General features: G+C 33.9%; 1 protein-coding gene across 1 annotated transcript; it reads right to left on the bottom strand.

The window, feature by feature from the left end:
- Positions 1 to 5,828: 5,828 nt before the first annotated feature.
- On the bottom strand, positions 5,829 to 35,316 carry LOC124355902 (enhancer of mRNA-decapping protein 3). Its single transcript, XM_046807055.1, has 7 exons — positions 35,283 to 35,316; positions 33,341 to 33,474; positions 30,263 to 30,410; positions 28,042 to 28,195; positions 23,398 to 23,615; positions 19,339 to 19,580; positions 5,829 to 9,153 (listed from the first exon to the last, which is right to left on the bottom strand). The coding sequence occupies exons 1-7, from the start codon at positions 35,314 to 35,316 to the stop codon at positions 9,076 to 9,078; spliced, it is 1,008 nt and encodes a 335-aa protein (XP_046663011.1). The 3' UTR covers positions 5,829 to 9,075.
- Between the last annotated feature and the right edge of the window lie 15,769 nt (positions 35,317 to 51,085).

Here is a 51,085-nt window from a genome sequence, read left to right as displayed (position 1 = left end):
TGAAACTGGGTTAAACTTCAAACTTTTACCTCAAAAAACATTGGCTACGGCGAAAGAAAAGTCTGCTCCTGGCTTTAAAGTAAGCAAGGAAAGAATCACAGTGGCTCTTTGTTCCAATGCTTCAGGCACCCACAAACTACCTCTGTTTGTCATCGGTTAAGTCAGCAAAAACCCAGGGCATTTAAAAACTTGGACATGTCAAAGCTACCAGTGTACTACCGGTCACAGAAATCGGCTTGGATGGATTTCTCATTTATTCAAAAAATGTTTATTTGTGAGTTCGTGCCTAAAGTAAAAAGTCATTTGTTGAGTTTGAAACTTCCTGTAAGCGCACTTCTTCTTTCTCGACAATGCGCCTACCCACCCGGATGAACTGACATGTGAGGGTGAGACTGGAATAAAACTGTATTTTCTGCCCCCCAATGTGACAAGTCTCCAACAGCCAATGGATCAGGGTGTCATTGAATGTGTTAAAAGGAAATACCAGAGAAAGCTCCTTTCAGAAGTTCTATTCAAGCTAGAAAACGATGAACAAACAGACCTATCCAAGTGTTAAAAACAATCAACGTGAAGGACGTCATTTTCATGGTGGCTAAGGCCTATGATGAAAGTAACAGCCTTGACAATAACAAAGTCATGGAGAAAAGTCTGGCCAGACATTGAAAAAGCCTTTGAAAAGGACGGAAATAATCTTGGTGTACCCGACCTTGAACATGAAACAGAGGAACGGGTAGAAAATCCTAAGTGACTTAATGCGACTGCCTCACACTGAAGACATTGTGGAACAAGATGTTTTGGAGTGGTTGACCGCTGAAAAAGGAGCTCGATAATGAAGTTTTGAATGATGAAGAAATAGCTCAGTCGGTTTTACAGCGTCAAGATACCCAAGACGTAGAAGAAGAAGACGATGTTGACGGTGAGGTAGACGACGAGGGTCAAATGAGTCACGCAGAGGGGGTGGCAGCCCTGCAAACTGGCTACAACCTATATTGAGCAACAGACGACTTCTACAACAGTCGACGTCATGTTTTTGAGGAAGTGGCATGAATATGCAAGGAAGAAAGCTATTGAAGAAAAGTGCAACGAAAAATTACTGATTTTCTTTTTAAACCCTTTTATACAGTAGAAAATTTTACTTTTATAACCATGTACATACTGTAAATTTGTGTTTGTAAATCTTTAGTTTTTGTGAGGTTTTATTTTTCGTTATTTTTGTGTGTGATAAATAGAAACTTGAGTTTCGAATACAATACGTGTTTACAACTCCAACTGCCAGTGGTAAGTTAATAAGTTAAACACTTACCCTAGGCCTAGTTTAGTTTATTTTGCTACATAAAAACTCTTAAAATACTATTTGCACATGTTTCACAAATATTTTACAGACTGTATGACGATCGAAATAGTACGTTTTAGAAGTTAAAACGGTCTTATTTTTGCTAACTTCGGATAGTTCGGCCATTCTTTAGTTCGGGCCGGGGGTCCCGGTCCCGAGGTGGCCGAACGAGAGGGAGTCTACTGTAGCAATATTGGAAGTAGGTCAATCAGGTCATATGTGGGTGTCTCTAAATAAAGTTCACTCTCTTCCAGGCACAGAAAAATAAACTACTGTACATTTCCCCAAATCCTTTATTAAAATTTATCCCTATGTCTTTCCAAAATAAATATGGATTTTATAATGCCTAACTAGCTCATTTATGACAACAGCGTCTCATTATTTAAGATTTCCATGATAGGTTTGATTTTGGATTGAAAAATTCACCTTCATTTGAAACATAAGACATAAAAGTTAGAAATTTAGTTTATGAATTAAAGTTGTCCTTCCATATTTTGTTTATGTTCCTTTACACATAAAACAACACAAGCATGCTAGTACACAGAAAGTCAATTGTGAAAACACTCTCTACATATTGTCATAAGACACACAGTGATAACAGCAGTAACATTTTGAATAATTTTAGATATCAGAAAATTACACAGAATTTTAAACATAACATCGCTTGTGTGTCAGCTTGTATGTTATAGTAAAAACAACAAAAAGAGCACCTTAAGATAAATTTTCATTTAGGACGAGGTTTCTACTCAATCAAAATTATACAATCTCGTAATTATAAATGGTTTATTTTCTTACTGATAATAATATATCATTATTTAGGTGCAATAATACAAATCCTAATTTCTTTAAATGAAGTATACTGATGCAACATTCTGCAAAACGATAATATTTTATTTTTCTCATAAAATAATTTAACAGTTTTATATTTGTTGGTTTTTTTTATATCAACATCTGGTATTATGTTGAAAACAAATTACTATGAAATAATATATCATTTAAGTGGATAGATAGATATCCTGTACTTGAAAAGAACTTGATCAGGAAACAACTTAAAAATAATTGGCAATTGCTTAACAAAATGTTTGATAAATTGTACCACAATACCCTTACAAAGCCCAATATAAAGACCAAGTCAGCCAGTGTGAATGAAAATAATAGCGATTGACATAACAATGTCTATTAAAAAAGATTTATATTTAAAAAAAAGTCCTAGTGTCATGCTGCAGGTTTTTTAATAATGAAACCACCACTCTTAGCAAGGTTGTGTTTTTTTTTTTTTTTTTTTAAGGGATGGTTTGACAAACACCAGCCTGACACAACAAAGGGAGCCATAGTAATACATACAAGTGGAAAATAGATTTTAAAGAGAATGCTTGACAATTACACAAGCACACTACATGACTAGCAATTACCACTTGATTATATGATAAAATAGATAACTGAAAAAGTATTATCTAATGTGCCAGATAAAATGTACTCAGATTTTTCTTATTACAATGTCAAACTGAATGAAACTCTTACCTGTAACAGTGAAAAAACTGATGTGCAAGTCTGGCTCGATTTGCCTTAATAATACCTAAAGGTCAATTGTAATAGCTCATTAAAACCCACAGGCCTCTTCATACTAATAATAATATAAACGGATCCTAAAAGGGTGACCGGGCTCTGCGATCTGCTTCACCATGCTGATGAGTTCCGAATATAGAACGAAAACAGGATCAAACGCAAAGTGGGTCATACATTTTTTCCCATTTTGCAAGACACTTTGTCCAGGCGACAAGGCTTTGTCACAAAGAGATCGGTTACCCTTTTGGGATCCGAAAGCTCGCAGAGCCCGGTCACCCTTTTGGAATCCGTGACGGCCAAAACGCTTTTGGATTTGGTGTCAATGCAAACGTATTCTTTGAGCTAACGCTCTTGACATATTTGCGGATTTTCTGTTTCGACTTCGATTCGTCTCTTCAGCTAAGGAGTTCGTGCGTAGAAGCAGCAGATTTTCGCTGCAACACACACACCTTAGGACAGGATGTGGATGGTAAGAAAATACCTTTACCTAAACTAATACCGCATGCCTAACTGTCTTTGACTTCGTAAAAAAAATATTATAAACTTGTAAGTCTTAAGTTGTTTTAGTTTCACGTGTAAACTATTCAATCAACTGCACTGAAATTTTATATGGACATTCTTAGGGTCCCTATGATGAATATAGGCCTATTGTTATTTTGAAAATCCCTTTGGTGCTACACTATCTATAATCCTGGAAGTTTCGACATACCCATTTGCTGTTTATCGCATAACTTCTGAAATGCAATCAACCTCGATCGGATCGATTCGTACTTGTATTTTACTGCTAAAAGCATTATTTGTGGTCAAAGACCTTTTAAACTGTACATCAATCGACAGCCTATGAAGTGTTTTTAAATGTCAATGGTCTTAGATTTTGTTTGATCATGTTTCTAGTTGAAAATTGTGTGGTTTACTTATATGTAATTTTGTTGTTAACCTTTGCGTAGCAGAGATGGTTGTTTGTAAACAAATAATTTTGTTCTTCGTATGGAAGTTTTTATTCGAATTGAGCAAAGTTTTATCATACACAGTTGATTATAAAATACATTAGAATGGGGTACGCTGTTTACAGGAGATAGGAGACTGGTGCAGACACCCTTCCTCAGAAGACATTTCCACCAAATAACAATTTTTCATAATGCATCTAATCACACTCAGATCCAACTTTTCTAGACCTAATTCTGTGTTTTGAGTGCTTTCTTTTATGCTTGGAATATTAAACGACAATGGAACACCATCTTTTATATTTTTCTTTTTGTCACACTTGTTATATGTGTTCCTTTTGATGTACATTGAACTCTTTCACACACTACCTTAAAATCTATTACAAACTCATCAGCTTCAGCTTTCATAAAATCCATAACTTTAGTAATCACTCTCAAACCTGGTTTTTGTACACAATGCTATCTAATTTTCAACCAACCAAGAGAATTGGCCACATTCAATGTTTTACAAATATTCAATAACTAGGAAGAACCCTACAAATCGATAAACATAGAACTAAATAAATGACACACTTGTATGAAATTAAGTTACCAACTCACCACATTTAACCCTTTGAACGCCAAATTCTTTTATAGCCATTTTGCCCTACTTCCAAATTACAGAATACTTTGATTTCTATTTTTTTTTTTAATATAAAGCCATTATTTAATTTATTTGAATAGTTGATTTATTTATCAAATTGAAAACTGTTTAATGCTTTGTTAGGGAATTTTTTTAACAATATGTCATTTTTTACATTACAAGTACCAGTATAAAATTATGAAATCTATAAACGTTATTTTGATAAAACATTATGTTTCCAAAATTATACATGAACAAAAATTATGTGAAAAGTAGAGAATTGCAAATGTTGAAAAATAGTAAAAAGAGTTTTTTCTAGTTGTTTACAAAATAAACCTCCATAGAATTGTAAACCTCAGAACAAATTTCAGAGTGTAATGCCGGAATATCAGTACATGTCTATAAGCTTTATCAAGTTTTGTGTGTGTGTGTGTGTGTGTGTTTCTCTGTACAAGAAGTAGGAATTTACAATTCCTACCTCCAACAGCCAAAAAAGGTATAACACTAATCCAATCGTGGTTCAAGTAGATTTTCCAAAAAATACTTAGAAATTCATCACTAAAGAACTTAGTTTGCAAGTTAGCAGACGGCGGTTAGATAGCAAAATTGAATTGCCTAACCATCTAGCAGCAAAGTTCGACAACTAATATGACCCCTGATATTTTAAAATTTAGTTTGTGGGATTACTCACTTTGAGTGTTAAATAGATTTCAATGCTTGCAAACTAACTCGCTTATGCCGTTAAAGGGTTGATGAAGCGAATGACACAAGTAACGTCATTAAGTTAGCTTTGGACTGAAGAAAAAAGAGCAAGTTGTGCACAAGCGCTGGACAAGGTTCGAGCTGGATGGCTTGGTCAAAATCATGGGTAGTATGGCAGTTGTTGCCAAATTCATTTGAAAATTGAAAAGTAATCATAACTGAGTGACTTGCCTAAGAATCAAAGATGGTTGAAAAAAATTAATATATTTAATATTGGAATTTCAAATTATATCTATATTCTCTAAGTTATATTCCCATTTTCTTACTGTCTTTGCAGCTTTAAGTTGTTATGAAAATTACATTCAACCAGATCTATCATGCTCGGCTATAACAAATACCACTGGATACTGCTTAAACTGCTATACAGTACTAAACACATGCTCTCAGAAACATTGTATTATTTTAGATCCTAGTGGAGTACTATATACTTATGCTAAAAATTCAGAAATATTCACATACCATACTACTCTAATTTTATGACTTGATAAGTCAATATTTCTAATTTAACCAAATGTCTAAATTGGTTTACTAGTTTGAAAGCTTTTACTCTAATTCAAACAGGTTTGTGTGAACAAAAACGGGTAACAAATGTAAATTCTACTGATTGATGACAAGTATTTTAATAACCATACTTCACAAAGAATTCCTAATATGTACAAGAAATCTGTTTATTAGTTTTTTTTTTTTAATTTCTCATTTCATTACTCTAACAAACAAATTTTCATTTGCTAAATAAAAATACTTTACATTGTGGTCATCATATGTTATTATTAAAACCTTACTTCTAGCTCAACATAACCTAATAACACAGCCATTTACAAAGCAACTGTCAATTCAAAATACTAACTGTACCCTCTACCTGGACCAGTTGTGTTATTTTTGGACGGCTGAACAAAATCTTATTAAGACGCAAATCTTGGACAGTAACTTAATAATATCCGTGAAAGAAACGCATCACCTCAAAATTTTATGGCATTAAGTAATAAATAATGTTATCAGTTTCCTTTTGTTTTTTGCCTGAATAATGGCATCATAATGAAATGTAAGTGTTTATAGTCTTACAAACACGTGTAGTTTATTAAAAGCATAAATAAATAGATTTTGTTACTTTTTACCAAATTCTGGATTATTATTATTTTACTTATCACAAAACATGTCATATTTTTTTACTCTTAATGTTTTAAAATAATACAACAATGTTTGCCACATTAAATATATTTTTGTTTTAATTTTTTTGTTTATTATAAATATTTAATATGATTTTGTGCAAAATTTTACACCAAACATAAAAACTACACTGAACATTATATCAAGAAAACAATGTTGCCAATCAATACTTGTACAAGTACACTACTCAGCATTATATACTTTTGATACATCGTGACACCTGTTATGTTTTACCTTACACAAATGTTTGACTCTGACCACTCTGCAATTTTAGCGTGTTCTAAGTGAATTTGAAGTTTAAATATTCATTCACAATGTAAAACTAAAAAATCTTAAAATTCAAAATTTGGTATAAAATATACATTATTTAATAAATAATGCGTTCTCAGCTAAGTAGAAAAATATTGAAGTTTAATTCATTTTGACTGTGTCATCATTACCTACCTGGGATTAGTATAAAAAAACATAATATTATTGTTTTTTTTTATTAGCCTTTTGTTAAAACTGTACTTGAAAATATGAATCATATCATAATGAATAAATAGTTTAGCTATGTAATATTGTACATGCTTTATATATAAAAACAGTAACTAGTACATTCAAGTAGTATTAACCCTTTGAGATCGGCATCCAATTCAAATGATTGGCCTCTCATATTGCCCGGCCACATTGGTGACCATGGCTGTTCTCTGCCTCTAGTTGGCCAGGTTGTTGATTTATTACGACGTCCTGTCCCTCAACTTGGCAAGTCACATTTAATGACCCTCACGAGTTTTAGGTTGTTTATGTTGTGTTAACACTCATAAATTGCATTGATTGATATGATTAATATCAGATAAACAAACCATTTTTGAGGCAACATTTGTACATTTTAAGGTGAGATCAGATTATTCGTTATTTATACATGTATAATGTAATATACATATAAATGACATACAAATCTTTTAGTATACATTGAGATCTTAATTCAGTGCTACGAGTTCCAGTCAGGTTTGAAGTATTATTTTCTACTGTTTATGTGATAATTAAATAATTTAAAACTACTACATTTTTAACTGCTTAAAATATTAAGAAACATGCAAAAATAAAACAAATCTTGCCTAATGTATGTTGAACTCTTCTTACAAAAACCCTCCTTTATTAATCTTTTGTAATCTTGACGGATTATTAATAAATATAATTCTGAATTCTTGAGAGAGCCACAATGATGATATTTTTTTCCATTTTCTTTTTAGAAAAATTAATTGATGGTGGTCTTAACTGTCTGTGCGAGAAATGCTAAGGTAGCAATCCAATGGTTTCTTTATTTATATATAAGAGTTTTTCAATGTTTTGAACAACTGCATGAATGTCAGATACTCTTTCAATAACATTCATTAGTGTTTGGAAAAAACATGTACCAGTGAAAAATGAGCCGTTATTAAAATAGTGATAATGCCAGACATCTTTCTGTATTCTATCCTGTATATCACTTCATTCATTATTGTTTATGTTTAACAATCAGAAGAAAATAAATATGATGTAAATCAAAAATTTACCAGTTATAAAAATATCACTGTGGTACTCTAATCCATACAGAAAAAAATACATAAGAGAATTATTTTCCTAATTTTAGTTTATATATACTGCAATATTTAAAATATAAAATTTAAAAATTATACAAATCTATTCAGTTTGTATGATTTTCTATGTTGTCTGATGATTAGTCACATTAATATATCATATGTAACAGACTACAATTACTGCATTTGCATGTGCCTCTTTATTAATTAAGTAACATTTTATCAAATAAACAGAATTGTAAAATAGGTTATATTTATATAAAGTTCAACCAAAAAATAAATCAATAATGACTAAATTAAAAAATACAACATAAAATTACAGTAAATTATTTCTTAAACATATATTTTTTATAAACTGGACATGGCATTTTGTAAGCAAATGCTCAAGATGACACTTAATAACATTTGTTATGATTATAATCATTGAACCAAAAGGGTTTAACAAAATCATGCAAAACCTTATTATAACATACACAGTAAATAATTTACAGAGTTTAGGCAATTGATTCCATAGGAACTTTAATAACAAAGTTTCACCAAAATAGAGAAACATTCTTTCAGTTTTCCTTTCACAACAGTATAAAAAATATAATATACTCTGAATATCGTTAATAACAATGCAATCCTCAAAATATATTAAATTATACACAACATATAAACTATTTTTACGAGCCACAAACCTTAAAAGTACTAATATTAACAAAACAATGGTGTTCAAAAATTAACAAAAAAATTACATTGAGTACTTACAAATATATGAAATCAGTGATATTTCAACATCAAAGACACTCACTAAACATCCAAATATAGGAAAGATCACTTGTTTTACATCTTAATTATAAATATAAATAAATTTGAAATACACTAAAACTATGAGCTGCTTTTAATAATAATGAGAAATTGTACAAAATATCATCCACCTGCAGTTAAAATGTCACAACGCACAAGACACATTGTCAATAAAATATATTACCTCTCCTTATCAAAGGAGTCTTAAATAAATCCATACTTACACTAATCTAACTCTATCAATATCAAATAAGGTATCTATGTCTGTAGCCTAACATCTCAACTTTACACCCAGCTCCTGTAGAGGCCAGCTGTCAGAGTTTGTGGACCTCAGTCCTTAGAGTGAAGCGGAATCACAAACTTTGGCCCAAAAGGTGATCGATAGCGGATACTAAGCTGGGTGAAAACCTTGAAAAATAAAACAAACAATAAGGATATACCAATTAAATCAACACATAAGTATTACAAATACTAGAACTATAAAACTCATCATTTAAGGATTATTTCAAAGCCAATGTTATTTACAGACCATTTCTCTCAGTTAAAAATTACAAGAAAGAATGAAACAACATAAAAAAATTGCTATCTTGGAAGGGTTAATTCAATGTGAATGTTGAGTTCAGCTTCATTTAACCTTCCGCTTAGAGTAGCATCTGAAATCTGACACCATTACAGACTGGACTCCTAGAATCTGAAGTCAACATCAGTCAGAAGAGATCCAAAAAGTCAGTGACGAAGAAACTCAACTAGACCAATAGACAAACCTCTTTATTTACATATTCTTTGAGAAGAGTAATTGCCGCAACAGTTTTAAATAAATGGTTAAAAAAGCTAAAATATAATTTGAGTCTTGATTAACTCGGCCTACATCCCTGGCAAAGGAGTTTCTGCATACTATAAGTCCATACCAAATATTCTACTCAAATAATGAGTGGTATGCTACTTTTGCTGTTTCAACGTCACAGGAGTTTTTGAGTGCATACAGGCTGGTATTTAATTTTCCACAAAGGTTGTCTCCATGTGATGCCCAAATGAGTTTGCTGTCAATAACTCAGAGATATTTTGCTTAACTTTCTCATTCAATGTCTGGTAGCTAAGGCAGGTCAGTGGTTCTGTTTTAAAAATGTAATTGTTGAGTATTTTTCTCATTAATTAAAAGATAATTTTTTAACAATACTGATTAGCCATTTTGTATGTAATATAAGATTGCATTTCTAATATTTTTCTATTTTTCAGCACCTAAGAATGAAGTGTCGTCTGTGTACATAATTGCTTGTCTGTATTCTTGAAGATATCTAAGCAGGTCGTTGGTCAGCATGATAAAAAGGTTGGTCCTATCACTGAGACTTGGGGGTACACATATTTATTGATTGGGAGCAAAGGTAACCTTGCTATATAGGTATTGTGTATTTTGGTGTATGTCAGTTCAACTATTTGTGTTCTTCCTGCCAGATAGCTTGCAGCTTTGCCTTTACTTCCCATACACTTCATTTTGTTTAACAGTAGAGAGTAGTCTAAAGTTTCAAATGCCTTACTGAAATCTAAGAGAAACCCAGTAACAGATGCTCCTTTCTCCATCAGATTGATAATTTACTCAATTAATCAGAGCTGTGATAGTTGACCTTCCCTTTAGGAAGTCATGTTGTTGTCTACTGAGGATGTTGTTCTTAATAAGATGACATTATTCGGTCATGCGTTGCCTTTTCAACTACTTTGGATATTGTAGGTAAGATTGATGAGAGTCTGTAGTTTTCTATTGAGGTTGTAAGTCCTTTTGAAATTTTGGAATTATCTTGGATGATTTCAGAGCTTTTGGGAAAATACCTTCTTTACAGGATAGGTTGATGATGGGTGTTAACAGGGATGTGATCTCCTCTTTGCATTGTTAACATAGTTTTGAGGAGATCTCGTCCAATCCAAAAGATGGTTTTGATTTTAGGCCAGATTGTAATTTTTGATATTTATGATTTTGTGGTTGGATTTAAAATGAATTCAGGCAAAGTTTGGAGTTCAAATGGTTCTGTTACTAAATTGGTACTGTGTAGTGACTCTGGGTGTTATCTGCAGCTGTACTGAAATGGTTATTTAGATGCTGTGCTACCAGGAAAGGATTTTTTTATCAACTTTTTATCTATTACCAACTCTATGGGGGTTGAATACTCCCCGTTTCTGGATTTCTCATAGTTGATTACATTCCAGATGGCTTTTTGTTGAGATTGGGAGTACTTTATTTTGAGTTTGCAAGTACAAATGGCAGATCTGGGAACTGTGTTATGATTTCTGTCTTGATATCATCGTTGTGAAGGTTAGTGCATATAAATTCAATAAAAGGTGAAGTACTTTGTGTGACTCAGGTTGGGAGGCATAGCCTTTGTATGCTGTGGATAGCCAGCATGTTTTAAAATTACTTATTACTCATATTATCGGTTAAATCATCTACATTTATGTCCCCCATAACAACAGGACATTTGTGTGTTGGTATCAGGTCCGATGTCTTGTAGACAAGGCATCAAGGGCTATCTTTAGACTACTGTTTGAACGTCTGTACACTCCTAAAAGGTATTTTTGAGTTTTACCAAAGTTACTGCAGAACAAGGAGAGTTCACAGACTTTTAAAATTGTGTTGTCTGTAACTTCTATATTTTCTACTTTAATTTCAAGGCTGCCATTCACATAAACGGCCACACCGTTTTTTGTTGTTGTTGTAAACTTCTCTTGAGAAACGTCCTACAAGAGTGTAGTTGTTGATTCTGGTACTAGTTAGCTCCTCACTTCGAAGACAATGTTCCATAAATAAAACTAAGTTGGGTTTTTTGTTTCCAGTAAATCATTAAGTCTATTTGTCTTCCTTAGGAGGTGGTTTATATTTTGATGTAGGATTTTAAGCTGTCTACAGTTTTTTAGTACTTTAGGGAATTTTTGAAGAACTTTGTTTAGGAATGTTTCATTTTGCTTGACATTCAAGTTGACAGATCTAAAATAGTCTGTGGTAATTGGATTTTTTTAATGAAATCCGGCAAATTTGTATTAATCATAGATGTCTTGTCAGGGTTTTCTAATTGTTCCTATGTGTCTGTCAAAGAATTCCTCATATGTTTCTCCATCTTCCAAGCTTTATTGCTGTAACTGGTGGCTTCATTAATCCCATTATTAATTTTTTTTTAGGTTAAGTAAATGTAATGTATGCGGGTCGACACTGTACTCTCTATGGGTCGGGAAGATTAATTAAACTACACATTTAGAGTAACATTGCTCTAGGACCGCTCGTAAGGAACGGACGGGACCGCGGAGGTTACATGACGGTGTCTGGTGGTGGACTCCGGGTGGACTGCTGGCTGGCCAGCTTGGACCGTTGGTTGTAGGGTAGTGGCGTGATGTGACGTCACAGGAGAGCAGCCTATGAGCATTCTTTATTCTTTTAGACCACATCGTATGTTACATCGCCTGACAATACATACTGCCAACATCACTGGTGCAGACATTAAATATCACTATGGATACCTACCAACTTAGTACTTCTCACACTAAATACACTACAATCCACATAGACCACATAGTGTCCGACAACGGACCACCTTTTACCAGTCAAGAGTTTAAAGAATTTTTTGATGTCAAATGGTATCAAAAACACACGTTTTCACCACCATACCACCCAGAAACCAATGGTTTGGCAGAACGGTCAGTCAGAACTATTAAAAATAAATTGAAAACAGCTCTTCATAATTCCAAGCCTTCTTTTATCACGGAAAGATTTAAATTTAGTAGGCGGAATCAATTGGATCATGAAAACGGTTAGCGATTATATTGTGCATTTAAAACAGTTATCTAAGTATTGTGAATTTGGTGATAAATTGCCAGACTACTTAAGGACAGATTAGTCGCGGGTCTGCGAGACCAACAGATACAGAAAAGACTTCTCGGGGAGGAGAACCTCACTTATGAAAAGCCGTGCAACTAGCTACTGCAATGGAATTTGCTGAGAAGGGGGCGGCCCAGATGACAACTGCAGGAGGACGTATTCACCGGATGCCAGCGCAGCGGGTCGATACCGAAAAGGACACAGGCGGCGAGCATCGCAGCGAGACGGTCATCGGACGGCGGGAAGGCGCTGGGAGACATCACCTGCTATTGTTGCGGCAAGCGAGGATCACACACAGCATCGCAATGTCGGTTTCGTGAGTACACGTGTAATCATTGTAAAAGAAGGGACACCTTGAAAGAGTTTTGTAGATCGAAAAATCTTGTTAACAAACCTAATGAGAACAAACCAAATGTTTTTACAAATAGGTCTAAGGAGCCTTCAGCTAAAGGGAAACAGTTTTACAGCAATAAAAAGCAATATGTTTATAAAGGTAGGCAGCACTATGTAGAGGAAAGTAAAGAATCAGCAGAGTCCGGTTCAGATAATCACTGGAAACATAAAAACAATGACGATGTGTATGACATTTCCAATCTATTTACGGTTAAAGAAATAGAAACTAAGATTAATAAAATTGAGCCAATAACGGTACAGTTATTAGTGGAAAGTAAGGAAATTGTATTTGAAGTCGATAGTGGAGCTTGTGTTTCAGTTATGTCAGAAAAAGATTGTAAGACTAAGTTAGGAAATATAAACATGTATCCAACTAGCTTAGTATTAAGTTCATATACACATGAAAAGATCAGGCCTTTAGGTAAGGTTATGGTCAATGTACAACATAAAGGTAAAGAGAAACAATTAGCTTTATACATCGTAGCTAATGGGGCTAATCTCTTGTTAGGGCGTGATTGGATGCAAGCATTAGATTTAACAGTTAGAGTGCCTAGTAATGTAAACAATGTACAGTCAGCTGATCGCACGAGCATGGTGGGGGTTGTGCCAACTGCAGGCGGCAGCGCGGCAGACGCATGCACGCCTGTCAGTGGAAGCCACAACACACCTGTAGAGGTAACAAACAAACATCTGTCAATCCGTCTGTTGTCAACAACAACAAACAAGTAGAATTACTGTACAATGAGTTTCCAAATGTATTTACGGATAAGTTGGGATGTTTCAAGGGTGCACCAGTTAAATTAAAGTTAAAGAAAAATGTAGTACCAAAATACTTTAAACCTAGGACGTTACCTTTTACACTTAAAGAAAAAAGTAGAAGCCGAGCTGACTAGACTAGAACAAGAGAACGTTATTTCACCAGTAGATACCAGTGAATGGGGGACTCCCATTGTACCAATTATTAAGGCTAATGGGAAAATAAGAATTTGTGGGGATTATAAAATAACTGTAAATCCTTTCTTGGAGGTAGACCGACACCCGTTACCGAAAATTGAAGAAAATATTTGCCAGCCTACAAAACGGAGAAAAATTCTCTAAAATAGATTTATCTTCAGCTTATCAGCAGCTTAAACTAGATGTAGATAGTCAAACGTATTGTACAATTAGCACACACAAAGGATTGTTATGCTTACAATCGCCTATGTTTTGGTATCAGTTCAGCACCGGGAATATTCAGAGAATAATAGAACGAACATTACAAGGTATCCCGGGGGTAACTGTATTTTTAGATGACATTCTAGTAACAGGTAAAAAACAATGAGGAACACATGCATAGACTTAGACTAGTGTGTCAAAGACTTGAAGACAATGGGTTCACAGTGGAGCAAGAACAAATGTAAATTTTTCTGTGACAGTTTAGAATATTTAGGTTTTGTTATCAGTAAACAAGGGTTGCATACCGCACCTAGTAAGGTTGAAGCAATTGTCAAGGCACCTGAACCTCAAAATGTGACACAGCTTAAAGCCTTCCTTGGTCTTGTTAATTACTATTCACGTTTCATTCCTAGGATATCCACTATTTTAACCCCAATGTATCAGTTGTTAAGAAAGGATACCGATTTTGTATTTAATTTAGCATGTAAGAAGGCACTACAAGAGATTAAGCAAAGTTAATCTCTGCTGAAGTTTTAGCGCATTATGATCCTGCATTACCACTAGTGGTAGCCAGTGATGCTAGTCCATATGGCATTGCATCAGTTTTGAGTCAGATTCAATACGACGGTACAGAATAAGACCTATATCATTCGCAAGTAGAGTGTTAAATAGCGCTGAGAAAAAACTATTCACAAATAGATAAGGAAGCATTAAGCATTGTATTTGGTGTTAAGAAATTTTAGTCAATATTTATATGGTACACAGTTTTTGTTAAAAGACTGATCATAAGCCTTTAGTGGCTATTTTTGGACCAAAGAAAGGGTTACCTGCTTTCGCAGCCAGTAGGTTACAACGATACGCTTTGTTTTTAAGTGGTTTCCAATATGAGATTGTGTATGTTAAGTCCCAAAACCATGGCAATGCCGATGGTTTATCTAGATTACCTGTAAAATAGTGAGATTAAAGATGAAATCTCGGATGATGACCTTAATATTAATGTCATAGGTACCTATTTGCAGTGTTTAGCTGAAAATGACATACCATTAAGCTATGTAGACATAAAAAGAGAATCAATGGTAGATAGTGAATCAAAAAGGTAATATCCTTATGTAGAATTAGGTTGGCCTATTGTAACTGAACCAGATCTAAAGCCATTTGAAATTAGACAGTCGGAATTAACCTTGGAGCAAGGGAATCCTAATGTGGGGGTACAGGGTGGTAATACCTAAAAGGTTCAGAATAAACATTCTGAACGAATTGCATACTTCACACATAGGTATTGTTCGCATGAAGGCATTAGCCCGTGCATATGTATGGTGGCCTAATATCGACCGGGACATAGAACAACTAGCTAACAGCTGTGCAGCCTGTTTGGAGGAACGAGCAAAACCGCCCAAGGCTTTCCTGCATCATTGGAATGTTCCGGAACGAGTTTGGTCTCGAATTCATATTGATTTTTTTTGGACCTTTTCAGTCCAAGTTATTTTTGGTGGTAAAAGATGCGTACTCTAAGTGGCCAGAGGTGTTGCCCGGTGCTTCAACGGCAGCTGTTCACACGATTGTGAAATTAAGGGAATTATTTAGTAGGTATGGTATTTTAGACCACATCGTATGTTACATCGCCTGACAATACATACTGCCAACATCACTGGTGCAGACATTAAATATCACTATGGATACCTACCAACTTAGTACTTCTCACACTAAATACACTACAGTAAAGATGATTATTATTTTTGTGGAGGGTTGATGGACCTGTGCTTCTACCAAGAAATGGTTTTTGTGGTTAAAAGATACATTATACGTCTGTTTTGTTTCAATGTGTTGTTGGTTTCATGTATTTACTTTGGCTTGTAAGCAAAGTTCTTTAGCAGTTGTAAGAGCTTGCCTCGATATAGCAACTTGCAGTGAGACGCTGATATGGTTTTTACAAAACTATTTCTTTTCCTGCTTCGAGAAGTGGTAAGTTTGGGTTTCTAGGTCTATGAAGTCGACTCATTTCATCTTGTGACTTTTGTCTCTCAATTGGTCTTTAAGTAGTGTGACTGAGTGTTCCATACTGTCCAGTCACTTTTCTAATAGAATTAGCTCTTGCGACTTTAGTGAGGAGCTTAAAAGTCTCGTTGGTCGGAAAACTGTGGGTTTATGTGGATTTGGGTTTCTTGTTTTTGTGGCTTTTTAGAATTTTATGGTTGGTTTCTGGAAAAATTAATTTTGTTTGATAATGGTTAAGGATTATATTTTCCAATTCTGAGATTTTCTTTGGAAACTTGTTCAATGAATAGGAGGGACTGTCTTATCTCATGCTCTTCATAAAGATTTTTCAGATCTTGTTCATGTTTCTTTCCTTCTCAACCTGAGCTAAAGTTTCTTGCAATTTGGGATATTACTCAGCCTCAGCTCCAGGTCTGAGAGAGCAGCAGTGCTATTTTCCTTGTCTCTATTTTGGTGTCTTGGTAGGCTTGGTGTTTTCAAGTAGGGTACTTTTCCTTCCCCTAAGGCCACAAAAATTGTTTCTGGGGCTGGTATGAGCAGTATTGCAGGATGCTGAGTTCTTACAAGTGTTACATGTCCAGGCATTTATTTCATCCTTGGGCAGTTTTTTCAGACTTTAATCAGTTGCTCCTATAGATAGAGCAACCAATATATAAAACTCAAGAATTTTTTGATTTGATTTGATCTGTAAAGCAAGAAACCTCAAGATCATAAACTTTGTAAAATTGACGCCATTACATTTCCTTGTGATTTTGTAAATAAAGAGATTCTGATTCTGATAGTTATATTAGCGCAACTACTGTGATACCACTATTTACAGGTCCTTGTATAGAGTATTCTAGAATATTTTACCTCTATTCTGTATATGCCACAAGGTTTCAGAGAGGTTTCAGTGTTTTTATTTTCAAAAACTCAAAATGTCTATTGGTAAAAAGATTTCAACTTTTTATTGAGTGTTTGGCTGAGTTCACTAGGTCAGTTGTATCAAAGTAAGAAAGGTAAGATTTATAAAGCTTATAAGAAATATGAGAAGATTGAGTCGGTTGTCTTCAAAACAAACTCTTTATATTGTTTCAATATCAAGGTACCCAGACTACAAAACCAAGTGCAATCTAGATGAATAGATATTCTGATTGTCTCATCAGGTGCACAATTGTAGCTGTGTTGTGCACAGGATAGTTACTGGATAACCAGATTGAGTTCCTTTGTAGTCTGGGTGTCTCTGATGTTGAAACGATGCAAGGCGGTCATTTTCAATGTCTTCATCGCTGATTTTTTAGATCTCTTCAGACGGGTGTTAACTCCAGATTCCAGAAATAAAGTCTATGACGGCATCAGATTTCAGACACTGTACTAAGCGGAAGGTGTAATGGAACTGAACTCAACATTCACAAACTAAATGAGCTACAACAACATTACGCCCACTTCAAGAAAACATACATGAATTTATGAGCACAACATACGGGACTTTCTTGAATGAAATTTATTAACCTTTTAAAACACTTTTACTCATTAAACAAACTATAAATAATCCCAAATATTAAAAATCCCTAAAGATATAATTTTAAATGAAAATGAATCAATCATTTATGAAATGATTGTAATAAATTTTAAATTGGAAAAAAAAGAAAAATAAGAACAAGATTTATAGAAAAATTTGCACACACAAAATATGGAAGAACACAAAATTTTGCAATAACTAAACACTACATTGAATCAGCACATACTATCTAAAATAACAATCTTAAATTAATAGAAGATATTACAAAAACAATGCTCTTGCAATCAGTAATCAAAAACCTTAAATTAAAAATTTATTTTAAATTTAAAAATCATGTAACAAAGTACCCATTAGTTATTGAGGTTATATCCGGCAAAACAGTGTGATGCAACCGGCAGATGCTGTCTTTTAAAATCTACAATAGTTAATCTAAAATGAAATAAAGTATAAGCTAGTGTGCTTATTAATTAATACCATTTGTCTTACGTTACCCATTTATTTATTATGTTATATATGTATTTACGTTGTCAGTCTCAACAAACCACCCATCCCTTCTGTGTCCATTGTGCTTACTATAGATGTGTATTCTTATTGTATTTGTGTGAAGTGAATTTATTCTATTTATAAGTAAAATTAATGTGGTGCTGGGAAACAATATCTATCCCGTTGAGTTTGTTTTACACATATTCTATTCTAACAATACCAATATCTGACCTAAAATCCCAGTGTGTAAAGTGCATAGCTAATTCTATATATAAAGGATGCTGCATTAAGGGTTTTTTAAAAATTTACATCTAACCTAAGAATGAAACCAACTCGATTTGATGTTTTTTTAGTTGCATAAATAAGCAGCTGTTTGGCCAATATCTCAAGACGTGGCTGCAAGAACACCCATTTTACTCTTTAAATGAATTTTTCAATCATTAACCCGTATTGTATTGTTGTATTGTATTGACCTGGTTGGACCTGTATTGTTCTTGTGTATTGTAAATTCTCTGTGACACCATTCTCATCTTGATGATGATGTAATAAAGATATTTTGACTTTGAAAGACTCTGCTCTCCCAAAGCACAAAGCCTGTATACTTAGAAATAATTGATTATAAATAGAACTAAAGAAAACTTATTATAAATAGAGAATGCTGTATTGAAACTTCCATCTTCTTCCTTCTCACTTAAAAAAAATCTATTCAGTACCATCAAAATTTTGTATACTGGCTAAAAATATTTCCAAATCTTTGTGTTTTGTACAATATTATATTTTAATATTATTTGGAACAAACATTATGTAAATGTTTATTTGTAGTATCCCCTAACAGTTCAATCTTTAGGTTTGAAAGTCCTAATCCAAAAATATAAAGTGACATTGGAAATGCGGTACTATTAATAAGTATAACTAGTTTAATATTATTTTCAATTACTCCAAGAATCTTCTATTAAAGGTAGTGACGTTATATTTTTAATATTAGATTCGGACTCTGATGTGATTTTATAATCTGATGAAGACCTCGAGTCCACTGTTAATGACTTTGGAGGACAATTATTAAAATATTAAACAAAACCTTGTATTGAACTACTTTTCAGAGTTTTTGTTTGTAATGCTAATAGCTAATTTATTATGCAATAAATATAAAATAATATACTTAATGTATAATAATTTTCTTGCCTATAAACTGGTAATTATTATTTACCTTGTGCGGAATGGTGAGATTAACGAGGAACAGCTTGCCGTTGTCCGGCGAGTGCGCCAGTGGTAGGCACGGCACCAGAGAGTACTTGACTGGTATACCAGGCGTGCCGTGTGCCGGGGGATCGACTGCCAACAGTACACTCTTACTATCTGACACCCAGTTGGCCACATGACGTGGCACTTTCTGTGTCCTCTCGTCCGCTAACGCTATGACCACCAAGTCCACTCCTGATGGTGGCAGTTCTGCAAACACAAGAATCTACTGAACATTTTAATTTAAATATTAAAGCACAAAAATAAAACTGGGAAAAATTAAACACAATTTATATATTATAAACTATTAGCTACAACAGAAAAATCCAATGACAACGGTGAACGGCTATTAAGCTTTGCAGATGCATTAAAATTTTCAATAGCCAGCACACGACTTCCCCGTAAAAACATACATAAGCAAACTTGGACCTCACCAGATGGACTGACAAAAAATCAGATTGACCATGTCTTGGTGGATGCAAGGCACGCTAGAGCTGTTACACAAGTTAGAAGCCTGAGAGGAGCAGAACTAGGATCAGATCACTATCTAGTCAAAACCAATATTAGACAAAGAATAAAGATAGAAAAGAGGGACAAAAATAAAGTGGAAGGAAAGATAATCTTTGAGAGACACAAAGTGGTAGAGTACCAAATAGAGGTGAGTAATAGGTTTGCTGCACTACAAACAAAAGAAGTAGAACCTGAATACAATGACCGGGAAGGACAAGTAGAAGAAGTTTGGTCAAATTTCAAAATGGCTATAAAAGAAGCAGCAAAGAAAATCTTTACTCAGAAGAAAAATCCAAAGAAACCATGGTTTAAAGAAGAATGCAGATTCGTTAGTGGAAGAAAGAAGGAACATAAAGAAGAAGATGCTGACAAATCCAACAATCGAAAACAAAGAAGAGTATCAGGAGATCAACAGATGTGTTAACCGTACATTAAGAACAGAGAAAAGAAAATATATAAATAACACCCTCCAGAAAGCGGAAGAAGACCTCACTAACAACAATACAAAAGATTTCTATAGAAGAATAAGATTCTTCCAAAAAGGTTTTAAACCAAAACCCCAGGGTGTTAAAGATGAAAGAGGAAGAATAATACATGAACCTAGAGAAGTACTCAAGGTCTGGGAAAACTATTTCAAAGATCTTTTAAATTCGGAAGAACAAGCAATATCAGAAACAGAAGAAGAGCAAGAGAAAGCGGAAACAGAAGAACAACAAGAAAGACCACCAGGTTATGACAAACAGATATCAGAACCTACATTAGAAGAAGTAAAGGATGTGCTAAAAAGCTTAAAACAGGGAAAAGCACCAGGAGATGATACAATACCAATAGAGTTAATAAGACATGGAAGTGACTCACTTTTAGAATACCTCCACAAAATGATAATAAAAATATGGAGAACGGAATTAACCCCGAAAGAATGGAAAGAGGCAGTTATTGTACCTATTCACAAAAAAGGCGACAAACTGGACTGTAAAAACTATAGAGGTATATCTCTACTCAACACAACCTACAAAATATTATCCAAGCTAATATTGAATAGACTCAAAGAGTATGCGGATAGAAACATTGAAGATCATCAAGCAGGCTTCATGAAAGAAAGATCTACAATAGACCAGATATTTATAATGAAAGAGCTAGCTTCTAAATACTATGAGTACAATAAGGATCTGTATATAATATTTATAGACTTTAAAAAAGCATACGATAGTATCTCTAGAAGTAGTCTATGGAACATTTTGAAAAGGTTTAGTATCCCAAATAAACTGATAAGTCTAGCAAGACTCTATGTAAGCAGCTCCAAAGGAAAAATACAGGTGGAAAAGGAGTACACAAACTTGTTTAATATAAATACAGGAGTGAGGCAAGGTGATGGAATATCACCAATTCTATTCAACTTTGCTCTGGAAGAAGCACTAAAAATGATAAAGGGGATGCCTGAAGGAGTAAAATTAGGAGATAAGTTCAATATCCTGGCATTCTAGCTGAGAGAAAGAGGGACTTAAACAGACTAGTAGAAGCCTTTTTAGTTGAGGCTGCAAAAGTAGGATTACAAGTAAACGAAGACAAGACGCACTACATGAAAATAAGCAGAAGAATGGAACAGGAAGGAGAAAAGCTAGAAGTACTCAACCATGATTTCAAGGCTACAAAGGAATTTAAGTATTTAGGAGTGACGATAACACATGACAATAGAGAAGAAGTTGAAGTCCAATGTAGATTAGCAGCAGCAGATAGAACATACTGGAGCCTTGCAAAACTTCTCAAAAGCAAACTATTAATGAGGAAAGTTAAATTAAGAATTTACAAAACCATGATCTTACCAGTTTTGATGTACGGGTCAGAAGTATGGGCACTCACAAAGAAATCCCAAAAAAAATTAATAACCTTTGAAAACAAAATACTAAGAAGAATTTTTGGACCAGTTCAAGAAGGAGACATATGGCGGATCAGGAAGAACAGAGAACTAAGAGAAATATACCAAGATCCCGATGTGATTGCACTGATCAGGAGTAAAAGAATGAGATGGATGGGCCATGTTGCCCGTAGGGGAGAAGATAAAATGATAAAGAAGGTGTGGCTAGGGGAACCAGAGGGAGTGAGGCCAGTGGGCAGACCTAGGATGCGATGGAGAGATCAGGTGGAGAAGGATTTAAGAACGATTGGCACTACACTGGAAGTGGCTCAAGATAGAGGAAGTTGGAGAGACATTGTTGGCGAGGTCAAAAACCATCTGGGTTTCGAGTGGCCACAGGAGTAAGTAAGTAAGAGTAAGCTACAACAGGAGAAATGTTATAAAATATAATTCCAGTCTTGTAAATCTAAATTTTCCAACGTAACAAAAATAACTTTACTGAGGATATAAACCATGATATTAGTGAGTTTCCAACGAATGAAAATATTAGTTAATGTTGGTCAACTTCAACATCAAATGGTTAAAAAGCAATGTTTTATGTCACATTTTCAAGTAAACGTTTAGGTATTGAGTTATGCAATGGCTAATATTGTAAAGGTAAGGTTGTAGTGCGAAAATAATCCTCCTACATGGGCATGAGACTGCACAGCCTTCTGCCGGAAGAATTGAGATGCATCACCAAGAGAAGATTTAATACTACCGCTCTTATGGCTTGGCTGGTCAACAATCCGTTATATACTCAACAAAGATAATGAACATCATAAACTGATAAACAAATATTTTAACTTGTACATTATTATATATAATGCCATTTCAATACTTGATGCATCTGAAAATAAAGAATATTTGTATTTGTAAGATGTGGAAGGAGAGAGATCTCTTATTTCTAGAAACAAGTAAAAGACAACACTCTGGACTTTAGTTACAAAAATATGGTACCAACAATTTCTGTGGATTTTGTTGCGTTTTAGCGTAAAAAAAATACAACTGTAATAGCATATTCAGTTGCAACTATAATAACCAAAGCTATAAAAAATAGAATGTAATTAATTGCATGTTATTTTTCATATTTATTACCTAATTTTATTCAGAGTGGAGATTGTCCTGTACAGATTAGAGAGAGGTTTCATACGGGAAAATTTAAAACAGTGTTTATCTTAGTTAAATTTTTAAATATATGTATTTAATCATTACTCAAATTTAATGTATTAGTATTTAAAAAAACGTAAAAAACAGTATCAAGATTTCTTCATGTTGACAAAATAATATAATTATTTTAAGACACTGTGTAATAAGTTTTCATTTCTTTTATAAATAAAATTGAACTTTGCCAGAGAATTTATTTATTTAAAATGTTCAAATCATTTTTGAAACCTAGTAGGTCTTATGTAAGGTTAAACTTGCAGTTCATAACAGTTTTACATAGATGTCAAAGATTGTGTGCCGCCGGACAGAACAATTAATGGTCACCAATTGAAGGTCGTTTATACGAGTGACACATAAAGTAATCCAACCATTTTAATATAAACATCTACGCGTACATCAAAAACTAACCTACATATGAAGATAGTAAACCAATTAATAACAACACAGTATATTTACCATGAATTGTATCAGTGATCTTATGTCCGGTCTGGCGGAAGAGATTAAGCTCCTGGTCCACGTTGTCATCGTAGAACATGGGATGACTGAGGAACACTATGGTGTCCACACCTTGGCTGGCCAGCTGTCTTGCAGCATTCACTCCCAGGGCTCCGGGCCTGTGAGACCCCACCATTACTACCACCAGAGGCTTCTGCTGGTTGTTGAGGGGATTCAGTCTGCCAAACACAACTCAATGATGGTAAATAACATTTTGTACAAACTCAAAACTATTCGCTAAAACAATAGAATATTTATTCAATCTGTTTACACTAAACAACACTAATTAGTCGAATTGAATAAAAAGAAATAAATAGTTGCAGCTACTACTACAGACCGTCCGAAACAGATGGTAGTTGTTATTTACTTCAAATCTACCACACTGCCACTATATTACTTTTGTAGACTCTTGAATCTCTCTCCCAAGCGACTCGACAATATTTTAATGATAAGTCAAGGACTAAAAAGCCCATCCAACTACAAAACTTGTGGCATGCTATTTTGCACTTATTGCACATTAAAAAAATATTTAAAGTCTATATAACCTGTACTGACTCAAAGAGTCGTATTTAACACTGTGTGATGAAAAGCAAACAGCAAATTAAATCTGAGCTATTCTACACAGTAACAAACATTGTGTCCTATAATAATGATTAGTTAAAAAATCAGCTGAATAAAACAAACAAAACATATCAATAACAAAATGATTGAATGATTTGTTCTCTATCTAGTGAGACAAAAAACTGTATGATATAGTTCCAACTACCGTTAAGAGATTGTATACTAGGAATACTATCTATACTAAACGTGTTCACTTTAAATTACTGCAACTTGGGGCGTTTGCAAACAGAAAGTATCATGTCGAACCAGGCAAAGGGTCAATTTTATAATGTCATTGTATTTTCATTTGTTGTTATGTTTTTGAACTTTATTAGTTTTAACTATTTATTAGCATAATAATATACAATACTATTTATTCCTGTGGTTGACAAAGTGTTCAGTGGATTAAAATATTCCATTATATTCCAACTTAATGTAACTATGTCAAAAGGGAGAGAACTAACCTTTAAATTTGGCAGAACCTACTCTTCCTACCATATCAAAACTCATTGAATTTAGTTATATCCTCTACATTAACCAAACTTTACTGCAGGAATTTACAGCTATATATTATATTTTGACTTGGAATGTTGCTTGTTATTTATAAAATTATGTCCTTTGGCTTTATCAATTTTTATTAAAGAACAAAGATAAGAGTAAATATATTTATTTCTTGCATCTATATGCGGAAGTTTGTTACAATACAGAATAAAAAGATAATATAGCCAATCAAGTTTTAAAATATTGAGGATATTTCTAAATACCCCGATACTTAAATTTAATTTTTTTATGGCTAAGAGTGGTATTTACCACATTCAGTGCTGACGACGCGTAAACGCGTCTGCAGGTAACCGAGTCATGTGCGGGAGACGCGTAAACGCGTTCTTGCGCGCGCACCTGCTTCCTCCTAATTGGTAGCTTAGCTGATTGGTTTATTGTAAATCAGACGTTACGACAGTGAAGATTATAGGTTACCTTACTCGAAAGTTAGTTTCGTTTTTGATTTATGTGATTTTGAAGTGTTTTTAACATGAGTGACAAAGATCCAACATATTTTTCGTAATCCTGATAATTTAACTATCAGTGAAATCGACCAGATATGCTCTTTACGACTCTCAATCTGATGAGTATAGTAGTGGCGATAGTTTTAGGCCGAGTGGAAATGAATCAAGTGATGAAGATGAGTTTGATAACACCACGCTCGAGAACAGTTCTGTCCTTGACATTACTTCAGCCGAGCCCAATAATGCATCACCTGCTGCCAGTGATAACGATCTTGCTATACCTGGTCCTAGCCATATAAACAGTCTACCCTCAGCTAAACCAACTTCTCGTCGAGGGAAAAAAGCTTCTCGTCCTGTTTTGCAATGGAGTGAATTGCCCCAATTAAAAAACATTTTTATTTAATGAACCAACGGGTTTAAGAATTCCTCCACCAGGTAATAAACCAATAGATTGGTTTAGACTTATTATTGATGATGTGTTTCTTCAAAGTATTGTCAAAGAAACCAATAGTTATGCAGAAAAGGTGTTCTTATCTGAACAAACTAAAGAAAAGTCACGAATATGTCAATGGAAAGATCTGACTTTGCAGGAATTTAACATATTCCTTGGTCTTTTTGTTTCATACTGGAATTGTCCGTTTGCCACATTTACAACATTATTGGAGTACAGACAAGTTATTCAAAACATTTTTTGGGTGAGTACATGTCACGAGACCGATTTTTGTTAATTTTAAGATGTTTACATGTTGTTTACTGTGATGAAAATAATGATCGATTACATAAAATAAAACCTGCTGTTGACTATTTCAACAACAAAATGTTGTGTATATACTCACCCAGTAAAGAGTTGTCGTTAGATTGAGTCTATGGTTCTATTTAGAGGCAGACTTAAGTTTTAAACAATACATTAAGAATAAAAGACATAAATATGGAGTAAAGCTATACATTCTTGCTGAACCAAATGGACTAGTTTGCCGTGTACGCAGGTGCTATGGACATTTTGTCTGGAGAAGGACATGCCGAGAAAGTAGTGTTACACACTTGATGGAACCATGGCTTGGAAAAGGGTATTCAATTTTTGCTGACAACTTCTACAACAGTATTTCTCTGACAAAATCTCTTATAGAGAAAAGAACCTACATTACAGGAACCCTACGATCAGACAGAGTAGGTGTATCAAAAGATGTGATAACTAAAAAACTTAAGAAAGGCGAAACGGTGGCAAAATACCATGATGGTATAATGGTAGGGAAGTGGAAGGATGTAAGAGAGGTGGTTTATATTAGTAACCAGTATGAAAATGACATGAATCTGTCCGTGAACCGATGGGGTAAGGAAAAAATTAAGCCCTTACCTATAATAGAATATAATAATTATATGAGTGGAGTGGATAGGAAGGATCAGCTCATGAGCTACTATCCATGTGAGCGGAAGACCATGCGATGGCACAAAAAGCTGCTGATCCACATTTTACAAATGGGTATCCTCAATGCTTTTATTTTGTATAACAAGTTTGTTATTGGCAAGAAAATGACAGTGCTGGACTTTAGATTGGATATCGTTGAAAAACCTTCTAGGGCCTGACAGGGAAACATCAACATGAAGAAGAGAAGACAACGAGGGGGAAGTGAAGCACCTACCTACAAAGCTACCTTTGAATGACAAAGGAATCAGAGCAAGGAAAAAGTGTAAAGTGTGTACTCGTAACGGACGAAGAAAGGATACAACATACCAGTGCAAAGCTTGTCCAGAAAACACCAGCTTTGTGTCTTCAAGACTGTTTTGCTAGTTATCACGCCTAGAAGAAACATTTCTGTATATAGTGTAAATATTTGTAGTGATGAATTTATTATTGTGTTTCGATCCAGAGATGTAAGTAAAAGAAAATTCCATTCTATTATTATTATTAAATCAAGTGCTATTTGTCACTTAAAGCTCCTGGACTCGTTAACGCGTCTTCAGCACATAGCGTCAATATGTGATGCTATATGCTGCCGACGCGTTTACGAGTCCATTATTAATTTTTTTCTAATAAGGTAAAATTCGTAAATAAAGTTTATTTTTGTACCCAAGACAAATATTTTTGAGTGTCTACACATCGAAAAGTAAAATTTTTCTTTTCAGCACAGCCCAACTCATAGGTAAAATTAGTCAGCAGTTAATGTGTTAAATGTTTGGCTGACCATTCCTATGGGTCATATTTGCTTTAGTGGTATCAAAATAAAACCATTTAGCATCTTATGTTCTTAGTTACAAATAACAGAGGAATCTGTATCAAATCTAGAATCGAGAATCAAGACTATTTTGGTATCGATATCAGAATTAAAATAAAGTTTTTTGTATCAGCCCATTTTTATAAAATAGGCTATGTATACTTTTTAATGTAGAAAAATGTTAAACACACACTAGGTAACTATCTTGTCACGCACAATTAATAACATTATCTTGCCTAAGGTTCCTCTCTTAACTCTTCTTGGATGTTTGATTTCCATTTTCTCTTAGTTTCCGCTTGTGTTGCTGACAATATTAAAAAGGTTTGGTTTATTGTGTTGATTGAGTTGAGCTATCCAGTGGACTATGGGCTTTAGTGGGTGGATAGCTTGCTATGACTGGCAAAGGTGGTTTTGCAGATGTGATTTGGAAGATATTGTGCTATTAAAAATCCTTATTAGCCCTTTGACAAACATGATAGATGTGGAGAGTGTGAACTTTTGGCTCACTGGTAAAGAATATATTTAATTTGGTGTGGTTGGTTAAGCTAAATGCATTCATTTATTTGTTTTAGTGTCTCACTGAGCAAAATCAATGTCGTATGTCCTATGATAATATTTTCCATTTGTTTCAAGTGGTGTCAATATCCATTTTTTACCTGGGAATAGTATTTTATCCCAGTCGATGTACAAAATTCTAATTTGGAAATTATCAGGTTTACTTGCTAACAAGGTTATGCTGGAGAACTTCTTCTTAACATCTGGAAAAAATTATAGTATTTTATATTCACCTATGAGGACCGCCAAGGAGAGGAATTGCAATCTCTGCGACAGCCCGTCCTATTAGTTCTGCTTGTCGTGCGAATGTAAACTCAGTGTCCTGAGCGAGAGCAAACAGCTGATCACGTAAACTCGCTGAAATACTGGGTACTACCATTCCTTCATCTGTCAAAACACAATGGAACTCAAACAGAACTCGTATGGAATGTTGCATAAGAAAACAATGTGTGGTGTTGGAAAATTATGGATTTTGATGCTTTTTTCCATTAAGATTGCCTTGGTCTGCTGCAAAGAAAAAAGAATTCACCATAAAAGTAACAATTTATTTTTAATTGAACTTTTACTTCCTTAAATTATAATACAGCAATGGAAACATGAGATTCTTAACATTTTATACATCACATATTACTAAACATCTTTTTGTTAAGTAACAATTACTGTAAAATAAATAAAGCAGTCACTGTAATAGACAAGCTCGCCATTACTTAACCCTTTAAGGAGTGCGTGTAAACTATACATAATGAGTAAGGACGTCATATGACGTATATTCTTATAGTGGCCCAAAGGAGTACGGACGTCATATGACGTTTAGCCTCTATATTTTTGTATTATCGTAAATGCGATGCTATTACTGATTGCCTTAGGGTAGATTTGTCTGTAAAGTGGTTCCATCTATCGGCAACATACTTAACTTCCATGTTTGTGCTCGCAATCACTTGTAATCTGATTTTACCACCAGATCGCAGTAAACACCCGGTAGAAGCCCCTAACTCGAGGTCGCGTCGCACGTGCATCGCTTTGCTGTCAGAATATGCCGCCACATTATACTAGCCATTCCTCGTATACTGCATACTGTGGCCATATTTAGAGTGACATATTTGTTGAGCAACCATCTAGTTTGTTACTGTCTAAATGGAAGACAATATTGATTGACTCTGCCTTAGAGAGGAAATAAGGCATTTAATTTTGAAAAAGTACTGAAATATTGACTTGTGGAACACGTAGTACTTTTTTATTAAGCTTTCAAATGTAAATAAACATTTTTTTAAGAGATTTTAATTTTTTACTAATTTTTTGGATTTCATCCATTACTCATTTGAGCCTATCAAAAGAAGACGTCATATGACGTTCATACTCCTTAAAGGGTTAAATAGCTATAACAATAAACTAAAAATTACTATTTAACAGATGTTGACAAAATGATTTACTGTTTATGTAATTGCAAAATTTAAATCTTTTAAAAGAAATGCTGTATTAAGTTTTTATGTAAAGCCTGTATTTTTTAAACTTTAAATTATATAATGAGCGCATTCAACACATTTTTATGCTATGGCTAAGATAAAGGAATAGCAATTTTGATCATAAATAAAACACAAAACAACCCCAATTTTATTTATACAAAAAAAAGAAGGAAACATACAATGATTTGTCTTTTAACAATTTTTTTCTGATAAGTATACATTTTAATGATTAATTTTAATTTAGTAAGTTTTGTGATATGGAACGACTCTTGTCTGTGAATTGTACTACAATTTTTAGCGTTACTTGTTTCATAAAACTGTGAAACTTTTATGTTTAGTCTACTCTTTATATGAATCAAGAAGTTTGTTTGAAATTCCTGTTGTGTAGATTTAGATTTAGTGTTAATATGGAATTTTGTTGGTGGAAAATTCTATGATAGCTAAATGTTTACTTAAATGGGAAAAAAGGTTGTATTGTGTATTTGGAATTAGGATCAATAGAATATGCATATTTTACAATGCTGAAATCAAGACTGCACCAAGCATGTACATTTATAATTCGTGCAAAAGACAAATTTTAATACTTTAACATTAAAATTTGATATACACAGAAACTAGCCTTTCTCCGAATTAGCCATTCTCAAGATTATCAATAACACAACAATATGTTACATATTTAATATATTATATCTCAGTATATGTTTTCACAATAAATTACCCCACAAATACCAATGGGCTAAGGTGTTGTATTAGGATTAACTGTTTTAGCCTGGACACAACTATAAATTAAATTGGCCAGTACTAGACAAAATTATTAGGAATATTAGGAATACTCTAACCTGAGTCTTATGTTTTATATTGTAGTAAAGGTAATTGACGCAATTCATGTACATTATGTATAAAAAGAATAAAGGAATTTTGAATTTGAATTTGAATTTCTTTCTTTTACTCCATGCCTACTTGAACTTCAACTCAATTTCAAATAACTTGCCTGTAATGTACTCTTTAGGACCTGTCTGGGGGACCAGGATCTGACGGAACCGAGTAGGAGTGTCCTCAGTCTTGTAGCCTCTGTGTGATCTGTCCGTCTGTCTCACCAAGTCAGGTCGTTGTTGGGCATTGATTTTGTCAAACACCGCCTATAACATCATCTGTTATATATTACTAGGCTACGATTGTAGTTTGGTTTCCTTAGTACTAGACTTGCCATACGTCCCGGTTTGGCCGGGACAGTCCCGGTTTTACAAGCTTGTCCCGGTGTCCCGCCAGGTTACCTGCTTGTCCCGGTCACGTCAGAGGAGCCGAATGTTTAAAACAATTGAGCTAGGACTAGTTGTAGTTTAGTCTAGAGGTTCACAACTACACAACACTCTATCGGTTCAGTGTGGTCCCGAAATAAGAGAGTTTTCAGTTCAGTTGAGAGAGTTTTCTCCATGATGAACATTGCCTGGAGTGATGATCGAGGATTAATGCACGAATCCACAGTTCGAAATTTAATGTTATGCAAAGTTAACTTTGCAGTTAGCTGCACTGAATTTTATGAAAAAATAAAAAGCAAAAAAGAGTTATTTAGAAAGATTTGCTCTAGTGAAAAATACGAATGATATAAAAAATAAGCCTTGCTTTTACATTTTATAGCTGTCAATGTTTTTAAGGTATAGCCTGAAGTAAGCTTGTATTGTTTAATGGTTTACATTTATTTAATGAAAGCTGTGTAAAAATATAACCCAAACTGTATTTTTATTGTTATAAGATATAATCACTTTTATACTATTTAGAAATTAAATTAAATTCATACAATTATACACATAGTTTTTTTGGTTTTTATTGTTAATTTGACTTCATATTTATCCCCCCCACGCATTTCGAACAGAGGCGTCCCGGTTGGCCGGTGAAAAATTATGGCAAGCCTACTTAGTACCAAAGTATAATTAAGATTCTCCTAATACCAGCAAAAGAATTCACAGCAGGCCAACAATTCTTCTTATTTTGTTGGTTTTTACATAAATTGTTGATAACTAAAGAATAACTTAGACAAAATATATTAGCCAGAAATAACGATTGTGTTAATACAAAAAATAAGGACCAAAAAGAGATATTTCTCAGACTATGATTATTGCAATAAATCATGAAATCTTTTAACTTCAAAATTAGGATACATAAAAAAAAACAAGGGATAGGTCAAACTGGATTCTGAAGGAGTACGGCTGGGTATACTGGGTGCAGGTTTACCAAAAACTCTCTTTGAACAGATGGAAGTGATTCATAATCCAATCATCCATACAGACATCACGGAAAATGAAAGGGAGCCAGGTTTTCATAATATCAACAACAGACAAGGTGTCATGATTATCAATTGTGAAAATCAAGATACAGCCGACTAATTCAGAGGATAACAGAAGTGTTCCAAGTTATGAAAGGGGACTAGTTTGAGTCTTCCTTGTAATACCTTTCCTTAGTCTATTTAAAAATTCCTTTGTCAAAGCCAAATCTACAATGAACACTCTCAATAGCTTACTGGAGGAAGTAGAGGAAACCTTCAAGACAAAGAAAGCTTAAGTTAATATATTTATGGATAATGAAGGAGCTATCGATAAGAAGCACATACTTTTATGGAGTTGGCGATGAAAGCAGAGATGTTCCTCCAGGTACTGTCATATGATCAGCACTCTTAAACAGTGGCAAATCAGATCAAAGTTTAGAGAGGAAACTGCATGGCCCTGAAAGATTGCTCTCAATGTGGCGATTCTCCATTTATGAGCCTTAGTGGTGAATGATCTCTTGACTAAAGCGATATAAACTACGGTGTAATGCTGATGATCTATTTATTGTTTATGATCTGAGGCAGAAATACAGGTACTTTGGAGTACCTCATCTAAAAATCCTTTGATTTTTATGAATAACTGGTGTCAAGAAAAGGGTCTTAGGATAAAACTCATCTAAAACAAGCATAGTAAACTTTACTAAAAATTTCATTTAAAATTAGATTAACCTATTCCGGAGGGTATTAGAAAATCATACTCTAATGTAGTCAAGCATCAAGGAATTATTTTGAAGAGTAGTTTGAACATGGAACCCTGATATATTATATCCAAAGCAACAAAAGCTCTTGATCGTTGTAAAAGTCTCTTTCGTTATAAATGGGGACAAAAGTCTAAGATGATGTATATTGGATTTATGAATCTATAATAAAACAAATTGTCACATGAAGTATTGTGGCCAAAACCAGGCCAAAGTACAGTAGCAAAGAAGGTTCAAAGGCTAGCATATGTACATTATTACAGGCGAAATGAGGTCCTGCCCACTTTTGGCACTGAAGTATGTGTTGAGTGCTCACCACTGGGATAGGAGATGAAGAAGACAATACTATCATCCGATAGTCAGGCAAAGACCCGTAACACCAATACTGTTGAGTCCAGGAGTAGTATGGGATTGCATAAATGTATGAAGAATTCACTAATTGAATTGGCAGTGAGGAACAAAGTAGTACTTGGCTGGGTGCCAACCTGGTCTTTCTTTAGTCACTACTGTTTCGATGCTTCTAACAAAGTGCACATACACCTCAGTTTGTAATGGATTCTTTTATTGTTTAAAACTTTACATTTTTTTTAGTGTTTGTTATAGTCAAGTGCAATAAATATGCACGAAAGAGACAACTACGTTTTTTATATCAATATCATAAAGTTAGAAGGAAATGTTCCAGCAGTGTTGCTTTTTTATAACACGCGTAATTTTAATTTGTGGATAATTTAATTTTTTAATCAATGTCTTGAGGATTGAATTATCTATATTTTACTATATTAATACCTCTCAACTAGATATCCTATCTATATTTATATGACATAATTATATAAATATATTATTAAACCTGGAAATCACATGACTAATTACAAACGATTTCATTAAGGTTGTCCAAAACTAAATGAAAGATTTATACACACATAAGTTAGATCATCATGATCCATTTTTGAACGTGTAAGAAGCTATAATTTACTCAGATTAATCCATTACACATACGGCTTGTGTTAAGAACATCCCTCTGGTAAGTAAACTAGGCTAAGAACATTACCTGTTTATTGAACAAGGCCAGGTTCTTCTCAAAGTCAAACTCTTTCATGAGATGAGGTTTGATTGGTTCACCGAAGCATGCCTCATCTCGCTCTGTCCACTTGTGTCGAGGATTCTTCTTGTTGCTGTTGATAACTGCAAAATATTATTAAAACCATGAGTAAACTTTCATTTTACTATAATCTTCAGACACAATTATACAGTATTATATACAGGGTGATTCATGAAGTTCTCCCCCCACTTCTACAGCACATTGTACTAGTAAAAATAATGAAAAAATGTTATATAAACATAGGTCCGAAAACGCTTCGTTAGCGAGTTACAGGTAGCGAAAGATTTCGCCTGAATTCCTGGGTAAAGAGTAAAATAAAGCCATACTGAACTTTTGGAAAGGTTAATTAAGTAAGAAATATCGTGGATTCTTATGCATTTTTACCTGATAAAGCTAATAAAATAGGTTTCAGAACTGTACCTGTAGTAGTTTTTGAGGGATTCAGGGTTAAATGCAAAAAATTGGGGCACGAAACAATGTTTTTTTTAAGTTTGATGTACAATAACTTTGTTAAATTGGTAATAAATACATAAAATCAACAAACACTAATTGTAGAGAATTTAATTCTGAGAAAATTGATATAATCAAAGTCTAAAATAAAACAGAAATAAGTACCAAAAAATCGATTTTATTCAGTATAATACATTACTAGCTGTAAAGAAATACCGTACGGTATTTAGTTAAAATAAAACAAAAACAAAATGTTTGTTCCTTAATGATGAGATAAATTGAGAAAACAAGATTAACTGTTAAATAAATTTGTTTGTAAATAAAAATATCATGTTTTATTACGTTGTATTTTTTTTAAATAAAAATTTACATCAAATGTTCGAAAATAAATGAAGCAAACATTTTCCCATTATTGTTTACTAATCATCGAAATGCAGTTTTTTGTTTTATTAATTTCTAAGTTGGTAACGCACGAATAACAGCTGATCAACAATGGTATTCTGTACTGTTACGTTAGAACTGTGTATTAGTGGTGTTTTGCAAGCTACAGCAGGAGATCGGGTTCTGTGAATCGTGTTATTAAATGCAATTTTTCTGTGAGTTATAATTCGATTGTTTATTCAGCGAAAAAATGCCTTACTTATTTACATCAGAGGAATACGCTGATATGGTTTTTATTTTGGGTTACTGTAATGCTAGAGCTGCTGTAGAAGAATATGAACTACGTTACCCTAATAGGAGGATTCCAGATACCAAAACAATTTCAGGAACTTTTCGTACTCTTCGGGAAACAGGATCACTACCAAGTACTAGAACCAATTATGAACGAGCTGTCCAACTTGATGATGATATTGTTATTAATGCTGTTCATCGCAGTCCAGGTGTAAGTACACAACGTATTTCTAGGCGGATAGGAGTTTCGCAGTCAACGGTGTGGAGGTCACTTAATCGAAACAAATTTTATCCGTTTCATAAACAAAAGGTTCAACATCTACAGCTAGGGGATGGTCCGCTTCGCTTGGAGTTTTGCAACTTTTTGAATATAAATAATCAACTCTACAAGCGTATTTTGTTTACGGATGAGGCACAATTCACTCGGGATGGTGTCAATAACTTGCACAATGAACACTCATGGGCAGAAGAAACTCCACATGAGGTAGTGGAACAGAACTTTCAACACCGATTTAGCGTCAATGTCTGGTGTGGCCTTTTGCACAATCGGCTGATTGGACCTTTCATATTACCTGGACGCCTAAATGCTGAGTTCTATTTGCATTTCCTTCAAGAAGAGTTGCCGCAGCTGTTAGAGAATGTTCCTTTATATCTCAGACAAAATTTGTATTTCCAGCATGACGGAGCACCTCCCCACTTTTCACGTGCCGTTTCTGCTTACTTAAATCATCAATTTCCTGGACACTGGATTGGTCGTGGAGGGCCTCACCCTTAGCCACCACGATCACCAGATCTATCTCCATTGGATTATTGCATCTGGGGATGGATGAAAGACATTGTATACAAGACAAAAGTGAATTCTCGTGATGAATTAATTGCCCGTATTATGGATTCGGCTGTGCAGATACAGGGAAGTCCTGAAAAATTAAGAAACGCAACAAAAGCAATACACAAACGTGCTGCAAAATGTATTGATAATGATGGCCTCATTTTCGAACATCTATTATAAAAAGGTGCATACGGTTGGCCCAACCTGATTAATTTTGCTTAAAACTAGTAATGTATTATACTGAATAAAATCGATTTTTTGGTACTTATTTCTGTTTTATTTTAGACTGATTAAATCAGTTTTCTCTCAGAATTAAATTCTCTACAATTAATGTTTGTTGATTTTATGTATTTATTACCAATTTAACAAAGTTATTGTACATCAAACTTAAAAAAAACATTGTTTCGTGCCCCAATTTTTTGCATTTAACCCTGAATCCCTCAAAAACTACTACAGGTACAGTTCTGAAACCTATTTTATTAGCTTTATCAGGTAAAAATACATAAGAATCCACGATATTTCTTACTTAATTAACCTTTCCAAAAGTTCAGTATGGCTTTATTTTACTCTTTACCCAGGAATTCAGGCGAAATCTTTTCGCTACCTGTAACTCGCTAACGAAGCGTTTTCGGACCTATGTTTATATAACATTTTTTCATTATTTTTACTAGTACAATGTGCTGTAGAAGTGGGGGGAGAACTTCATGAATCACCCTGTATATATATATATAAAATAGTACATATGATACGATTTATTCAAATTGTTTACTGTATAACTTATTATTTTGTTGTGATATAATTATTTATTTACTTTGCAGTAGTTAGAGCTCAGTGTGGTAGTCTGTCCTAAAATGAGAATGACCATTGACCATATTAATATCTTTCTTAATGGCTTTTACCATTGAAATGTAAAATAAAATTGAACAAAACTATTAGCTTTGTTTTTACTTAAATAAAAGCATAAATTTATTTACCATCTAAAACAATTTTTTTTTATAAAGAGAAATTATATGACAAGTTTTTCAGTTGTTAATTAAAACATGAATCTACTAAATATGTTCCCAGATGGGTCTTGGTTGGGTTTTTAATAATGGAGTTGACATTTTGGATGACACCTTTCTTTTTTTTTAGAAAAAGGAGAATCTGATCCCCTTTTAAGCCTTATTCTGTTTGTCCTCATGGGCCACTGGCCTGTGTGTGGATCTTATCAAACAGAATAAGGGGGAGAGTCGATACAGTACAAGGTCGATAGTACTGATAAAAAGTGCAACGGTCACGGACAGGATTCAAACCTGCACTATCTCTAACTCAGACTCTAAGTCCAACATCTTAGACCGCTTGGCCATCGGCAGAGATATAATGACAATGAAAAGCCGTATCTAGAATTAAATGAATCTAATGCTAAAGCAAAAGGTTGTATCTGCATGTACTAAGCCAAAAAACTATATCAACAATGCAGTTAGTTGTCTTGGCTTAGGATTTGTAACCAGTACTGTTTTCTGGCTTAGTATACTTTTTGACATTGTAGTTACGTTATTTTTCCAGTGGTTGAAATAAAGAATAATGTGTAAAAAACAACTGTTTGAAGCACAAAATAGACTCTACAAGGAACAACTGTTGCAGATTGAGGTTATCTCTTTTGATATAAGCAAAGAGTGAGGTTTTCTAAGTTTTTAGTTTTTTAAGTTAAGTTACCTTGTTAACTGTGTATATATTTTGACATCAAGTTATAATATAATTAATATTAAGTATTGAACAGTATTTAATATGGCCCATATGTGTGAAAATTGTCAGCTACCTTATTTTCAAATGTGTTTACATTTCCCATGTTTCACAATGTTAACCCAAAGGTTCTTCAGTTTCTACCTGTCAGGTAAGAGTTGGTAAATTCAAGTAAAAAGATAAGAATTATGCCCTTTCAAAATAAAAAAAAATACATAATAATAAAACTATAATAATGGACCATAAACTGTATAGCCTATAGGTATTATATTTTGAACGTTTTTATACAGGAAGATATTTTTGCTGAGAAATCCGATCAAGACTTGCTGTAAATTTGCTGTAGGCCTTCCTATGCCTAAAATTACACCAACCAGTCCCTCAAGTAGTACTGAAAAAGAAAAAGTGTTCATAGTCATTAATCTAAATGAAAATACCCTCCCTCTTGATTTAACGGAAGATACTACTGTAACAATTGTAATAGAAATGACACATGAATAAGATCTGAATCAAAATGAAAAGAATGAAAATGCCAATGATAAAGGTTTTCTAAGAAGGGACAACCAAGAAAAAGACCAAAAGAAAGAAGGCCAAGCTCTTCAAAACGGTTAAGACTAAAAGAAAAGCATGTCATAAAACTGGCCTGTGATATAAACCAATGCAAGATAAAATGTACTAAAAAAACTTACAGAAGAAAGGTGAAAAAGTATTTATGAACAGTTTTTGGTCACTGGATGACCCAGAAAGAAAAATGTTTATTTTAAGTTGTGTGACTAGGAAAAAAGTAGCAAGGAGGACAACAGTTGCCGACGGAGTCAAGTCTAGAAGAAATAAGTCTTTCTTTTACACCTTTACAGACGATGAAGTAGAAATTAAACATGTTTGCAAAACATTTTTTCTTGCCACTATTGGATACTCGAAAAACAATGACACAACTGTGTTTAAAACTTTGAATCAAGCTATTGGCGATATTACCCCAAAAATTGATCAGAGGGGCATACATGAACTGCACAACAAAATTAACCGCGTTTGCGTTGTTGACCACATCATGAAATTCAACCAATGTGTTCATCATTATCGTCAAGAAGTGCTCCACTCAAGAGGTACTTACCTACTGATATAAATATTGAACTAATGCATTATTTCATACAAACATACCCAGAAAAAAACATTTCCTACGAGTTGTACTGTTCAGTTCTTTCAGAACAAAATATTTCTTTCACGAAACTTGGATGTGAAAAGTGTGTAATTTTTGAGAAACATAATTTGGATGTAAAAAATATTCAAACCATAAGATGAGATATGAAGAAGCATGAAAATTATACATTCAGTCAGTTAAAATAGGTGAATATGGCACTGAAAAAACTGTTACTTATTCAATGGATTTACAAAAAGTACTGATGCTTCCACACATGGAGGAATTTAAGGAATGTTTGTTCACTAGGCAAATCATTGTCTTAAATGAACTTTTTGTTCCAGTTGGTAAAGGACAATCTAATATACATAAATGTATGTATTTGGCATGAAGCTATGTCAGGACGAATAAAGGAAATATTTGCAGCACAATCTACAAGTTTATCACTTTTTATAGGGATGCTGATTAGGTAATCTTGTGAATAGATAACTATGCTGCACAAAAGAAAAACTGGGGGACTGTTTTCTTTCATGGTCTACGTTATAAATAGTGGTGAAATCGCAGCTTCAGAAATAGTTTTCAATTACTTCGAATCCGGTCACACATTTATGTCTGCCAACAGCTTTCATCACCAAGTTTCTAAGCAACTGCGGTTGAAAGGTAAAATCTATGATTTCAAAGCCCCCTGTTCAAAACAGTAACTCAAAAAAAGGTACCTATTGCAGGCATGAATTTAGATGATTTTTTTGAGATTGATTACTAGTCCTCAGGTAAACCAGATAAAGCAAATCTGAGACCGTATTTAGCTAATATGGTTCAAGTTTCTTTTGAAAGAGGTCAAATGAATTTAAAATACAAAACTTCAATTTCATAAAATAATATCTCTTTCAATTTTTTATAAAACAATCAATTCTAAAAAAAATAAAGATTTCTCAACCTCCAAAAAATAAATGGCTCAAGGAGTATTCTCAAACTAAAAAAGGATGACGTTTTAAGAAGTTGGTCCCACTCATGCCCCACAATAGAAGGAAATTTTGGAATGAAATGCTAACTAGTGACTGCGCAGATCTCACAACTACTGAATCTGATGAATATTATTGTAACATTGTTTTTAACATAGTTATGAAGTTTTATAATGTTCAATCAAATAATAATTGTTTTGAAAAATGTTTAAAATAAAACTATAATTTAATTTTAATAATAATAATAATAATAATTTATTTGCCGTTAAGCAGGGAAGCATTGACAAAGTCATAATTCACATGTATACATACAAGCATGTCAAGTACAACTAAGTTTAATTAAAATTATAACTATACAAAACTTGAATAATATTAATTCAAAAGTCTATGATATTCAAATTAAAAAATTCGTCAATGGAATAAAAGGGATTATTTATCAGCCATTTATACAACTTTTTACAGAAGGTTTTCTCAGGATATTTAATGATTAAGTTTTGTAATTTATTATATATATTTTTAGTGAGATGACAATGTGGCTATTCAATGTTTTAGTCAATCTACAAGAATTAATGTTTGACTGGTTTTTAGATCTTGTGTCATACTTATGACTGCTTGGTTTAAGCATATCAGAGTTTTTAAAAACATACAGGATCAAGTCAAAGATATACACATTGATCACTGTAGGAATATTTAAGCTTACAAATATGGGTTTACAATGTTCTAAGGGCCCTGCATCAGAAATGGTTCTGACAGCTTTTTTCTGTAGCACGAGAATTTCCTCTATCCTACTGCAGTTTCCAAACAGAATTATTCCGTATCTGAATACCGATTGAAAATTTTATTTGTGCTTATTATTTAATCAGTTTATAGAGAAAACCGATTGATTGGCTAGATAATGTATACATGTATTTTTTAATTCTGAGTAAAATTATAATAATTTATAAATAAAAATTGCTGGTTACAGTTATTTGGTTATAAATAGTGGTATGGTAGTTAGAATTAATTGATAAGGAACTTAGTCTTTGCCAGACTCATGTGATATATTTTATCACTCCAAGAAAAAAGTAGCAGATACGGTATTTAAATATTGCCATAAAGTGAAATACATAGCCAAAAGAAGGTATGTGTAATCTATTAACTTTGTAAACAATTATGCACAAAAACTGTAAATGAATAAAAAAACAGGAAAATATTATTTTTGTTACATAAAACCTTATTTTAATACGCTTATTGTAATGTTCATTACATAACATAATGTATGAATATAGATAACAGGATATTGGGAGTGGCGATGGCCGAGCGGTCTAAGTCGTTGGACTTGGGTCTGAGTTAGAGATAACGCAGGTTCAAATCCTTTCAGTGACCATTGCACTTTTTATCAGTACCATCGACCTTGTACTGTATCGACTCTCCCCCTTATTCTGTTTGATAAGATCCTCGCACAGGCCAGTGGCCCATGGGGTGGGGGGGGGGGGGGGTGGGGGGGGGGGGGGGTGGGGGGGGGGGGGGGTGGGGGGGGGGGGGGGTGGGGGGGGGGGGGGGTGGGGGGGGGGGGGGAACAAATATGTTACTGGTAATACCAAGAAGTTAAAAATAAGATAATTACAAGCACTCACGTGATCTGAGCTTGAATTTTTAGTAGGTGTACTATTTCGAGGAATGTTTATCTTTTTTCGCTAAAAGTACAGGGTAGGATCGGAAAACATCCCTCGGTTGTGTAAATGTTTGACTTGTAACTTTTATATTTATAATATGTACGTATATATAGTCTAATAACAAATAGTGGACAGGGACAGAGTGGCCTCCTTCGAGCCAACATTTCTTCCTTTCGGAAGGCAGAAAACAAAAATTTGAACTCGTAATGACATTTAATTTTCACAGTAAGTTAAATAAAATCTACTCGTTCTTATATTGCAGTCAATTTTAGATCCATGTTAAAAACACTTTACAAAATAGTGGTCTCCGAAATAATACCCTAGTACCGTGGCCACTTACTATACTGCAGCCAGTCATATAGTTTTGACAATAGAAAAGCAGGAATTTTTTTCCTCAATTCAAACTTAAATTAGATATTTAAAAACGTATGTTACTTGATTTTTTTGTGAAATGTAATAATCTGTAGAATATATAAATAGAAAAAAAAACAACATTCTAGGTTTTCAGCATATTTATAAGCAATATAGTTAACATGTGCACAAAGACAACAATCGGCCTGCTACTCAGGGAAATTATGACTGCCAATTCTAGGGTTAATATAGTAATGAAGTAGGCCTCCCAAAATATGTGATTGCTAGAATCTTAAGGCTCAGATTGCAGAGAAAACATTTTTTGTAAGAAACGTGATATCTCACCCAAAGATTTAATCCATGAAAGTTGTATTGATGAATCTGTCTGGTAGCAATTAATGTTGTTTGGAAGTGGTAAAGAGAAATCATTTTACATTTATCTCCATGAATGGATAATAAAGTTTTTAATACTCTAATAGTCGCCATCTTGTATACTTATATCATTAACTGATGTCTTTATAAAAATCGCTGATAGGCTATTTATATTGTCATAAAATAATCTAAGTCTAACCTACAAATCACAAAACTTCGAAGCATATCACATATGTTGCAAATTTGACACATCTCTGGTGAATTTATTTATTTTTTAATTTTATTTAATTATCACCGAAATCAATCTATGGACAATCTTTATACTGTAATACAAATATTGATATTAGTAAAACACATAATTAACAAACACTTTACTTTACCTACCGGCACATCACTAGACCGAAGGGAAAGTATTTTTTACAAGTAAAAAAGCTAACAGAACAGATGGCAGAACAGACTAGTCAGACATGAGGTATTTTTTGTAACGCTTTTTGGTGCGGTGTATAGAGTATAAATAAATATTGTAAGAACGATGCTGTTGAATGGTCCAAATCCCTACGAAAAGTAATCTTTTCAAACTGAAATTAAAGTGTCCTATAATAGATCAAAGTTTTAAAAATTTTCTTTCGTAAGTTGCACAATCGATATTATTTAACTAATGTGCAAATTATCAAACGAATATGGTTATTGCAGTAAGGTAACATAATTTATTATATTACAATATTACTTCTGTTTTATAAACTGTTATAAAATATTTACTGTAACTAAGGTGTTATTATCGCCCTGGATATCAGTAAAATATTGCAATGTAATAAGATAGTATCATAACTAATTATTTATCTCAAAACATTAAAAAAGCCATTTCCTGAGACGAAAGTAAATCTATATTTTTGGCAATTATACCTATGTTTTATTATAAAGTTGAGAAGTGACCAGTAATCATACAAAATCAATATAAGGTCATTTTTGAAACACTATAGCTCCATTGCCCAAATGAGTATGAGTTTATATAGTCACTAAATTAAATTAAACTTTAATTATACAGGGTGGATAAAAAGTCAGGAACCCCCATATATTTTGTTCTAAAGTTAATATCAGGAGATATTCTTTGGCTAGTGGTGCAATGTGGAAAAGAAGTTACATTTATTGTTTTTTTAAAAAACAATTCCCCAAAAATGCAGGATTTTGGGGGAAAACTTAAACATTTTAAATGTAATTCCTTCGCAAGTAACCCTTAGTTTTGAAGAGTATAAAAAAATTAAAGAATTGTGAAAACTAGAGATCATTACCGCTTTTCCATTATAGATAATACCAATATTTGCCAGAATAATATTAGTAATAACTCATCACGTTGCCATGTCAAATAAAATGTTCAAACTGAAGTCCTCCTACTATTTGGTAATGAGACGTAGCTCAAGATCCTTTCTCGCCTTTAGGAAAGTCCGAAGTGGTATTTGATTGCAAAAATAAACAATCCTGTTTCTTAAACCATCAACATTTTCTACTGGTGTTTTGTAAATTATGGATTTAATTTAACTCCATAGAAAAAAGTCCATGGGTGTAAGGTCCGGAGACCACACATGCCATTGTAGTAGACCACGCCTATTAATCTACTGACCGTGTAGTCGAACAGCACGGTGAAAAAGTGTTGTACTATCCCGCTGGAAGTGAACGATGTCTTCATCAAATTCATGTTCATTTTCTCTAATAACAGTAGTTAATGCGGGGAAAATAGATTTTTGTAAAATTTTCCAATACAGTTCTCCACTGATGCCCATAACTAATAAATGGTCCTAAAATATTATTCCCAAAATCCCGGCCAAAATACTGGTTATTGGGTGCAGGATTTACGGAAATCAGGGGAATTTTCTGTGCCCCAGTATTTGAAGTTGTGTTTGTTTATAGCCTCATTGATTAATAAAACTGCATTTATCACTGAACATAACGTTTCTAACAAACAATGGGATGAGCAGAAATTAGTGCTTCCATTTCCTAACAAAATCGTAGACGACGGCCTAGATCGTCTTCATTTAACTCATGTACAAGCTAAAATTTATTTGGGTGAAATTTTATTTTTATTCAGTAAGCGTAGGCTAACACAGAAACTTGGAAAAAATTACAAAGATTTGCTACTGATCTAGTCGACTGCTACCGATCTTCAATAAATTGTGTTACGATTTCAAACTGTTTGTCTTCGCCTAAATGAGGCCGACCTGAGTGTGGAGCATCTGAACTTGATTAAGATACTTGAAGCTTATTTACTACATTTCTTGAGTATTTCCTTGCCACAGGCATAGCAGGATGTATAACATTAAACCGCCTTTCTGTCGCATGACAATTTACATTTGAAGCCCCAAAATAAATATCATTTCTACTTTATATTTTTGAGGTACGGGGTATTATTAATCGTGGGCAGTAATAATTTGAGAATATTATTTAAAAGTAAGAATAACAAAGCTATTCAAAATCAATAACTAACAAACACACAAACATGTCTTAAAACACTTCACGAAACAGTAACTACGCAATCACCGTCTTTTGAGAATTGAAAAGTAGACTCAATTGGTGATTGGCGAGACACCGCTCCTTCCCGCCAACATCCTTTGTTGTTGGATTCTAAGTTTTGTTAATTCACAATCCGACAAATAAAACATTTCACCAATCTTAGCTTCGTATTTACTTATTTATTTCAACGGTACAACACCAAATTTACATATATTACAAGTAGATCCGAATGAAACCAACAATAGATAATAAGTATACAAACAAAACAAAAAAATAAACAAAAACAATATCAAGGTATTTCAACATATGAGACGCCTAGTATCAAAGTCAGCAATCTCCAATTTTTTTCGGTTTTGGATGATTATTATTCTATTTGTTTAGTTGTACAAAGAGCAGAAAAACGTTTAATTTCAAAAGTTGGTAATATCCTGTCTTTTTTTAATAGTAAAATATGGTGTCAATAACAAAGTCAGCAATCTCCACGCATGTTGAGTTTCAAAATCAGCAATCTCCAGCTAAGCCAATTACAGGTGGTTACAGGGCTTCCCATGATGCATTGTGCATAACTTGAATTTGAGCACAATAAGAATCAAAACAAGCAATCTCCTTGTAAGTTAGGAACAAAGTCAGCAATCTCCACGGGTTGGTTACAAACCCAGCAATCTCCAAATTTTAAGTGTTAATTGTACCGTAACCAACTGTTTAAAGTTGCTCGAATTTATTTCCACAGCATTCAAAGGTTCACAAGTTTTAAATAAAATAGTTTTTGTATTCATTACGAGGGAGTATCATTGTGTAACAGTTTTTGGTCAATACTGAAAAATTTTTCAACATGGAGTTTGCTGATTTTGATACTAGGCATCTCATATAGGAATTGTAAAGTAGAGACTACGTAGCTCATGCACCACGCATAACTTCCAGTCTCTCAGGAAACCAATAGCATCCGTCCTGAAAGAAGAATTCCCAAAGAAATTGACGGAGAAAAGAAGCCGCTTTCGCCAGTCTTCAGGAGTCTGGATATGCCGTGATTTTAAGTATAATTAGTAGGTTGGAAACGCCTACTGAAAACTGACTTCGAGCGAGTCCCTCTCGGCATAGTGAAAGTCACATTCAGAAGACCGGAATACCTTACTGATGATACAGCACTGATAGTCCCTCATAATGACCCAGAGCTTCAAAAACATAATAAACTACATCGAACACGTTATCCGATTGACGTGTTAAAAAGTTAAGGCGAATGCAAAACGTCTGTCCATATTTCTTTTTTACCCTTAATACGGGAATAGCCCACATGTAACTCTTAACAATGTACTACTCTTTTAATAGTACATATCACAGGATACTTGGGGATTCATCTAGATAGAGGTCTCAGGCGCAATCACATCTGAAACAAGAGACTACAACTCAATGTATATTTTCGACATAGTTTCGGCTATCTGGGAGAAAATTTTACATATTAACGAGAAATAAATTGCTTTTATAGAAACCTATTTTGGAACATTTAACCTATTCAGTTATCGAGAACTGCTTACAAAATAATAACAGGAAGATTAAAATGGAGTACAACTTGGACAATGTTTAGTACGGTAGTGCAATCTAAACTGTATTAAACATAATTCCTACCATACATTCCCCATAATGCAAGCGCCATTGCCTCAAGTAAAAACTGATACTTTATGGTAACTATGGACAACAGATAATGAAGTTGTAAGCATGACACCCTAGCCTACCTATGAAGCAATAAAATTTTGTTTCCTAGTTCCAATGAAACTTTAGTAGGTATAATTTGTTCGCTGACTAACTTGACCATCATTCGGTCAGTTACTTAACTAAGCGTTCTTTTTTAAGTGCTTGGTTACTTTGATATTATAGGTTAATGTTCTGCGCATACTTCAATCATTTTAGGTAGCGGTAACTACGGTACTATGGTTACTATCCAGAGGTCACTATTTTTAACAGTTTATCTTACTGGGGATCTAAAAACTACATTACTAGAAAGAACAAACTTTATTTTACTTCTTGTGAAAATGACCATGATCCGTTCTTGTTTTCTGCCTATATCGGCAAGAAAGAGGCTAGCCTGTGTTTACTGTCTTCTAATTCTTGTTAGGGTCGACATTTACGTGGAAAGCAGTTCCTAACTATATCACTAAAAAAGGTTATTTCACTTATAATTCACGTAACAAAAAACGGAATAAAAATCTCTCACTTGAAAATACGTTGCATATTTTATAGACGCGTTTAAGATATAACAGTTTTTATCCAGTGTTTAAAACACTGAGATAAACCTGTATTTTATGCTTGTTTGATAATTTCTCAAACCGAGTGTGTGTGTGTGTTTTTAACTATTAACTAAATAAATTAAATCAATTCTTGACAATTCCCTCACAGTAAGATAATTGCTACCTAATGAGAAATTTTAGCATTGACAAAGATTTGGATGTAGAAAGTTTGTGATTAAAAGTATCAATGTTTTTCCTAATAAAGCTTGCATTAATACTAGTTTTAAAATAAAGAGTGAATCTTATATCCAAAATGTCGAAATCTTATTGAATCAATTTAATAACTAAGTACACATATTTTAGCAATCAACAATGTGTAAATCCTCTTTAGCTTATTTATAAATGATATTGGTGGAATACATCAGCGGGGACTTTCTCTTGTTTGCTGATGACGTGAAGATATTTAGAGAAATTTCCTCAGCTCAACAACAAAATGAATTGCAGAGGGATCTTGACGGTGTGGACCAATGGTGTGTTATCAATGAAATGGACTTGAACCCAACCAAGTGTGTTTCCGTCTCCTTTTCCAGAGCCAGACAGACTCTTCTATTTGACTACTACCTCCAGGAAGTTGCCATCAGAAGAGTGGATAGAATTCGCGACCTCGGAGTACTTCTGACATCAAACCTTGACCCCAGTGCCCATATCTCGGACATTTGCAGCAGGGCTAATCGTGTTCTTGGACTTATCAACCGAACCTGCCGCCAGCACTTTGCTATTCCTGCCATAAGAACACTTTACGTCACATTAGTTCGGCCAATACTAGAATACTCCGTTACGGTATGGTCCCCACATCAGGTTGGTCACTGCTCTAGTCTTGATGCTGTACAAAGACGCTTTCTACGGATGGTTGGCGTGAAGATGGGATATCGCTACTTGGAGACAAACTTGGAGGAAATGGGAAAACAGCTGCACCTTCCTTCCTTGGCTGCTGGCAGGGCTCTACTGGATCTCATGTTCCTCTACAGACTACTAAATAGCCTTATTGATTGTCCGAATATCCTTCAGATGATAAACTTCCATGTACCTCGTCAGTCTCGTCACCCTCAGCTTTTTCTCAAGGAATTTCCATCCGACCAACTACACCTACTACAGTACTCTAACCCCCGCATAATGAGACTTGGTAATGATGCCTGTGCTGATCTTGACTTCTTTTGGCCCTTCTACAGAATCTTTCAAGCGTGTGTGCACTCGCTTTCATCCTAAAGTAACTCAACATGTTTTCATACTACTAATTTAACTAAGCTGTAAATAAGCATTATGCATGTTAATTTATTCTATTATCAATCGTCAATTCTTATTTATTAAAATTGTTACTATCCTTGTTATTATAATTGTTATTTACTATCGTTACTTATTATTGTTATTTTTATAATTCCATTTATTATTGTTATTTATAATTTGTTATTTATTACTGTTATTTTATAATCTGTTATTTTTTATTATTTACTATTGTTTATCTATGATTGTTGTCATAACAGCTGTTTATTCATAATTGTATTTATTAGTCCTTGCACATTCTTTTGATTGTTATTAATGTCTTTTCTGTGCAGCAGCCTTCTTCTTTGTTGTTTTCAGTTGTACAATTTCTATGTAAAATGGTGTATTGCCGTAAATAAATAAATAAATAAACAATGTGCAAGAATGAGTCAAAAATTGTCTTATAGATTAATAAGATCCCCTCTCTACGTTTATTCTATATTTGAATCTATTTATATCTACATTTCTATATTGCACTTTACAGCACGTTAACATCACTCATCAAATTTAGCCATCTGAATAATCCTTAATTTAAGCTTGACTAACCCTTGGGAGTGCCGATGGCCGAGCGGTCTAAGTCGTTGGACTTTGGGTCTGAGTTAGAGATAGCGCTGGTTCAAATCCTGTCTGTGACCGTTGCACTTTTTATCAGTGCCATCGACCTTGTACTGTATCGACTCTCCCCCCTTATTCTGTTTGATAAGATCCTCGCACAGGCCAGTGGCCCATGAGGACTGACAGAATAATAAGGTTTAATAGGGGATCGTTCTCCTTTTTTTTTTGAAAAAAAAAAACCTTTCTGCAGTTTTAAACATTTTTATAAAATATTATGTGATGATATGAACAAAAATGATAATATATTTGTACATCAGAATGCAACGAGTAAACTTGGTTGAAAATAATAGAACTAGTTTTAACTACTATTAGTTGAATAATTAGTTGATTATTTACCTTGACTAATGATTATTTCGTTGATGGTCAAAAGTAGTCAATAGTCACTTTCCAGAGAAAAAAAATCAAAGACTGAAAGTATTGTGAAGGAAATAGGATTTTTCCGGACATTTGCCATCGTTCAGTGAAACAAGAAATCAGTAACACTACATTTAGAGATCTGCAATCTGATCTCTTCTTCAGGTAAAGAACTAACCTAATACATAATTACAAACTAGACTTGAGGCCCTCCAGCGACGCTTCATTCGTCTGGTCGGTGTGAGGATTGGCTACAACTATCCTGATGTTCCCGTGGAAGCATTAACTGCAGAACTTAATATTCCAACTCTGTCTTTGCGCCGTGATGTAGCAGATGTACTCATGTTGTGGAAGTTAGTTGGCGCCCATGTGCAGTGCCCAGATCTTCTCGCTGAAATTGGTATCAGGATCCCTGTAAACACCAGATCTAGTGGGCTTTTCAGCCGCAAGTACCACTCCACGAACTACGACTTCAACAGTCCACTGGCAAAATTTGTTCGCCTGGGGAATCGTGTTGCATCAGAGTGCGATTTTTTCGCTGATGGCCTACATCAAATCAGAAAGCGGGCCACTTATGTTTTGTCTCAACACACTTAAAATCCCCTGTAACTTTAAGACTGTTTCATTTTTTAGCTTTTGCTATTTTGTATTTTTTTATTATGTTTCTGCTCTACTGCAAGGTACATTTCATTTAATTTCGACTTTTTGCATCATTGGTGTATTTATATTATTTTGGTTGTTGTTATTTACGTGTACTTGTTGTTGTTATACTATTCTATTATATACATTGTTGTTAATTCTATTGTACGTTGGTCTATTTCATAATATATTGTTGATTTTTATATGATATTAGTGTATAACTAAACTTTCTTGTTGTGATGGACAGTTATTGGGACTTGGAATCGATCATTGTCATATTGTGTTGTGTTCTGCCATTGCTAGCTCTGTATTATTTTATACTAGTTGTACTTTTTACTGCACTATATACACTGTACTGCCATCTTATTGCATATTGTATGTAAATTGGGCTGCTTGCCGTTAATAATAAATAATAATAAACAAACTAGGTTAAAATAAACAAATCTTACCAAAGCGTTGTGGCACGCCTAAGTCAGGAATCACAACCACCATGTTGTTTGTCAACATCACTAACTCTATAAACATGCACTTAATAAAAAACTTACACAACACTAATCATTAAAACTGAACTACGGAATACAGGTCACAATACGTCTTCATTCGTCTACTAACCACCTACGACTGACCAGAGGGCGCTAGCCAATGGTAATCGTCACGTCAGACAAAAAAAGATGGCGGAAATAAAAAGGAAGGGGGACAGGAATGGGCCCTTTCGTTATTATTGGTTCATGCGAGATGAACTTCTTAAAACCATATTGTGACTCCGCATTGGTTTATTACAAATATCTGATCCTTTTGGTTTTCTCTTTAGTTAATTTTTTTGAATTGGCAACCAAAGCGGCCTAATCTCGACTGATGGTTGACTGATTGGTTGGTCTGCCAATTTAATGTATGTTGCCTCAATTAATCTCCTTTTGAAGAAATGTGGTTCCCGATGTATTATGTTGGCTTCATCCCAATTCATATGATGGTCTTCGGACCAACAATGGTGTGCATTTTTTACTTTTCTGTGAGACCCTTTCTCGTATTTTCTTTGTGCTCTTTTATCCTTACCTTTAGTGGTTTTTTTTGTCTCGCCTATGTATTCCCTATTGGAACTACATTTTATACTGTAAACTTCAAAAATAACCTTCAAACGAAGAACTGAAAGTATTGTACTGTATTGATCAAATACATCATTAATTGGGGGGTGCACACAAGTAATACATGTAATATTTACAATAATCCAAATAAAGCAATGCTTGCAGTATAAGTAACAGTACAAACAATAAAACATTGATTTTATTAAATTGCTATAAGAAAACTTCCTAAATTATACATGGAATCCTCTCCAGGAAATGTTTTTGATTTATGTTAAAAGTCTGAATGTGCATCTTTATTGTCGGTGAGATAGGCATTCTACAGTTTCACGCATAGATGATAAGGCCCTTTTCATATCCCGTGCTGGAGTGCTTTTGGTTATTTTTTCATAGGTTCTGCACTTTTTGGACTTTGGTTAAAGAAAATTGGCAGACTAGCAAAACAGTTTTCAGTGACCAGTAGTTACTTTTTATCATCTTCACAAGACGACGGGTGTGAGTTGTCTTGTTATGGATGGAACTACTTCCACTACAGGAGAAAGAAATGTTCAGAGGTAGATTCTGCATAGGGAATGGTTGGGATGGAGAAAATTTAATTACTAATTAGATAAGAAAGATGAGAATCTTTTTATACTCAATATAAACAAAGTAACTTGATTGCTCTTGAAACGGTAATTTGGTGGATGGGCCTTTCCAATCACATTGAAAGCGATCTTGAGGTTGCGGTTGCCACGTGATATTTTCGTTTCCCTCCTTGCAGTGAACATCTTTTATTTGCAGAACAACTAAGAGATACATCCTGGTGATAACGGATA

Source organism: Homalodisca vitripennis, chromosome 2 (genome assembly GCF_021130785.1).
Source record: "Homalodisca vitripennis isolate AUS2020 chromosome 2, UT_GWSS_2.1, whole genome shotgun sequence".
Taxonomy (NCBI): domain Eukaryota; kingdom Metazoa; phylum Arthropoda; class Insecta; order Hemiptera; family Cicadellidae; genus Homalodisca; species Homalodisca vitripennis.
This window is presented reverse-complemented; position numbering and strand designations above follow the sequence as displayed.

Bases quoted from the DNA above. Each gene is read 5' to 3' on its own strand.
- LOC124355902 (XM_046807055.1), bottom strand. From the start codon at position 35,316: ATGGAGATAGATCTGGTGATCGTGGTGGCTAAGG. The intron at 30,411-33,340 runs GTAATGTTCTTA...ATGATGTTATAG, and splicing joins TGGCCTTGTTCAATAAACAG to GCGGTGTTTGACAAAATCAA. The intron at 23,616-28,041 runs GTGAATATAAAA...TGTGTTTGGCAG, and splicing joins CTCCTTGGCGGTCCTCATAG to ACTGAATCCCCTCAACAACC.